Source organism: Melanerpes formicivorus, unplaced genomic scaffold, assembly GCF_026170545.1.
Source record: "Melanerpes formicivorus ecotype bairdi unplaced genomic scaffold, bMelFor1.0.p_v2 SCAF_40, whole genome shotgun sequence".
Lineage (NCBI taxonomy): Eukaryota > Metazoa > Chordata > Aves > Piciformes > Picidae > Melanerpes > Melanerpes formicivorus.
The window spans coordinates 2793175-2852785 of NW_027142392.1; the positions used below are offsets into that span (position 1 = coordinate 2793175).

At 43.0% G+C, this 59611-nt stretch overlaps 1 protein-coding gene across 3 annotated transcripts; it reads left to right on the forward strand.

Annotated features, from left to right (window-relative positions):
- The first annotated feature begins 29112 nt into the window (after positions 1 to 29112).
- SNX16 (sorting nexin 16) lies at positions 29113 to 58007 on the forward strand. Of its 3 annotated transcripts, none has more exons than XM_068158550.1 (8): positions 29122 to 29276; positions 35080 to 35548; positions 40012 to 40098; positions 43034 to 43182; positions 48741 to 48810; positions 52559 to 52695; positions 56125 to 56241; positions 56506 to 58007. In XM_068158550.1, the coding sequence occupies exons 2-8, from the start codon at positions 35177 to 35179 to the stop codon at positions 56612 to 56614; spliced, it is 1041 nt and encodes a 346-aa protein (XP_068014651.1). In that variant the 5' UTR covers positions 29122 to 29276; positions 35080 to 35176; the 3' UTR covers positions 56615 to 58007. The 3 variants fall into 3 exon arrangements, with proteins under 3 accessions (XP_068014653.1, XP_068014651.1, XP_068014652.1); XM_068158551.1 differs by lacking the exon at positions 29122 to 29276 and adding an exon at positions 29566 to 29975; XM_068158552.1 differs by lacking the exon at positions 56125 to 56241 and having other exon boundaries at positions 29113 to 29276.
- Positions 58008 to 59611: the final 1604 nt, after the last annotated feature.

The following is a 59611-nucleotide window of genomic DNA, read 5'->3' on the forward strand; positions in this document are numbered from 1 at the left end:
ACACTGCTATGAAATCATTCAGCATTTAAATTGCATTGCTTCAGAACTTGACTCCATCTTTTCACTTCATAAAAAATAGGCAAGAATGGTTCCACCACAAAATCCTTTGCATCTGCAAAGTGATCCTCCCCCTCTACTTAGCTCTGGTGAGACCCCACCTGGAGTACAGCCTCCAGTTCTGGAGCCCCTATTACAAGAGGGATATGGAGGTGCAGGAACGTGTCCAGAGAAGGGCCACGAGGATGATCAGAGGGCTGGAGCACCTCTCCTATGAGGACAGACTGAAGGAGTTGGGGCTGTTCAGTCTGCAGAAGAGAAGGCTCCCAGGTGACCTAATTGTGGCCTTCCAGTATCTGAAGAGGGCCTACAGGAAGGCTGGGGAAGGACTTCTCAGGATCTCAGGTAGTGATAGGACTAGGGGGAATGGATTGAAGCTGGAGGTGGGGAGATTCAGGCTGGATGTGAGGAGGAGGTTCTTCATCATGAGAGTGGTGAAGCCCTGGAATGGGTTGTCCAGGGAGGTGGTTGGGGCACCATCCCTGGAGGTGTTTAAGCCCAGGTTGGATGAGGCTCTGGCCAGGCTGATCTAGTATGGGGTGTCCCTGCCCATGGCAGGGGGGTTGGAACTAGATGATCCTTGTGGTCCCTTCCAACCCTGACTGATACTATGATACTATGCATCTGCAAAATTCAGCTAGAGTCAGTAAAAGGACACTTTCCTCATGTCAAATTGTACCACAAAATATGAAACTCTGGCTCAGTTATTTTCATTTCTTGTCTCACCTACTCTGCAAGTTCAGATTAATGCAACTGGTAAAACTGCAAGTCTTGTTATTTGAGCTGCAGCTCAGTTAGTGGAGGAATAAGCATCTTCCAAGACATGTCCAGAGTAACAGAGAAACCTTCACGTTTTGCTGTGGAAAGTCATTCTGCAAAAGTTTTAGAGAGATTTAAAATGGGCAGGAATAATGTTCCATTTCATCAGACACTTCCCACATTTTTAAACTGAATGGCAGAGATGCAAGCTCAGGATTTTTTCCTTGCTGCCTGCCAAGGAAGTCAGACCTTCAGCCTTTTCTTTTACTTCAGAGTACTTAATGAATGGCACCATGATACAAAATCTCCAATTCAGCTCTGAGCTGAAGGAAGAGAGCAGATCCTGAGGACTTTGCTAATAAACTAAGCTGCAAAGAAGCCCACCCTTGTCTTTGACATACAGATGTTAGCAGAGAGGCAACATTTTCCCAGAGTAAATACAATGGAAAGGTTTTTTAACATAACTGCTGAAGCTGCAATGAGCTCCTACCTACCATATCAGCAAGTCTAAATATCTACTTGTTTTCCCCTCCAAAGAGTCATTAAATGCCTAATACAAAATTCAGTCAATTTGGAGACACAAAGAGGTGACTGAAGATCAGGTCAAGCCATATTCTCAAGTAAAAGGATGCACTAAGGAGGTGAAAAAAATATTAAGCTTAACTTAACTCCTCATTTGGTGCAAACATCTACAGAATGAGGCAATTACAGTTTTTGTGCTGGAAACGTGTCTTAGATCTGCTTGCCAGTTCAGAAGACAGGTGAAGAATAACCTAACCAGAGAGACAAGTGACAGATCATGCTGTGCTGGCCACTGCAAAGTGGGACAATGATGTTTAAGTCCTTGTTCCAAGCCAGAAAAAGAAAAGATTTAGACCTTTATTTACCATTATGTACTTTTAGCATCCTAACTACCTGAATAGTTTGTGTTCCAAGATAGCAGGTTTCTGGTTTGGCAATCATTATTTTACAGGAAATGTCAGAATATCCAAAGTTTTGCCTACATTGGACCAAGACTACCACCCAGAAAGCAAGCTTTGACATTTTGCAGCTCACTATGCCACGTTCAGGCCTGACATAAGTGATTCCATTCCCTTGCACATATTTGTGCCCAGTTTCACAAGGCCTGATTTAACCCTGATCTCTAAACTCCTCTTACTCAGAGCAGCTGCCACCTATTATTTTGTACCACAAGCAACAATCCCACTCTTCAGCATCAATTTAAAATCAATTGCACACCACCACAGTCAGCCAGGTACCTAAGTGCATCTCAAATAGGTAAGGCTCAATTACACTGGAGGAGTGAAGAATACACAGAAAAGATTCACCACCAGCTCAGATGGTTATCAATAACAGATGTAATCAGCAAGGGACCACATGCAATATAACAACATGGGCATGTTTTGTGAATTAATCCTCCTGTATTTCATTAAAATCAATGTTTAATCTTTTCTCAGTGGTAGACTCTAGTCAACACCCAGACCACTGGAAAATTTTGTCTTAGCCAGGTGTGGATTTCACTGGTGAACTTCTCCATGTGGATTTACCTTACCATACCATCCTGCTGGCCCATCAGAGTAGCCACAGCGGCACTGCATGCCCTGGGCACTGAGCAGTAAATGACATGCCTGGCAGACCCAGACATGATATACAGGTTCCCATGGAGCAGACCTCAGCCAAACTGCTCAGCATGTCACCAAGAATGGATTGAGGAGCACCACAGAATGGTAGGGTTTAAAAGGGACCCCTGGGGATCATCTAGAATCATCTAGACCTATCCCTCTGCTAAAGCAGGTCTCCAAACTAAGGAGAGTTGGGTGGAAACTCTGATTTTGTTCCCAAGCAAGCACTCTGAGAGCACACTTACGAGATGTGGTGTAATAGACCAGGAATCTTCTCTGCATCTGGACAACCTTTTGGGTATAAGACACACTCATTAAACACTACTAGCAGCTCAAGAGCAAAGGGAGAAATGTACTGAATGGATATTCCTCATGATAATGAACAGGCCAACAGAAAAGAAAATGGAGACAAACAGAAGAGCCAGGGACAGGAATGGGTAAGCTACCATTATAATCCTCTTATCTTATTTCAGCTTCCTCCCAGGAGAATTTTCTTGGCTTTTACAAGCATTCAACATATTTGTTCTCCCTACTTGATAGATGCAAAGACAGCTGGAGTTACAAATTCCTCTTACACTGGAATTTCAGTTTTGTGCCTCACAAATGTGGAAAAGCAGGTAAAACTAAAGAGTTTTGGGTTGTTATTGTCAGTTAAAGACCCCCAAATCCACTGCATTCATACAGTGGCTTGCCCTTGGTTTTGTTTTTCTTTTAAAAGCAATAAAAAGCTTTTCTTCTAGATTCAATTCAATAGTATGGAAAGCTTTGGAGCTCTGCATCCAAACAAGCTTTTAGCAGTGTAGGTACACATTCACTTTTTATTAGTAGTATTATTACTACCACTATTATGTGGGTTTTTTTTTTTTTCAAAGCTTTTTTACCTCTGTGGATTCTAGTCTTATCTAGCATGGAATAATTTATCAGTCCTACACTCATGGGAAAAAGAGAGGTTTCCTTTTCTTCTTCCTTGAATGCTATCTGCTGCAAAACAAAATGTAAAACCTGCTGTTTTCTGTCAATTACTTATGAATAGAGAAAGGGAAAAAAAAAACCCAACCCACAATATCTGATATTGTATTTCTTTGTGAATAACTTAGCTGGTTATACTTTTCTATGGAATATACAATTAGTATGTCCACAATAGAACAGAAACAACATAATGGCCGAGCTAAATCTGCTTTTGTACACAGAAGGAGTAGCAAACGTGAAAATAGGTCACAGACAGGCTTCTGACAGGTGCTGGAAGCTCTGCTTGGGTGACAGCACAGATAGCTGTTGGTGTGATGCCATGCCCAGCACACCCCATGCTAGGATCCACAGCCCTGCAGCAGCCAGCCGTGAGCCAGCCGTTGGACTAACACACCCTGAAAACCACTCATTACTTGGGATGCTCACCTCTCTGTATGGGGGATCACGTAGTATCCTGCACCCTCTGTGAGACAGGAAGAGAAACAGTTTAACAGGTATTTAACAGACAAGCTGCAGGAAGACCAGAGTCATTCATGGGCTGCAAAAGGGTTTTGACACATTCTGCATCCCATTTTGTCAGAGGAAACATACAGGTCGCTAGGCTGGGCTGGGCTGTGCTGCGGTTCACACCCCATTTCCTTCAACAGGCACACACTCTGGTCTTCTGCAAACTTCTGCTGGGACTAAGTCCTTGTGACTGACATATTAGTGCCCATGGAGTCCTTCAACTGATGCATTAATTCCAGGAAAACAGCACTTTTGCAGAGAGAGCTGAAAGCATCCCATAATTTCCTGGTTACAATCTGTACCCTCAGCAAGAGCACTTTGACAGCAGAGATCAGCACCACCATAGCAGCACGTGTATAGCAGGGCTACATCTGGCCTAAGGTCCTGCTGCTCAATCCCTCTTTCCTCCCGCTTTCACCTATCTGGATCATGTTTCCCTTTCTCTTCAATTTTCTACTTCAGCCTTGATTATCAATTTCCCTGCTGCAGGAAGGATGCTGAGGGCAGGTAATATGCACTAAGATTTATTAGCAGGATCCCCTGCTGATGGCACACATTGACTCTAACACAGAAATTCAGGGGGGCACAAACAGCAAAACAAAAACACAAGCAGAGGAGACCAGGAGAGGTAAATACAAAAAGAGGAAGAAAAACTCCCCAGAGGCCAGCCAGGAAGGGCATGGGGTCCTGGGTGAGCATCAGGACAGTCTTCAGTGATGATGGAGGGAGGTGGTGATGATGAACCATAGAATCATCTGGTTGGTAAAGGCCTTAAGATCATTGAGTCATCTCTCCCTGCACACACCTGTTAGACCATGTCCCTAAGCACCTCATCCAAACATCTTTTAAACACCTCCAGGGAAGGCAACTCTCCAGGCAGCCTGTTCTGGTGCTTGACGACCCTTTTGGTGAAGAAATTTTTCCTAGTATCTAATCTAAACCTCCCCTGGTGCAACTCAAGGCTATTTCCTCTCATCCTACCATTTGTTACCCGGGAGAAGAGGCTGGCCCCCACCTCACTACAACCTCCCTCACACTCCCTATGGATTGCTCCTGCTACCAGTGCAGTTAGCACTGACCAGAGTACACTGGTAGCACACACAGATGGAAGTGCTGTATACTGACTGTTAAGCTTTGTCCACATATATTATTGGATAATATTTACTGAGCATTTGGATGACTATTTTCTACTTTGTCATGTAGAGATTTATTTTCTCTGATACAAATTAAAATCTATGAAACAGGAGGAAGAGAAGGGAATGAGAGGCAATTCTCAAACCAGTGCTGCCTACTTCCATGAAAGCCACTGTAACAACACTGTCACAATCTGCAAGTCCAGAATAACAGTGGCTTCAGAGGGAGGTTACAGAGCTGCAGCAAGCATGCTCTTGCTAAGACCAAGGCACTTTGGTATCATAGTATCAGTCAATCTTGGAAGGGACCACAAGGATCATCTAGTTCCAATCCCCCTGCCACGGGCAGGGACACCCCACACTAGATCAGGCTGGCCAGAGCCTCATCCAGCCTGCTCTTAAATACCTCCAGGGATGGGGCCTCAACCACCTCCCTGGACAACCCATTCCAGGGCTTCACCACTCTCATGGTGAAGAACCTCCTCCTCACATCCAGCCTGAATCTCCCCACCTCCAGCTTCATTCCATTCCCCCTAGTCCTATCACTACCTGAGATCCTGAGAAGTCCCTCCCAAATATCCAAGTCATCTGCATGGGCTAGCAGATATAACATAAGGGGAGCAAGAGTTTTCTCCTGCCATCAGGGGCAGGGACACCCCACACTAGATCAGGCTGGATAGAGCCTCATCCAGCCTAGTCTTAAACACCTCCAGGGACGGGGTCTCAACCACCTCTCCCTGGACAACCCATTCCAGGGCTTCACCACTCTCATGGTGAAGAACCTCCTCCTCACATCCAGCACTACACCTACAGCACCTACTACTCACCTACAGCACTGTGCAACACTCCTGCAGCACAACACATCTTTGAATCCATTCCTCATCCCCCAGACTTCCTTTCCTATATGGAGTCAAACCAGATCTATTTCCAGTGTAATTAATATGAATAATAGATTTGTATTTTAGTGATTATAATTAGAGTTGTCCCTATTATAGCTCTCGCCTCATACAAAGGTAGGAAGGCCAGAACTAGGCATGGGTGTTCAAATTAAAACAGCCCTGCACTTTCTGAATTTGGAAGATTGAAGCTGGAATTCATACAATCCTATCCCTGAATTAAAGTAGCAGGCTCTCTACATTTCTGGTTGTTACAGGTAAGGAAGAGTTATCTCAAAAAACAGAATCCAAACCAGCAGGGGAATCTCAGCAAGAAGGCTGAGGACTGAATGCACATGGTGAGTAAATTATCCTCTCATCTTCCAAACTGCTCCCTCTGGATTGTGTTAATGATATGCATTAGTTGTGTGCATCAGTACAGAAAAAAAACCCTGAGCCATGTTTCCACACAATAAATGATCTCTTTATCAGGAAGGGATAGGTGGACTAACTGGACAGCAGCAGCCAGGCAAATAAATGAAGTTGTCAAATAAACAATTTGTGAACTTCATCGGACCCCAAAGGATTAACTCTAATCTCTCCATTTGGATTCTGTCCTCAGCTTCTATTACAGGCAAGGTAAAATTACAAGTGTTTGTGACATGCCTACCCTTGCTGGGCCACTGCTTGTGTTTCTTTGACTAAAGACAGGATTTCAGTTATTAGCATTCTTGGATTAACAGGGGAAGAAAGAGGACAGCAGAAAAAGCTCCAGAAAATCCACTGAATGTCCAAGGCAGTAATCCAAGCAGTTACTTCCCAGCATAATGTACAATTAAGTGACTAAGTACATCTGTCAATGTAGTAGGCAGCTAAATACACAGGGAACTCATCACTGAACCTGAAAGCAGAAGACAAGACTAGGCAGACAAGCATGAGGACTCCAGTCCCTGAAAAAGTTATGAATGATTTACTACTGCATGGGAGGGAAAGTAGGGCAATGGGCCAGCCTGAAGGGCATTGTCTCAGGAAGAGGGAGCCCTGGTGCCAGGCAGTGGGGCTTCCTTGATGTCCACTTATCCTACAGAAGAAGGGAACAGGGTCAGTGAAGTCCATTCACTAGGAATCACATCTGTGTTTATCTGGCAATCCAGCCATGCAAAGCCCACACACTCCCCGGGGGCAGGGGCTGTAATGTCAGCTTTCCCCAGAGGTGTCCCGGTGGAAGAAAACTCCAGCACAGGCTGAAGGTGCTACATTCCCTATGCTGCCAGGGGAGAGAGAAAGGCTACATTAGGAAGACTAGATCCTCACTGAATGTTGGTGGGTTTTCCTTTGCCACTTTCAAGATGTTTTGAGAATTATTTGAAATTATCACAGGTGATACTTGCAAATACTGGTCTACTGGATTTCTGCCATATAACCATAACTAACTCTGCTAAAATAGTATTGTAGCGACCGAAAATGTTTACCAGCTGGTACCTTTTCTTTCTTCTTTTCCTTTTCTTTTTTTAATGAACAATCTATGAACTACATTTGGAAAAGGAATGAAGACAAGGCACATAGGGCAGAAGAGTAATTTCAGATAGTAAATAATCAAAAAAAGGGCAAAACTTTCAGCTCCCACAAAAACCCAGACATACAAAACCTTTAGATCACACACCATGGCAATGCAATCATTTGCCCTCTCAATTTTCACCAGAGGTCAGTAACTATTTCAGGTGCTTCTAAAAACTCAGTTTTAACAATTTTGAAAATACAGTATCACAGTATCACCAAGGTTGGAAGAGACCTCAAGGACCATTGAGTCCAACCTGTCACCACAGACCTCATGACTAGACCATGGCACCAAGTGCCACATCCAATCCCCTCTTGAACACCTCCAGGGATGGTGACTCCACCACCTCCCTAACAATATATAATAATATGTTGTTAACTCAAAAGAGGACTTGCAAGACATCTTTTGCAAAGAAACCCAGGCACTCATTAGAACAATAGTGCAGAGAATGCATCAGACAACATTTCACAGTATCACAGTATTACAGTACCGCCAAGGTTGGAAGAGACCTCGAGGATCATTGAGTCCAACCTATCAACGCAGACCCATGACTAGACCATGGCACCAAGTGCCATGTCCAATCCCCTCTTGAACACCTCCAGGGATGGTGACTCCACCACCTCCCTGGGCAGCCCATCCCAATGACTAATGACTCTGTGAAGAACTTTCTCCTCACCTCCAGCCTAAATCTCCCCAGCCTAAACCTCCCCTACCCCTTCAGGTAGTTGTAGAGGGCAATGAGGTCACCCCTGAGCCTCCTCTTCTCCAGGCTAAACAATCCCAGCTCCCTCAGCCTCTCCTCATAGGGCTGTGCTCAAGGCCTCTCATCAGCCTTGTTGCCCTTCTCTGGACACGTTCAAGTGTCTCAATGTCCTTCTTAAACTGAGGGGCCCAGGACTGGACATAGGACTCAAGGTGCGGCCTAACCAATGCAGAGTACAGGGGCACTATGACTTCCCTGCTCCTGCTGGCCACACTATTCCTAATACAGGCCAGGATGCCATTGGCCTTCTTGGCCACCTGGGCACACTGCTGGCTCATGTTTAGGCAGCTGTCAATCAGCACCCCCAGGTCCCTCTGCATTTGGCAGCTCTCAGCCACTCTGACCCCAGCCTGTAGCTCTGCAGGGGGTTTCCGTGGCCAAAGTGCAGCACTCGGCACTTGGACTTGTTAAATGACATCCCATTGGACTCTGCCCATCTGTCTAGTTGGTCGAGGTCCCTCTGCAGAGCCCTTCTACCCTCTAACTGACTAACATCTGCCCCTAACTTGGTGTCATCTGCAAATTTCATTCCATGAGGCTGTAGCTGCAGACACAGAGACAGGACAACCATCTTCTGCTCTAAATTTCACCATTAGAAAGGTTTAGTATAAACCAGAAAGTGTCACCCAGTTAGAAAACTTTTTTAAAGGAAGCCCTGAAAAAGAATAAACATAAAACCATCTGCAGCAGGCCTCCAGGGCTTATGTAGATGTGCACTCCACTTTCATGAATCAGTCTATACATAGTCCTTGGCCAAACTGCGTTAAGTGCTTAAAACTAACACATGCTTGCTGAAACTGTGTGATTTAAATTGCATTGCGTTATCTTAAACTTTTCAGATGACCTCCTACTGCACAGCACCACAGGAGTGAATTGCTTTAAAGCACATGACATCCTCCAAGAATTACAAAGTGACTACCAGAGCCTTGTTTCTGACCCAGAAACTGAAACAGCCTTTTTGTTACAGAACAGATGGTAGCAGGAAATCATCATTAAAGCATGCGTGTTACAATTGGCATTTAGCACTGATGCCAGTTTTTACATGTGGAGTTCCTCTTAAAAATGCAGAGAATTATGAGGACTGCACGTTTGTCTCCTCTTAGGGACTTGCAGGTTAAATACCTCAACATAGCAGTAAAAGGGCTTTTTGCTTCTAAATCTCAGGCCTGGAAATTCACTCTGGGGAACTGGAAGTCAAGCTGGGATGTTTCCTCTAAAGCATTAGTACCAGAAAGAAAGGCTTTGCAAACCAAATTTAACTCTCAGTTGTGCTTCTGTAAATTCCCTACTTTTAAATCAAGCTTTTAGTTTTGAACAACACATCAGCTTAATTGCCTTAAATGGTTCTCAGGGAGAATATTTAAAGGTGTTGGAGCTAAGATCAAAAGGAAAGAGATTTACCCAAGCACTGCTGATGCAGGAACTTGAGACCCTGACAAATATTGTCCTACCAAGGGTCTCTGGCACAGGTCAGACCCACTCTGCACAACTTGCTCGAGGCCCCGAGCAGGAGCTGCTGTGATGTCTGCTTAATAGTCTCCAAACTCTCTTTGGCCCTCAGACTGCTGACTCAGACATCTCTTCTTCTGCTTCACATTTTCCCTTGAGAAATAATGTGGATGATATATTTAATAAATAAGACTTCCCCTGAAGACAAGGTTTCAGTTGAGTAAGTAGGGAGCTGAATTATCTTTTCAGTCCAGAGATGAGTTTCAGTATTTCTGTCCCTTGTGGCTGCCCTGCTAAATGCCACTGAACCAAAGAGCAGGCTAAAGCACAGTGCCTTCCCCAAGCCATACTGGCTGAGGTCACTTGTGCCACAGTGATCTATTTCCCTCAAGGACATGCTGACAATAACAGCAGTATCTCTGATCCACGTATGGCCACATTACATGGCTGTAAGACCTTGTGGCAGTTACGACAGGCAATGGGGGCTAAGCAAGAGCAGGCACACTTATGCTTAGTTCTCCTTCCTGGTACTAAGTACACATTTTGCTCACACTACAAATTTGCATAGCCTCAGGTATTGTTCTTCTGCACTACTCTGGGCTTGCAAAAAGCTGCTTTGCCACTGGCTTGGGTTCAGAGAATTTGGACAAGTCAGTTTGGGCCCATGCTGGCAACACAGTCTAATCGCTGCGTACAGCTGCGTAAAGGAGTTCATTTCACTGGCAAGCATGGAAAACTACTGCTAGACCTGCCAATCAGGGACACTTCATCAAAACTAATTTCAACTCTAAGCTCTGTCACTGAGTATTTTGTAAGCCCATTATTTTCAGGCCAGCTCTAAAATACTACAGCAGAAATTCCAGAAAGCCCAGAAATGTCTGCAACATTTTTTACCTGTCAATGAAATGCTTCTTAGCAAAGCCGACAATGTCTTGACTGAACCAACTCCCAAAGAAATCTGGTAGATCTCTCTGCTTATTTGGATGCACAAAGCTCCACAGCAATACTGGTGCATCTCTGAAATAGCTGATGGCAAGCCATGCTTATTTACTTGTTCAGGTCTACAGGTTCAAATTGCCTCAGTTCACTTACTTGGAACTAATGCCATTATAAATGTTTGTAAATGTCAGAGATTATCCTCTTGGTTGATTTTATATTACTTACTCTTCAGTGCTTTAAAATGATCCAAGTGCTGCCCTATTTAAAAGTATACTTTCCCCAAATACATGCAAATGCACCAAATGCAAGAGTTTCCTATTGTTGTGAAGTTCCTTGAATGGCAGGGGGAAGTGGGGGGTAGGGAAATCACTGTTCTGCTTCCACAATTCAAGCTACATTCTATTTCCATTGCATTTATTTAGAAAAACAAAACCAAAACAAACACACACAAAAAAAACCCCACCCACCCAAAACAAAACCATCTGCAATACGTAATAACTTCAGATTGCAGATCTGGAAATGTTAAACTTCTTACCTATGTATCAGGAAAGAGGCAATAATTACATGTATAACTTGTAGCATTCACTGAGATTTACTGCAATTTAGTCTCTCTTCCCCAGAATTATCAAGAGAGGAAGATACAGATAGCCAGCATTTGCTTTGAAAAGAAACACTGACCCCACTATTTCATCTCCCTTCTACAAGAATACTTAGAAAGGGAAGGCTTATGAAAATTAATACAGAAGTTACACAAAAAGTAGTTCAGGTCAGGCAACAATACAATCAGACTTGTCACAAACAACACTTAACCATCACTTAATGGCTTCAGACTTATTTATGTCTGAATTTTAGGTACACTTATATTATGCTTTGCTTCAAATGTGAAGCATAGGGCAAGACCTGTCAAAAGACACAAATCCAAACCTTACTTCAAACACTAACAATTACACAGTTCTGTACTTAGAATCAGCATGAGCCTCAATACTTAAGAGGATGGGAGTGTCCCCCGAGGTATAACAAAGGGAATTGCTACCTTCAAAATGTGTGCATTTTTCTGTTTCTCCTTCCTTTTATACTCTTAAAAAAACATAGTAGCATTTGCTTCTCACCTAACAATCAAAAATTGACACAATTTTAAATACCAAGTAAATCACCACAGCACAACAATCCAATTTTTTAAATCCTAAAATAACATGTGAAATAATCTAACCAGCAGCAGATGTGTTTTTCTGACAGATCACTTCCAGAAAATCAGCAAAAAGTAGAACAGGAACAAAGGAACAGAGAAATGAGTTTGAAAGAGCACTTGTAGAACAGCACTTCTGCCATTTTCAGTGGTCAAGAGCATGCATGAATGTTTGGATTTATCAGCCAAGGACTAATGGTGGTGATCTGATGGAATGAGTCCAGAGAAGGGCAACAAAGTTGGTGAGGGGTTTGGAACATGAGTGTTATGAGGAAAGACTGAGGGAGCTGGAATTGCTTAGCCTGGAGAAGAGGAGACTCAGGGGTGACCTTATCACTCTCTACAACTACCTGAAGGGAGGTTGTAGACAGGCAGATGATGGTCTCTTCTCCCAGGCAGCCAGTACCAGAACAAGAGGACACAGTCTCAGGCTGCGCCAGGGGAGGTTTAGGTTGGATGTTAGGAAGAAGTTCTATACAGAGAGAGTGATTGCCCATTGGAATGGGCTGCCCGAGGAGGTGGTGGAGTCACCATCATTGGAGGTGTTCAGGAGGAGACTTGATGGGGTGCTTGGTGCCATGGGTTAGTTGTTTAGGTGGATTGGATTGGTTGAAGGGTTGGACGCAATGATCTTGAAGGTCTCTTCCAACCTGGTTTATTCTATTATTCTATTATATATGCTAGTATAGCTAACTCCCTTCTAAAACACAGCTTATACTGTGACAGCAAAGAACTCTTTTTCCAGTACAGTATTCTTTTTCCTTGGAAGATGTGAGGGATCCACCAGAAAACCTAAGTGATGACAGAAAGCAGTACTTTTGACATCCAAATTATACATATAGAAGACACAAAATAAAGTCTCTATTGTCACCTCATGAATGAACGAGAACATGAGGCTTTTTACATGCTGGATGAGTTCATAATGTCTCCCTTATGGTTTATTTGAACTTTTCCAGAGGAGAAGAATGATTTGCCTGGCCACATTTTATTACCTATGGCACCGATTAGAAGGAATCTTCCTTCCTCCCTCAGACATATTGCAGGGCTCTGCCAGCCTCTCCTGCACATCCCTCTTTGGCGGGAGTCTTTCTTCAAGAATGGCAAAGGTGACCCCATGTAGATGAGAGATGAGATGCAACAAAAAACCCTTAAGCATCATTAGCTATGGAGATCACTCTGGTTTAGGCAAACTACTAAAGAGGAGTGAGCAGTCTGCTGGAATGTTCAATATACTCGCACCAAATGTAAGCACGAATTAGGAGTACATGTGAGCAGTGCACAGTGCAGGGTCAGCACAAACATACACCAGGTCAAAACACCTTCCTGAAGTCATGGAAAAGCACCTTCCCCGTTTGTATCTCTGAACAGGAATTGTTCTACAGAGACAATGACTGATGTTAAGAACTTTCCTAGGGCCACTAGATTCAACATATTATGTAAATGGCAGCATTCATAACTTTTCCCCATCTAAAATGTAATTATAACTCCTCTCTGTGATATAGCAACAGACAATCCTTCTCTGCAAGGAGATGATCCTAATCAGGTTAACCTGAATTTTGACATTGATTTGCATAGGAAGAATATTTGGACCCTGACTACTTATGCATAAAACAGCAGTTACCTGCCTCTAAGACATTTCCTACATTGGAACTAATCTGTCACCTTGCATGACTCTCCCAGCTTCCAAATTGAGCTTCAGAAGTGGTCTGATTTTCACATTGCTGTTCCTAAGTCAGCAGCTATTACCCATAACTAATATAATATGACAACGCTCCTCAATGTCCCACTCTTGAAATGCCCTTAGTAATTGCCATCATTCAGTATTTAGAATTATGCATGCTGGGAAAATGTAGTTCCTCAGTACAGTGTCTGTTAATGCACAGAGGTTCATCTCAGAACTTTATTCCTGAGCTCTCAGAGGTCATTGGAGCTCTCTAAATCTAAGTGCTTCAAAACTAACACATTTCAAAACTACGTGGTTTCTCCACAGAGAATATTCTGGCAAATATGATCAAATTCTCTTTTGTTTGGCTGCTATCAGTAAAAACAGATCAGGTTCAGTTCCCATTGCTTAAGCCACTCAGGTATGCAAACATCCCACTAGAGTTACTCTGGAGCTCTGCAGCTAACTTTGCCAATGCCACTCTAGCTTACATGAGAGGAATTATGACAAATAATGGCATATAATTGCCACTTCTGCTCTTCAAGGTCTGTTATCCTGCTGACCTGGTCTTTGCTTCCCAGTGTCAGAGAGCAGTCCAGAAGAGAAGGGCTTTGGGGGTGCTGAGAAGCTGAACATAAGCCAACAATGTGCACTGGCTGCCCAGAAAGTCAACCATGTCCTAGGCTGCATCAAAAGCAGCATGGCTAGGAGGACAAGGGAAGGGATTCTCCCGGTTTACTCCACTCTGGGGAGACTCCAATTGGATTCCTGTGGCCAGCTCTCAAGACCTCAGCACAAGATGGACATGGATCTGTTAGAGCACATCCAGGAGAGGGCCATGAAGATAACCCAAGGGCTGGAGCACTTCTATGAAGACAGGCTGAGTGAGTTGAGATTGTTCAGCCTGGAGAAGAAAAGGCTCTGGGAAGACCTTATTGCAGCCTTTCAGTACTTAAAGGGGGCTATAGGAGAGCTGGAGAAGGTCACATTGCAAGGTTACATAGTTACAGGACAAGCAGTAATGGCTTCAAACTGGAATAAGCTCCACTGAGATTTGACATCATGAAAAAATTGTTCCTAATGAGGGTGGTGAGGCACTGGAACAGGCTGCCTAGAGAAGCTGTGGAGGCTCCAAGCCTGGAAGTATTCAAAGGCAGGTTGGATGGGTCCTTGAGCAACCTGGTCTAGCAGGTGGTGTCCCAGTCCATAGCCGGGGTCTGGGAGCAGATGATCTTCAAGGTCCTTTCCAATTAAAACCATTCTATGATTCTGTTATGAAAGAATATTTCATAGAGTTACAGTCTTCTGTACTAGTCCATTAATATTCTATTTCCCACTGGACTTAAGTGCAAGGAGCCTGGTTTTACTTCCCTTTCTCACATAAAATAGCACTTTGTCACATAAACTGATCCACTGAATCTAGCAGCACTTGCACCATGTATTACATGAAACTGAGTCAAATTGGGTGCAAATACAAATGTGAGATCAAAATCAGGCCCACTCCACACACATTTCTATGGGTGCAGACTGCAAACCCCTTAGCAAGGTGCCCTGTGTGAATGATGGAGACATAGATGGTGCTCCTGTGCACACAAGACAGACAATGACTGACTGAATGGGTGTATATGACAAAAAAAAAAAGCATGTGTAAAAGCAACAGAACAGTGCTCTGCTTCAAATGGCCAACCACAGATCCCAGCTCAGAAGAGGGGAAAAGTATAATGTCCTACAACAGCAGCAAATGTAGCCCTTAGACCACCTGTGGGAGTCCCTGAGGCCACAGGAACTTTCCCAGTGCTTTCTATCACAAACTTTATTGAAAGTCATATTGGTCACTCATAAATGTTGAGATGTGACAGGAGCCCAAAGAGCCACAGCTCAATGCTTAAGAAGAGAGGACTAGCTTTGAAGAAGATTAACTCATATTCTATCAATGATAAGCAGCATTTATTTAGAATAGAATAAACCAGGTTGGAAGAGACCTTCAAGATCATTGTGTCCAACCTATCATCCAATACCACTTAATCAACTAACCCATGCAGGTCAAGGCAAAAGAGGTAAACATGACCCAAGTACGAGGCAGAAACATAAAAATGCCTTTGGGCAAGCTTCTCTTCTCTTGCCTTCATCTCATCTGATTTCTCAACATCTTGAGGTATGAGAATGCATTAACACAAGCAATATTTTTGTCTCTACCCTGAAATCTTGAGACTGTGACTTGGTCAGTCATCTGAGTGATCAGCTCACCATCCCTAGACCATTCAATATTTGAGAGGGTGTTATTTTATCAGCGCTAAGAAGCACTGAAGTCTCCTTTCATCGCAGAGAATTTCTGAGAGGAGAAGTCTTTTTGGTCTGCAGACAACAGGAAGAAAAGAACCTGAAGAAATCTTCACAGATTAATAAAAAGGAAGCCAGTCAATATCCAGGTATTTGACTGGAGCTGTTTTTACTGCCATTGTCCTTGAAAGCATCCTCTGCATAGGAAGAAAAAAAAATGTAGGTGGTGTTTAGTTGTATTAAATGCAAATATATATATATCTATATCTATATATATATCTCAGTGTCTTTACTCTTCATTACACTATGGGTTTTTTTTATATTCTCCAAAGGGAATAATTTAATGGACTCAAACAGGCAGAAGTAAGTTAAATAGGAACAGAAGAGAATTTTGTCAGAAGTGACATGGACCCATCTATATCACAGTGCCTCTTTCCTTTTCAGCATGTTCATCTAGCTAAGGATCAGGGTAATTTTGGTTTTCTTTACTAACTCTTAAAAATGAAAGCAACAAAAACTCCATTAGGGAAAAAGAGACATTTTTGAGAGGATAGTTGATTGGAAGGATAGCCAGTGATGACAGAGGATGTCATCAAGTGCAGAAGAGTTTTAAGCTAAACCCCCAAGCAAGCAGAATTATGTTGTCAAATGGGGATAAATTTAGAATGAGACTAGCAGTAAACAAAAAAACAACTCTCCAAAACATCATCTTTCTTTTTCTTTTGAACACAAAAAAAAAAAAAACACTAAGAGAATACAGAGAAAGATGAAGGAGAGCAATGTGCATTGCTAGTGGCTAACATCACCACCATTTTTTTTGTTGCAAACCAGAAAAGTTTCCTCTCTCAGAACAAGAGGACACAGTCTCAAGATGCACCAGGGGAGGTTCAGGCTGGAGGTTAGGAAGAAGTTCTACACAGAGAGAGTGATTGCCCATTGGAATGGGCTGCCCAAGGAGGTGGTGGAGTCCCCATCACTGAAGGTGTTCAGGAGGAGACTTGACAGGGTGCTTGGTTGCATGGGTTAGTTGATTAGGCGGTGTTGGATGATAGGTTGGACATGATGATCTTGAGGGTCTCTTCCAACCTGATTTATTCTAATTCTAAGTGGGACTAGTTACTCAGGATTCAAATTCTTGCCTATAGAAATTAACTCAGTTTCTAACAGGAGATGTAGATTCTGATCTTTAGGGGGAAAAGTAGCTTTAAAGAACAGTGGGCATATTGCAGATGAGAGAGAAACCAAGAAAAGTGTTAAAGTAGAATAGCTATGAACAGGATCTAAATGTCTTGGAAAATAGCCAAATTTGCTCAGTGTGATTAGATCCAATTACTGCTAGGCTTTCATTAGGAACCCTCATTTAAAATAAATTATGGGTAATTTATGACACACTGTCCCCTTTTCATGATGCCTTTATAGGACAGCTGGGTGCTTTAAATTGATTCAAAAAAATCCTGTTGAAAATCTAGGAGCTAGCTTGTTGCACCTTCCAGGTCTAACTCAGCTAGAGGAAGACAGCAATTTTGTCACCCAGGAGAAGTGCTTGAATTACTGCTCAGCTCTCAGTGTGGTTGATCTTGTGTCTAAGTAAATCTCAGGATTCATCAGTGAATCACACAGCATGCCCCATTCAGTACCTATCACTAAATTATCTTTCAGGGGCCCACACTGAGATTTCATTAGTTCTGTTTCCAGCTTTTGTAAGTTACTCAGAGACTGCTTGAATCTGTCTTTCCTTTATGGGGATTCTCAAATTCAGGCAAGAGACTTAAAGGAGAGCTCAAGTATATTTGTGGAAAATGTGAGAGGAGATGACAGATCTTTCAGACTACCCAGAAGGCTGAGCTGCCTCATCCTTTAATGGCACTGACTGAAATCAAACATAACAATAAGGGATTTAGCACTGGAAAGGCTAGTCTTCTAATTTAGCCCAGCTTTGTGAGATCATTATTCTTTCCCTGTTGGAAAGCAGAGGGAAATGGTACCCAGACTGTATTATCCCTCAAGAGGTTACTGAGATATCTGCAGAGATTCACAGGATGAGACCAATGCTGTAAATTACAAAACAGTACCTCAGTGAAAAACATGAAGAGGTATTTCTGGAAGGCAAACTGAGAAGAGTCCTTCAGAGTATTTATCTAAGCAATCACAATTAACAATTCAAGCCAACAAAAGCAGCAAAAGAAACAATCAAAGCAACTGACTTGCCACTCAGCCAGATATTTTGAATAAATAATGTTGGCAGGGGGGAGAAAGGATGGGTCCTGAAGAAAGAGTTCTCATTTGGTGGCCTTTGGCAATGCATTTTCTGGATAAACAATATTCTCTGCAACACAGAAAATACACACACCTGCTAGGGCTGGAGGCAAAGATGGACCTTCATCCAAAAATCAATCATGTTATGGTTAGTTACCCTTTTCCTCATTAGCAGAACTGGTCGTAGAGCAAACATCTGGTCCAGACACATGGATCTTTAATAAGACATGGCAATGATTTGCTTTCCAATTTTTCACAGCATCCAAATATATCATCAAGAGCACAGCCTAGAGTAACCCTTCTGCTCTGTATTCCCTCTAGGGGAAAGGAAAAATAAAAGAATTAAGGCCACAATAAAAAAATGAAATACCATAGAGGGTTCAAAAGCTGCAGCTGGAAAATCTATGTACAGCTTATAATTGTTTGCTGCCCAAAAAATGTGATGAATATTCAAATTAAGTCTGTAGCACCTACTGTAAGAGACCTAATAGCAGCCTTCTAGTACCTAGATAGCAACATTTCTCATTGATGCTACATGGACAACCTGTGCAAATCCATCAAAAAACCCTCCAAAAATGGGTATCTCAAAGAAATGAAGGTGTCTGCAAATGCTAATCCTAGCCAACCCCCTCAAACATAAACCCAGATGGCCAAACATAGGTAAGAAGCCTTGTTCCCACGTGGGTATGGAAAGACACTCCACTGAAGCGAGACTAGACCAGACCACACATGAGCCTAGTCAGCAAAAAGAAGTTTCCTTACCACTCTACATTAGCCACTTAACCCCTTCCTAAAAGGATCATCTATCATGTTCAAAGAATTTTCTCTCTGCCATGAATCCTCAACCACTGCTTAGTCTCTGGCATCAGTTGGATGGTATTGATCCCAGCAATCTTTTTTGTGTGTGTGTGTGTGTGATGTAAACATCTAACAGGACTGAGAACAAAACAATCCATTCATTTCACATACACCACTGAACAGTCTTCTGGCATTAATGACTTCAACCCACTATTGACATGGCTGGAAAAGGACTAATGACTTCCATAAGAAGATTCTTTATGACATTGGCAATCCTTTCACCCTCTACTTGCCCCCACTACCATCTCTCTGAAACTTTAATCAAGGAAGGAGTTTAAGAAAAGATAGTTTGTAAATGCAATATTGGCTACAGTGCTCCAAAAACTTCAGCTTGTAACCACATATCATCTTTAATGGTCATATCCCTGATTATTTATTTTTCAGACAGCAGCTTAAGTCATTGGAACAACTTGGTGGGCAATTTCCTCTACCCCATTTCTTCAGGCATTTGCAGTCATTTCATAGGTACCAGCTCTTTACATTATTTTCTAGCTCATCACTTTTACTATCATTTTGACTTAGAACTCATTTCTTTGATGTATAATAATCTGCTGAGAGAACACAGGATATCAAAGGACAGAAATATCTTCATCACCTGATATGTAGCATGATCTGCATGTCAGAAAGAAATGGTGAGGTATTATTTATGCTGCCTCTCACCTATCTCTCTAGCACAAAAGTCAGATTGCTACCATTCAAATTACAGCGCACAACTGATTTCACAACGAAGAAACTCCATTTAATACCAGGCAAGGAAAATTCACAGACTGAGCTGTGAGGTGAAAAATCCTGTATTCTGCGTTATGCAAAGTATGAGAGTCCAGTTGCCTTTGTCACATAACTGTTCACTTCTCTTTAGATTAATCTGTAGAATAGAATAGACCAGACCAGGTTGGAAGAGACCTTTGAGTTATCGAGCCTAACCTATCATCCAACACCATCCAATCAACTAAACCATGGCACCAAGCACCCCCTCCAGTCTCTTCCTAAACACCTCCAGTGATGGTGACTCCACCACCTCCCTGGGCAGCCCATTCCAATGGCCATGTGAGCAGTTCAGATGTAAGGGACAGACATTCCAGCAGCTGGGATCATGTCCAGATGGCAGTGAGACAAGCAGTGCAGAACACACAGCAATTGAGAGACAAGTCAACTGCACGGTGATTTTGGGGGGCTCTTAACACATTCACTCAGCAAAACTCGCTACAGCTGAGATGGGCTGAGGCATTCCACTAGAGCTCATCTCTCCTAAAAGACTCTTTGCTCCACATAATCATCCATCATGATAAAAGTTGTTCAATAATAAATTCTATGGTGAGGCCTAAAATGAGCAAGTGATTGATCTTCCTGTGATAACCCTTGTTCTCTCTTAGCAGCTCCTGCCCGAGACATACGTTATCATCATTTGTTTCATTCTTTTCCCTATAAAGTAACAAATCCATCCAGAAAATAATGATGTTTTTGTATGTGCCTGCAAAAGTTTAGCACACTTCTGGGCTCTGCAAGATAGCAATAATAATAATCACTGAACAGTAGCCTCTGGCCCTAGAACAGCCTGCAAATGTTAATGCTAAATTAACAAGTCCATGTGCAACATGCACTTGAATTGCAATTCAGGATTGTTGAAATACAGTCATAGAATGGTTTGGGTGGGAAGGCACCTGAAAGATCACACAGTTCCAACCCTTCTGCCATGAGCAGGGACACCTATAACTAGACCAGGTTGCTCAAAACCCCAGCCAAACTGCCTTCAAATAATTCCAGGCTTGGAGCCTCCACAGCTTCTATGAGCAGCCTGTCCCAGTGCCTCACCACCCTCATTAGGAAGAGTTTCTTCCTAATGTCTAATCTCAATCAAGCATTAAGATGGAAGAGGGGAGATTTAAACTGGCTATTAGGAAGAAATTCTTTACAGTGAGAGCGGTGAGATGCTGGAACAAGCTGTCCAGGGAGGCTGTGGATGCCCTCTTCCTGGAGTGTTCATGGCCAGATTGGACAGGGCCTTGAACTACCTGGCCTAGTGGAAGGTGTCCCTGTCCACAGCAGGGGCATTGGAACTAGATGGTCTTTGAGGTCCCTTCCAACTCAAACCATTCTATGATACTGTGATTCTCCCAGTTTCAAGCCATTACACCACTCCATGCCTTTGTAAAAACATCCTTTTCATCTCTCTTTCAATTCCCCTTCAAATACTGGAAGGCTGTTAGAAAATCTCTCCAGAGCCTCCTCTTTTCCAAGACAAACAGGCCCAACTCTCTCAGCCTGTCTTCACAGGAAAGGTGCTCCATCCCTCTGATCATCTTCATGGCCCTCATCTAGACCTGCTCTAACAATTCCATGTGCTTGTGTTGGGGGCTCCAGAGCAGGACACAGACTGCAGGTGAGGTCTCACCAGAGTGCAGCAGAGGGCCAAAATACCTCTCCCTCAACTGGCTGCCAGTGCTGCTTTTGATGCAGCCCAGGACACAGTTGGCTTTCTGGGCTGCAAGCACACACTGCCAGCTCACATTGAACTTCTTATCACCCAGCATCCCCAAGTACTTTTCCACAGGACTGCCCTCTATCTATTCCCCATCCAGTCTGTATTTGTGCTTGGGATTGTCCAAACCCAGTGCAGGACCTTGAATAGCAGCAGAATAAAAGGCTACATAAACAGAAAACAACAGATTGAGTCCTTCTGAAGGGCAAAGATATTTTTCTTCTTCAAAGCTAAAAGTCAAAACTATCTGATGTTTTAACCATGTGAAATACATCACTGTATAATATTAAGCTAAAAATAACTAACTCCATGTTGCTAGTTGAGAAGAAAGGGGCAGAAGTATGACTATCCAACTCTATATGCAGCAATGCCAAGTACAGCAGTATTTCAAAGTCTGCCTCCAATTGAGAAGGAACTACTGCTACAGTTTTGGCTAGCTGAACACAAGCTGTGCACAACACCAAAGCTCACTTCTGTGTGGCAGCACCCAGGCTGCCACCCCTGGCACTTACTGAAGCACAGGGTGAGCTCATTTCCATATCAATGAGCCACATGTTCCTCCAAGACAAAGCTGTTTCATACCACTGCTGCTATCTGAACTTTGGAAATCAATGGAAAGGTTTCTGTATTGTTGTTTAAAACAATGAGACTCAGATCATTTGTGCCTAGGATACACTAGGGCAGTTAAGGAACACTGCCCTTCATAGGGCTGGATTAGCGAGTACAGGCAGAAGGGAGGGATTGTAACCCAGCTGTGTGGTGCAGGAAAGACAAGCATCACTTTGAATTCAAGACACAAAGTTCCAGGGATGCCTTCCAGATTTAGAAGGAGATTCTATTCACTGTAACTTTCTTAGCTTGCACAATGAGCCTACAGCAAAACCTGAGAATCAACACTGAGGTGATCTGTGCAATGTCACATAGAAACCTGTGAAACAGCCTGTCCCACTTGTGTGTCCAGCTGTGTTTTAACAAGACCAGAGAAAGAAATCTTTTTGAGACTTCTCACAAATCAGTATGAAAATACACTGTGCCATACAAACCAGGAATCTGGAGGGCACTAGGAAGGAAACTCAAAAACCTTCTACAGAGGCTGTATCAAAGGCCCAGAAGCTTTGCCATGTCACAGAATCATCAACCAGGTTGGAAAAGACCTCAGAGATCATCAAGTCCAATCTATTACCTAACACCTCATGACAATTAAACCATGGCTCCAAGTGCCACATCCAATTTTTTTTCTGAACACCTCCAGGGACAGTGACTCCACCAACTCCCTGGGCAGCCCATTCTAATGGCAAATTACTCTGTGTAGAACTGTCTCCTCACCTCAAGCCTAAACTTCCCCTGGCGCAGCTTGAGCCTGTGTCCTCCTTTCAGGTAGTTGTAGAAAGCAACAAGGTTTTTCAGAAGGGAGGTTGTAGACAGGTGGGGGTTGGTCTCTTCTCCCAGGCAACCAGCAACAGAACAAGAGGACAGTCTTAAGCTGCACCAGGGGAGGTTTAGGCTGGAGGTGAGGAGAAAGTTCTTCACAGAAAGAGTAATTGGCCATTGGAATGTGCTGCCCAGGGAAGTGGTGGAGTCACCATCCCTGGAGGTCTTCAGAAAAGAATTAGACGTGACACATGAAGCCATGGTTTAGTTAGTCATGAGGTGTTGGGTGATAGCCTGGACTTGATGATCTCTGAAGTCTTTTCCAACCTTATTGATTTTATGATTCTTAGTAATGGTAGACTCTATCTCCTCATCCAGATCATCAATAAAGATATTGAACAGGATTGGGCCCAACACTGATCCCTGGGGGGTACCACTAGTGACTGGCTGCCAGCTAGAAGTAGCACCATTCACCACCACTCTCTGGGATCGACCCTCTAGTCAGTTTCCAACCCAGCACAGAGTGCACCTGTCAAAGCCATGGGCTGCCAGCTTGGCCAGGAGTTTTCTGTGGGGGACAGTATCAAAGGCCTTGCTGAAGTCCAGGTAGACTACATCCACAGCCTGCCCCACATCCACCAGGCGGGTCACCTAGTCATAGAAGGAGATGAGGTCATGCCAAATGACCACACAGAGTATCATCATGTCCAAAAAGATTATTACTGGGAAAAAGCTACCTCTTCCTTGCAAGGGGAGTGAGTGTAACTTTCCATGATGTCAAACAAAGAGCCTTTAAAAACACTTCTAGCTAAGAGCAAAGCAACCATTTTTAAACTTGACACTTCGGATGCATGCAATTAAGTCATTATTGCACAGGAATATGACTCCTCAAAGTGCCTGAAATCTCTGCCATAATAATTTTGTTTAGATTGAAAAGAAACTGTGCAGTCTGCTATTAAATTAACAGTAATTCCTTATTCTCTACTCCCTGGGTTTTCATTGCGAGGTTATTTTCTTTTCACATTGATTACAAGGAGAGGGGGGAAAAAAAACCACAACAAAAGAGGGGGAAAAAACCCACCCCTTATTCAGAATAAAAACCATCAGCAAGCACAAAGATTACCTGTCAACCTGCAACAAGCAGGATTTTATTGCAGTACACAATAGCAAATGAGAACAAATTTTGCTCCCTTAATCTTTGAAGCATAGATGCTTTTAGATGCTCTTAAGAAAACAGAAATTGTGCCTCACCTCTTTTTTTTCTGCAGCAACAGCAGGATGGCAGGCCTCTGAGCTCTCAGAATCACACAAGTGTTGATGTTGCAAGGGACCTCTCTGTAGCCTAGCCCCTGCTTGAAGTGAGGTCAGCTAGAGGAGCTTGCTCAGGGCTGTGCCCCGTCAGGTTTTAAATACCATCACATAACTTCTACGGGCAATCTGTTCCAGGGTTTGATCATCCTCACAGTAAAATGTGCCTTTTTTTAATGTCTAGAGGGAACTTTTTGTACCTCCATTTGTGCTCTCTGACCCTTGTCCTTTCACTGGGTACCACTGAGAAAAGCCTGGCTCCAACTTCCTTCCACCCTCTCACCAGATGTTTCTGCACATAGTTAAGACACCACCAAACCATATTCATTCCAGGCTGAGCAACCCCAGCTCTCTCAGCTTCTCCTCATTTTCAGATGCTCCAAGCCTGCAATTATCATTGTGGCCCTTTGCTGTACTTGTTCCACCATGTCCATATCTCCCTTGTGCTGGGAAAACCAGAACCAGACACAGTTTTCCAGATGTTATTGACCAGCACTAAGCAGAGGGGAATCAGCTCCCTCAGCCTGCTGCAAATGCTCTTCCTAATGCAGCACAGAATTTCTGCAATACTGCTTTCCAGCTGTTTTCCAGTCTGTACTGGCTGTCCCACAGAGTTATCATGGAATGATAGAATATTTTGGGTTGGAAGAGACCTTAAAGACCATCTAGCTCCAACCTCTCTGCCATTAGGCAGAGGCACCTTCTACTAGATCAGGTTGTCCAAAGCCCCATCCAACCAGGCCTTGAATACTTTCAGGGAAAAGAGCCCTCACAACTAATCTGGGCAGTCTGTGTCAGTGTCTCCCCACTCTTACAGTAAAGAATTTCTTCCTAATATCTAATCTAAATATACCCTCTTTTAGTTTGAAAGCATTATCTCTTGCCCTGTAGCTCCCCAGATCCACTTTCTTGTCATTCTTGTAATAGCAAGTGACATTTTCTTTCTGCCAGCCCTCAGGAACCCCTGCCAACTTCCACAGGCTTTCAAAGATGAGTGAGAGTGGCCTTGCAGTGACATTGGCCTATGCTCTCAACATCTATGGGCATATCTCACCATATTGCTGGACTTCTATATGTCCTCTTTATTTAAAGAATGCCCAATATAATCCTCTTTCACCAAGGTCAGTCTGCCTTGCTCCAAGCTTTTCCACTGATCACAGGGGACTAAGAGACCCTGAAAGTGAAATTTACCAATAAAGAGCAAGGCAAAGAAGGCAGGGAAATCAGGGCACTATTATAAAAATAACTTATTTTGTTCTTTTGCCAGAGCATAGCCAGGTATCAAAGAGTCTTTAGATGTCAGTTTCTAGGCAAAATTTTGCCCTAGCATCAATACAATCAATTAACAGAATACATCTGCATATTCTTATTAGACAGACCACATCCAGCAGTTGGCATTTTAAAGCCAAACTAAGATATAGCCAGCTAGGACAGGAGCTGAAAATGCTGATGGTGAGGATAAAAAGGAAGGATGGACTCCATTTGCCAGGGATCTCAATACCTGACACACAACAGAAGCAAATGTTGTAATTCTCCTATTCTTTCAAAATGCAACACTTATAGCTCATTCATCTGAAAATACTGGCCATAACACCCCTGAGCTTTTCTACCCAGAAGCAATCCCTGAGCAAGAAAAATTCTCTATAACTTAAAGTGGGCCTAGTCTCTGGCAGGCAGGAACTTTGCAATTCCTTAAAGTTAAAAGTGTGCCTTCCAACACAAACTATTCTAGAATAACAGAAATAATTGCCTTTAGGAGAAACTCCATCACTTCTAATGGTGAAGAAACAGCTGAGAAGCAAAACTGGCTTTTTTTGTCATAAAACAAATGCCCTTCAAGTTACTGATTTCATGTTATCCTGAGAAAGGCCCAAATCCCTGTGAAATATAATGGCACAGAACACCTGCATTCTTCTCCAAACAAAGTGAAATTTTAATGTCTACAACCAATGGAAAAGAAATGAGATTTGAGGGCTTAAATCCCTCACCTTGATTAAAAAGTCTACTCTCAGTATCTTACACCATCAGGAGGGCAGGTGGGGGCTTTGAAAACATGGCACATTATGCCTCATCTAGCACAGCAGAAGCTACATTGAATGCAGTAATTGATTATCCCAGAGTTCTTATCTACAGGATAATTTGTGGTTTGGTTTTTGTTTTTTTTTTGGGGGGGGGGATGTTGGGTTTTTTAGAACAGAATACTGAGTTTCCAGATCACTAGTATTACCTGATTAGCAGTTCCTGCATTATTCTTCCTAGCAGAGAAAGGGCTGGTTGCATAAAGTTCTTTCACACTAATAGGCTTTTCTTACTCTGCAAGCCCTACCCCCTGAGCAAGGGTAAACTAAGCTTGTTAACCAGCTAGCACTAGCAAATATCATGCATTTGGCCAAAGAATTATGATGGCCTGACAGATTTTGATCAAGCCTGTAATACAGAATCATAGACCTGTTGGTTGGAAAAGACCTCTAAGATCATTGAGTCCAATTTCTGCTGAGCCTGGTGCTAAACCATGTTCCGTAGCACCACATCTCTGCCTGTTTTGAAACACCTCCAGGGATGGGGATTCAGCTACCTCCTCAGGAAGCCTGTTCCAGAGTTTGAGAATCCTTTCTGTGAAAAAGTTTGTATGTATATCAATCCTTTCGAAAACCGAATAAGTAGTGGATGAAGGCATCTGGTATCAGCACGTGGAGTTAAAGAACTAAAAATACTTTCTAGGACAGTCCAGCAAATACTTTCCAGTCTTTCAGACATGTAAGTCAGTAGTTTTGTTGTCTTTTCGCCTCACTGAAGGTGAAATGCACGGCGTTGCCACACGGTGGCTCAACCAGCCTGCGACGACAGCCAGAGATTGCCTGCTTACACAAGCAGCTGAAGCAAGGCAGCCTCAAAGCTTCAAGCATTGCTGCAACCAGAGCTCACAGGGAAGAAGTACTGCTAAAAGAAAACAAGGAAAGACATAGCTCCAATTTTAATTCGCCTTAATTCTGCATAGTTCCTCACACCCCAGTGAAGCAACCGTCATTCCTGATGACTTTGTGGGTGAATAGTGCCTTGTGACGAGAAGGCACCGAGCCCACATTCCTCAACTTGCCAAAAATCCCACTGACTTCCTTGGAATTTCTGAATGACCAAAGACATGCAGCCTCATGCCTTCTTCCTATACCTACTCACTGTGGAGAAAAATGTCCTGTTCCATCCCAAATCCTTTGAAGAGGATTCTTGCTTGCTTGACAGTTCCCCCATGAAAATTGATCTCACTATTGTGGAGGGGGCTGCTAAAAATTTTATGTTAACCTGTACAGGAAATGTCGTGTCACAAGCTGCTGGGTGAGCTGGCCAGCAAACTGAAAGACATGCATTTATAACTATCACATGCTTCTAGAGGTGAACAAAAACAATATCTCATTTGTTTAAAAAAAAAAAGTAGCTCAGTGTGGACACCAAACTTTAAAAATTTGTGGTAAAAACCCCCACAAACATTCACAGGCATAACCAACTGCTGCAGAAAACACCTGAAAATTGAAATTCCTTGTTTCTAGCAGGTTCTTCTCCTCTGCTGGAATATGTTAGAGGATATTTCGTGCTCAGTGTATCAGGTTTGGCAGTGGACTTTTCAAAATGCATTGGTTAAACTTCCCCAGATTTAGTGCATCATTACAAAGCTTTTCAAAAATCCACTGCACTACCTCTTCTGAGCACCACACATTCAAAATAGAATTGGGAAGTTACAGAGCCTATTTGATCCCCCAAATTTCCCAATGGCACGGTTTCTGAGCTAGTCATTCACAACTGCTTTTCAAATCTATTAATTCTATCCATGCTGAATGCTAGCTAGCCTTCTATATTTAAGGAAATTGCTTGAAAGACCAACATCCACGATACTACTAAGTTCAAAATTAGGTCCAAATTATCCAAGGCACTGCTTCAATAATATGACACAGGGGGGAAAAACCTAAGAACAAAATTCCCTAAAATTGCAAGAATATAATTCCAAGAGCAGCAGAATTACACTCTGGTGGTAACAGATGCCCCCTGAGCAGTACGCAAGGAGACAGGTAAGGCAACAGGCCAGTACCACTGTATCCAAGCCCAACCCACTTCTGCTACACTCTTCGTGAGCCCAGCCCCTACAGAAAGCATTGAGTTTATCATAAATAAGCAGAGGAGTTGCACAGCATTTGAACAAGAGGTACAACCCATTTCCTGGAAGCATCTCATGGCTTCCAGACCCATGAACTTGTGACAGATGTGGGACAGCAGGCACAGCTACTGCTCTAGCAGGCTGCCAACTGCCCTGAAACCCCAAAGCTCTCAAGTTGCTGGGAGAAGAACCAAAGCAGAAAAGGCAGTCCCAGCAAACTGGGGGTGTGGTTCCCTCCAGATGAAAACTCAGCAGCAAGACTTTCTCAGAAACACATTTTTATCTGGTGTCTGAAGAACGTAAAATACAATGCAAACATTTAAACACACGTTGCGCTGTGTTCATTTTCTCCACAACATCCTCTTGCTGCTTAGATATCTTTGTCACTATGAAACGAGATTGTTTTGTGTCCTCCAGTATTTAAGAACAGGGATTTGCTCCTGTCTCTCCCAATCACTGCCACCCATTACATTCCACACGGCGCTCTGCTACACCACTTGTTAGCTGCCATATGGCATCTCACGTTATAGCAAAACTTCGTCGTGATGTCGACCGATATCACCCTTAACCCCCCCGCAGCCTTCCTTAGGTTCCCGCGCCCGGGAACCAACACGGGGGAGGACCTGCTGCCCTCCCCTGTGTGCCCGCGGGCTCGTTCCCGCTCTTCGCGACCCGGCCGCGGGATAGCCTGACCCCACCAGAAGGTCTGGAGCGTCCCCATGCCCGTTCGGAGGCCCGGCCACCCTCCAGGAGCTGCCTCACTCCCCCCAGAGCCCCCCAGGTAACGGCCATACAACAGAACTACAGCACCCAGAATGAAGCGCGGCCCAGCTCCCGCCGAGGCCGGCGCCACGCTGCCTGCCGGGAAATGGAGGCGCCGCCGGCGACCGGGCGTGGCGGGCTGGGCTGGTGGTCCCTGCGGGGCCTTCGCTTCCGCCCCTCGCCGCAGGTACCGGCTCGCTTCCACCACTTCCCGGGCCCGGCCACCGCCGCGCACCTCCTTTTCGGCGCGCAGAGGAGCGGGGCGGGGCCGGCCCAGGGGGAGGGGCGGCCCCAGCGGCGGCGCGGCAGAGGGAGGCGAGTGCGGCGGCGAGCAGGTGAGCGGGGGTGGTCGGCATCCTCTCACTGCCCGCCGGGCCGGAAAGGGGCGAGTGGGGCAAGAGGCGCGGCCAGAACCGAGGCAATGAGGGAGGCAGGCGGTAGGGGGGTGGGGCAGGGGGGGAGTGGAGCCCCTTAGCCAGTGCCCAGCCAGGGCACGGCCGGCCCCCACCGCTTTCTCACCACGTTGGCCGGTGGCGCAGTGCCCGCGCACCTGTACGGAGGCGGTGGGGCAGTTGCGCTGGCCTCCGCCCTGTTGTGGGACGCTACGGGCGGCTGGACTGTGGCTCGGCCGTGGTTAGGGACGGGCGGGCGGCACGGCGTGGACGGAAACCCTTCGCCCCGCGGTGGGGGTACGAAACGGCGCCTCATCTCGGAGGCGGCTCCTCAGCCGGTTCTGCTGTGAAACCTCGCGGTTTTCGAAGCCGGGCCCTGGCACTGGCCGCGGGAGCCCGGCCCCGCCGGTACCGCTGGCTCAGCGGCCGCTCCTGAAGTTATGTAAAGCGGCGCGGGCGGCATTCCGGGAGCCTGACTGGCCGGAGGTGGGAGCGGCGGCCCCTCCACGGTGCTGTCCTGCGCCTGACGGGCCCATGCCCGCCGCTTCTGGGCTGTGTCGGTCGCTGGAGTCCGGCTGAAAGTTAACGACGGGGGTTGTTCGTTTTTCCCTCTGTTTCGGAACTGTTGCATCCCAAACATAGGTAGGCAACGTGGAGTCTGGGCGGGGAGTGGCCATCAGTCGTTTGTCGTGCGGGAGCAGGCTCTTTGGGGTAGGAATTGCCCTCCTCTGTGAGCGTGTACGGGAGGCGCGGTAAATGAGCCTCAGTTTTGAGTCCATAGGTGAAAAGCACAGGATGATTAATCTCAGGAAATTTAGGAAACCCACTTCAGCAGGGTTTTTTTTGTTCTAAATATTTCTCTAGTTCTTCAGCTGACATTCCACTTAAAGTCTGCCTGCCTGCTTTGTCCAAACAGAGACGGAGTAGCGTGTAACCAGATCAGAAACAGTATTGCATAGCTAAAACTCTTCAAAATCCAGTGACAGCTGCCGAGTGAGGATTGTTTTGTTTCTATCTATTACCTTGAATTGCGTGGTTGATGTGTTTCTCGGTGTACAAACCATTACCTTCAAAGGGTTTGGAGTTGGGATAGCTGCAAGCTGGAGGCCGCCGCTTTTTAAGTGGTTTTGTTAAGAGCCTTTTTGCTTCATCCACGAGAAGGGAGGTGGCTGCTGTAAACACCCGGTAGGGTAAGTTCGTGTCATGCTGTTTCGTAGCACGTGACAGTAGTGTTCCCAGGACTCTCTGCTATCCTGTTTCAGATCGAGCGGTTCAGCACTTCCAGCAATGCGTTCTCTTTCTGTTTCATTATTAAGCTGCAGTTGGGAATCAAACCCGGTACTAGTTTTGACAGTAAACGCATTTTGTATGAGCAGCAAGTAAATACCTAGACAAGAATGAGAGTGCAGTTGCTGGATTAACTCTTGGGTGTCATGAGAGATGGTCTGAAGGTTGGTGTGATGCAATGTCACTGGTTTAGTGTAGTGACGTGAGACCAATATGTGGTGAAGCCTGAGTAGCAGCAGATTGTGCACCTAAATCTTTCTTCCTTGCCCTGCCTGTGTAAGCAGGGAGCAATATAGTTTGTCTGGAAGGGGAGTTTTGTCAAATTGTTTTGCTCTTTTTTATTGTATGAATTGTCAGTCAGCTTCTCTGTGTGTAGAAAAGGCTTGAGTCCTGAGGTTGTGATCCTCATTTCAGGATTGTACTTTTATTATATTTTTCTTTTTAATGTTTAGCCTTCATAAAGTGCAAATTAATGCAATTTTAAGTCCTGTCACGATTCATGGCATGGAGGTGGTTTAGATGTTGGGAAATTGTGATGATGCTTTTACAATTTAAGGTGTATTTTTCAATATGTGTGTGTATATATATTTACAGATATATGTATCTATTTATGAGTCTGGTAAGTTCTAATGCAGTGTCTTTGTTCACTTCCTTTTCTGTTTTCTTGACAACAGGGGAAAAAAATCATAGAATCATAGACTGGATTGGGTTGGAAGTGAAGGCTGTCTTGCAGTGAACAGGGACATCTTTAACTAGATCAGATTGCTCAGGGCCCCATCAAGTTTGACCTTGAATGTCTTGAGGGATGGAGCCTCCACAACATCTCTAGGCACTTGTTCCAGTATTTCACTACCCTCATTTTGAAGACCTTCCTCCTGATGCACAGCTTGAATCTGCCCTGCTCTAGTTTGAAACCATTGCCTCTCATCCTATTGCTCTGTGTCCTTCTAAACAGTCCTTTCTCAGCCTTTCTGTAGGTCCACTTCAGATAATGAAATGCTGCTTAAGGTCTCCCTGGAATCTTCTCTTCAAATCAAATGACACTGGATTTTGATCAGTTGACCTTCCTTTTCTGTTACTCTGGAGTTACAGGAATCTGGCTGTGACACTGGAATTATCTGCCCCTTCTACTTATATACAAGTATGCTTACTGTGTTAGACTGAGTCAAGAATGTCTTTTAGAAGCAAATACTGTGGTCATTGCCATTTAATATGCTTTGACTCAAAATTGGGGATGGTCTTGCAGAATACAAAAGAAACTAACTGCATATATAGCCTGGGAGCCGACCTAATGCAGTCCAGCTGCTAATAAGCATGCAGTCAGTGGCACCAAATTATAGCTAGGCTGACATAAAAGCTGCTGAGCCATGTACAATGGAGGTGCTGGATTCTTAACACCAAGTGCCTTACAGATCTGTTTGTGTTGAGCTGTATCACTGATACAGCTCCAGCCTTTCACTAACGTGTGCATTTAAAAGTCACAGTATAGAAGTTCAAGGTAGTTCTTGACTGGCATTTTAAAGGTTGGACCTTTCGTGCCTTCCAACCTGGCATTCTATGATTTCACTTTAAAGAACTTCACTGCATTCCCTGTCTGCTTATTTTCCTTCCCTGAGTTCATAAAGAACCAGATTCAGAAAGTCATGAAGCAGAAGATAACAACCTTTTTTTTTAATGTATGTCCTTCAATTTGTTGCAAGCCTGGACTCAACATATATCTGTGGTTTGTAGGTCTTTAATCCCACTCCTCTGGGGACATAGCAGGTTGGGGCATTCTTTAAAGGGATGCTCTCAGTTCCTTATGCTGCTGACACATGGAAGAGTCACTGAAGTGGCAAGTGAAAAAGGAGTTACCTTATTAAGTGTTTTATGCAGTCGAGAAAATTGCTGGAGAAAATCCACCTGAGAATACTTCATGTCTCTATTTCTGTGTCTACTGAAAAAAACCAAGGTGCAAAGTTACTGTCTGATGCAGAAAACAGATTCATTTACTGAAATGCATGTGGAAAAAGGGATTGGTCTAGCTCCAGGACCAAGACAGCTGTGACTTGCTTCTTCCTAACTACATGAGGCTGAAGCAAGTCAGGTACTTGACGTGCCGAGTTAAGTCCCACAATGAAATACAGGATTATACTGCAACAGAAGCTGCTGGATGGTCCAAATCCTGTTCCTGGCCAGAAAAATCAGCAGGGGGTTATGATACTGACACTTATGTTTCCTCAGATGCTGCTGAGTGTCCAGCCCCAATTCGGTGTCCATTGGTCTTGAGGAGTCACTGCCAGTTTGAAATTGAAGTTGATCAAGTTCCTTGAGCTTTCAGACTTAGTGCATGAAGATTTCCCCAAGTAGCTAAAAGGATGAGAAAGTTTGGGCTTTCCTTCATTCAAGGAATACTTTCAAGAGTGTTTTTCAGTCCTTCTTGTTGATTCTGATTAATTCAATGGTTATTTCCTCATTCATGTTCATAGACTCATAGAATGGTTTAGTTTGGAAAGGACCTGAAAGATCATCTAGTTCCAACCATCCTGCCATGCCCAGGGATACTTCCTACTAGATCAGATTGCTTACTGCTCCATCCTGGCTTTGAATGCTTCCAGACTTGGAGCCTCCATGACTTCTCTGGCAAACCTGTTCCAGTGCCTCTACACCTGCATGGAGAAGAATTTCTTCTGAGTGTCTAATCTAAATCTTGCTTCTTCCAGTTTGAAGCCATTAACGCTTGTGCTGTCACGCCATAGCTTTGTAAAAAGTCACTTCACCTCTCCTGCGGCCCACTTCAAATACTGGAAAGCCTGTTAGAACGTCTCCTTGCGGAGCCTCTCTTTTCAGGATGAACAATCACAACTCTCTGACTCCACAGGGGAGCTGTTCCATCCCTCTTGTCATTTTCATTGCCTTCCTCTGGTCCTGTTTTACCAGTTCCATGTCCTTCTTAAGGTGGGGGTTCCAACACAGGACTCCAGGTGATGTCAGAGTGGAGTTAGAGGGGCAGAATCCCCTCCCTTAGCCTGCTAACCACACTTCTTAACGTGCAGCCCAGGATATGGTTGGCTTTCTGGACTTTCAGCATACCTTGCTGGCTCATACTGAGCTTGGCAGGGCACTGGGCAACCTGATCTAGTTGAGGATGTCCCTGCTTACTGCAGATGGGGTTGGACTAGATGAGCTTCAGAGGTCCCTTTCAGCCCAGACCATTCTGTGATTCTTGTCAACAAGCACAAGTCCTTCTCCTTAGAACTGCTCTCTGTCCATTCCCCACCCATTCTGTATTTGTGCTTAGGTTTGCCCCTACCCAGCTGTGGGTCCCTGTTCTCCAGGACTTTCTTAGAGCAAGGGAATGAAAGCATCATTTCACCCTGCCAATTAGGAAACTTACTCAGTTTTTGCTCCAGTAGATGATCGATCATATACGTGTCCTGAATCAGGTTGACCGTTTCCCATTTCACAGCTCCCTGCAGACTTGAGGTTTATTGGAATACTCCTGGTGTGAAAAGGTGGTGGCTCAAATCCTGTTAATCTAACAAGGTGGCATCTAATTTGCATCTTCTGAGAGCTATTCTTTGGGTACTTTGTTAAAATGAAGAGATGGTGTGGTTTTGGTGGCTGAATACTGCTGTCTTAATTTCCCTCTGCTGCTTTTCTCTACAGGCAAGCACACAGAAGATTCATTTTGGCTTAAAATGGTTTTCTTAAAGAAAAAAAAATCAAATCTTTCATCTTTCTGGTTTGTTTTTTTTCCTGGAACTTGTTTTTGCCTTTTTAATCTGCTGGAATGGAAAACCAGCAGCTCATAACAGCACTGCTTTTGATGTGCATGAGTCTAAAACTTAATTGCTTCAATTCAGGCTGCACAAAATGTGCCCAGTGAACATTGTTACAAATGTCTGCAGCACTGTATGCAGGAGAGTTGTTCTGAAGAACTGTTTTGCTTTGAAAAGAGGGTGATTATGCTTCACTGAATATGTAATATATGCAAATACATTTTTCCACTTAAGTTGTTTACTGTGTTGCTTTTTGAGTCGTGTCATGTGTATTGTCACGGGGGTGTTTGGCTCACCTGCCCTGCTCCACATGTCTTACCGAAGCAACTCAAGGAAAGCCTTTGTCTTGCTTATACTAAGCAGTCACTCAAACTACATCAAATTCTTATATGGCTAAAATTTGCTGATTTGTGCACTCAGCTCATAGAGGGCAAATGATTTTCCTCTTTTGTAATCTTACTTTAACTTTCTGCTGTTTAAATAGTTGCGAAAGACAGAGGTCTCCTGTAAAGCTGTCCATCAACCTTCAGATGCAATTTAAAAGCAGCATTTTATATGAAACCAAATTCCTTGTGAAAATGTTTAACCACCTGTACTGGTATGCACCACCTCAATGCTGATATAGATTCTTCCAAAGCAGTGTCTTAGTGTTACTTCCACTTAAAAGTGAGAGCAGTGTTTTCTGTTGTTCACTGCAGGTACTGGTCTTGAGAAGAAGAGAGAACATGGCTCATACAGTGCAAGAACTTTAAACTCCTGGACTGAAAACAGGATTATTGTTTTTTTTGATGAAGGATGGCAACACCATATGTTCCTGTTCCTATTCCTATTGGAAGTTCATCATCCAGCTTTACAAACAGAAACCAAAGAAGTCCATCTTTTGGGAGCATCTCAACAAGTTCCAGCTCTTCAAAAGGACAGTTGGAGGACTCCACAATTGGTAGTTTTAAAAAGATGAGCGTGCCTGACCAAACAGATTCTACATCATCTTTGTGCAGTAGTCCACTTGTCAGGACTAAATTTACAGGTGTGGATACATCCATAGAGTACTGTAGTCAGCCTGTAGAAGAAGTAGAGGAGAATACAGATTCCAGGAGCTGGGAAGATCGACCGTCCACACCAACTATACTGGGTTATGAGGTGATGGAGGAAAGGGCAAAATTCACTGTAAGTTTTGTGAATAGTGCAGTTCATCCTGTAATGACAAGATAACAGTTGAATATATTTTGCATTCTCTTTCAGTAACTGATCCTGCAGTCCAGGGGTGTTGGAGTATTCTATGAATACCATTTTAGCTTCAAAGTACTGCTGTGGCACAGAATATTCTTGTTACACATAGATATATATCTCTGGAGAAGAGAAGGCTCTGAGGAGACCTTCTAGCAGGTTTTCAGTATTTGAAGGGGTGCTACAGGACGGTTTTACAAAGGTACAGAGTGACAGGACAAGGAGTTCAAGAGGAGATTGGACGTGGCACTTGGTGCCATGGTCTAGTCATGGGGTCTGTGTTGATAGGTTGGACTCAATGATCCTCGAGGTCTCTTCCAACCTTAGTTATACTGTGATACTGTGAGTAAAGGCCTCAAACTGAAGAAAAAACAATATTTAGATTAGACATTAGGAAGAAATTCCTCCCCATGAGAATGGTGAGGCACTTGGAACAGGTTGCTCAGAGAGGTTGTGGAGGCTTTAAGTGGCTGGAAGTATTAAAGGCAGGTTGCATGGAAACTTGATCAGCCTGGTCTAGTAAGAGGTGTCCCTGTCTATGGCAGGGGTCTGGGGCTAGATGACCTTCCAAGTCAAACCTGTATCATGATTCATGATACAGTTGGAAAAATTGAGACTCTGAGGCAGTCTTTCCTGTAACTGTGTACATGAGAAGGAACTCATTCTGCTTCAGGTATCAGTTTGCACTGGAAAAGTCAGGAATTCCTTGCAGAGTTGCAATCTCTTGTTCAATTGAACTTGTCAAAGTTCTGAGTACTTAAGCATCATAAACCATAGTAATTTATTTAAAATTCATGTTGAGCTGCCCTGATACTTGTCTTTTACAGTTACCGAAGTCCAAAGAGTGTTTAGCTTCCTGCATTGTCAGGTTTAGTTTCTGGTAAGGAGCCATCAGTTCTGAAAACAGTGAGATGCCACATGCACACTGTCTGATGACAGAACGCTAGCTCAACTGATTTGTATTGATTTTTCCCAAATTGTACTCCAGCTAGCAATTCAATCCTGTTTTTCACATCCCATAAATATATTAGCACATTCCTGCAGTTGTTTCCATGGGCTTGGTTCAGAGATTTTCTTGAGATGCTTCAAAGACTGGTGGAAGGTGTTTGTTAATAATCAATTATTTATAATACTACTTAAGGAGAGCAACCCTAATCACAAATAGACAAAGAGGAGGAAATAGGAGGAAAACTTTTTTCCTTTTAGGTTAGAAAAAATGTGTAATCTATTACCCTTGGGACAGTTAAGATACTAATAAAATCATTTGAAGGCAAATAATGCTGCTGCTTAATTACTTGAGGATGATGGCTTGTCATAAGTCTTTCCGTTTCTTACATCTTTGTTCATGGTAGCATGAAAGAAGAAGCAGATTTCTGTGTGCTTTTTTGCATGTAGATTAGAAGGTTACTTTAAAAGAATATCTTGTAAGCTACAACAGTGATTAGTATTGTTACATTGATAAGGGTTAATCTGAAACTATGCCAAGGCATATTCCAGTGTGCATGTAAGATGTTCTTCAACTGTAGTTACAGTGACAACTCTGACTCCTCCTTTTAGGTACAGCATGATCATAGACTCACAGAATGGTTGGAGTTGGAAGGGACCTTAAAAATCATGTAGTTTCACCCCCCTGCTATAGGCAGGGACTCCTACTAGACCAAGTTACTCAAGTCCCATGCAACCTGCCTTTGAACACTTCCAGGCTTGGAGCCCCCACAACTTCTCTGGATGTGTTCCAGTACCTCACCACAATTTCTTCCTAATGTCTAATCTCAGTTGAGCTTCTTCCAGTTTGGAGCCACTACCCCTTGTGCTGTCACTCCATTCCTTTGTAAAAAGTCCTTCATCTCTCCTTCAGGCCCCCTCCAAATACTGGAAGGCTTCTCAAGGTCTATAAGACTGCTTTAAAGTCTCTGCATAGTGACTGTTTCGTATAAATGAAACATTCTTGATTGTTAAAATGCTTGTTTGCATTTTTGTTCTTTCTGAATTCACTTCTGTTACTGTGCTTGATTTTGAAACCACATGATTAACTGTTTGTTTTCAGTTGCATGTTGAAAATAAGCTTGTTACTGTGCATTTAAACCAGCAAGTAATTAATCCTTGAAATTTTGGGTTCTTCTGCAGTGTCAAATCAATGAGATGAAAGATAGTTGAAATGAAATTCTAATTAGCTGTAAAAGAGGAGGCTCAGTTGCTGAAATTTTTTTACTGTGTGCTAGCATCTCACAGGTCCCAAAAGTATGGACAACTTAAGCTGAGCAATGCACTGACTTCAAGAGTTAAATGTTAGTGCACGTTGGAGTGCAGAGCTGCTGAAGCTTGGGGCAGAAAAATCCTGGGCTGAAAACCCTCTCTGTTTGTGCATAGCCGGTCTCACATGAGTTAGCAGTCCTGGGATGCTCAATTAGCACTTATTTTTTTGAATCCAGCTAGAAATGATAATGAGGTGCTGAGTCAGCCAGAGATGATTATTGGTTTATTTTCATGGAATAGTTTGTATTTGTGCAGTAAGGCAACTCAGGAGTGACTGGAATTGCACGAGTTTGTTGAATCCATTTGAAGTGGGTTTTTTTTTCCCAAGACCTCATGGGAAGGCACTGACAGTTGGTTTTATAATACCCTAGACTTGTTCATTAATTTCAAATCTTAGAAAGAAAAAAAAAACCAAATAACAAGACACACACACAAAAAAATCAACCAAACAGAAACCAGAAAAAAAACACCCAAAACATGTTGGCTTTCTTTTTTTGGCCAGTCATCTCCAGCTGATTGTGCTTCTGATTACAATGAAGTTGACCATAATTTGTGAATGTAGGTTTGTTGGTTTTTTTAAAGGTGTCTAACAGCCATTCAAATTGAGAGCCATACTTTGTAGTTTGTTTTTTTCACATGTGCATTTGCAGAACTTAACAGTAGGGGGGAAAAAAAAGAGTACTGATGAGCAAATACATTCACAAGCAGGATCTTCCCAATTTCATACAGCAATTCTGCTTTCTGAAATGTTCATAACAATAAAAGCATTTATACTTTTGGTGTGACAAGAAAGCTAAAACATTTGGAGAAGCTTATTATTTGTACAGAAAATACTGGAGGGCAAAAGTACATTTTAATGCTGCCTTCACAAGCATGTCTTGCAGCTTGTATTTTAAAAGCTAATAGCTTGTTGTTGATGACTGAAATGCTGCCTCTTGTCACAGTCCAGGACTTCCACAAATGATGATGCTTGAAATTGGAATCTTTTGCATAGAGAAGCTCTTTCTGAGTCTGCAGCTTGATACATTATGGAGTCAACAAATGTTTAAACAGGTCTCAACACCTGTACAGAGCATGCACTGGAGTTATCACATGCTGGGACTGCAACAAGAAAAATACATTTATCAGCTAAGAGAGCCTGCTGTGAGAATATGGAGTACTGGAAAAGATTTTACTATGTAACAGGCTAGAAAACATTGTAAATAGGATTTGGTTAAATGCCTGATAGAGGTTTTATATCATTAGGATTCCAAAAATATCATCATCTTCACTGTGGTTTTTTTTGTCAGCTAGAGAACTAGACTGGGAAATGTAGCCCAGTGCAACTGCAGAGCATCTTTTTGCTTACATTGGAGGCAGTGAGGTTGTGCCATGGGAACCTAGGCTTTCCCAGGCTCTGCTTGATGTTTTCCAGTTTAAGTTTTTTGGTGTTGGATTAATTGTGCTCAGAGATGCGAGCATCAGCCTTTCTGGAAGGAGCTGGGTGTTTGAAAATTGTGTTACTTACCTGTTTGTTTTTAAATAGGGGAACGGTGCTGCTGTGTACTTGTCTTGCTAAATCCCAGTCAAAAGGATCTTTTGCTTCAGTCCTCCAGTGCTGATGGAATTGTCCTGAGCCAGTTATCCAGGGAATTGGTCATAGTTTACCTGGAAAAGCAGAACCTAATGTTCAAGCCAAACAGAACCCAAGGAGGATGGCGTTTTTATCTTGCATCACTTGTGAAGCAAGTGAGATGAGATGTTTTAAAACACTCAGCACCCAGTTATTACAGTCATCTTAAAACCAGCGTGGTCTCAAGGGTTAATAAGCAGAATCAGAATCCAGCAAAGGTTAAAGCAGATCACTAAAACATCTTTCACTTTCATCACTGAGGGTTTATTTTTCGCTAGGGAATACATGTGGGTGCAGTTTCACAAGCCTTTTCTTGCAGAAAGAAAGGTAAATGACTACAGAAACCCCTTCCTTCAATTCTGAAATTAGTTCATAGTGTTTCTCCTGACAATTAAATTCCAGTTAAGAACTGATTCTTTTCTTTTTTTATCCACAAGTTTGGTTTCATTAAGAATTAAAGGATAATTTCAGCTTGCCAGCCAATGCAGCCTGGAGTTCTACACATTTGTCTGATTATGACCATTTTTCCACACAGGTATACAAAATACTGGTAAAAAGAAGTCCAGAGGAAAGTTGGGTGGTTTTCAGGCGGTACACTGACTTCTCCAGGCTTAATGACAAGGTGGGAATTGCACACTGGTAAATTCTCAGCTCATTTGCCTCACTTATTCTTGGAGGTTTTGTTTCCTTTGTGTATTTGTGTTTGTCCTTTTGTTCTTTTCTTGCCTTTTTTACAGCATCTAAAACACATCCTGTAAAGGAGGTATTGCTCCATCCCAAGCACTGTGCTTCAGACTTTATCCTAGTCTCTGATAAAGGACATTAACTCTTTAACAGGTGTATCCCCTTCATGGAACTAGAGAGATGCAAGACAGATTGTCAAAGGATGCTAAAAGCAGTAGGTGAAGTTCTATAAAGTATTAGAGACAGAAGAGAGGAGGTAATCAAATAACAGACCCAATTCTTGAGAGCTGCCTATGGGGAGCAAATACAACAGAGTGACATAGTACCTGTGCTGTAACATTAACAGATAATACAATCTTAGTGGATGTTGGACCATGACAATTTGAGGGGCTAAGAGCAAAGACTAAAATAGAGACATTTGGCTAGATGCATAGATTTTGTTTGTCAAGGACATCTAGTGAATTGAAGAGTTACATGTAGAATACTCTCCAGTCCCCAAAAATGGTGGGAAAAGGACTTTGTCAAGTTTATTAATATGCTGGTAGAGATGTTGAATAAATAATGAAAGGCCCAGTCTAAAGACCCAAGAAATTAACCATCTCCCTCTGAGACTGGGCCCCATGTGACATGAATAATCTACCATGTGATCATGTTGCAGAGAGGCATCTAGACAGGATTCTGGGTGCAAGCAAGCAGTCACAGCCAGCATAACTTGTCTGAGCCACAGTTTGTGCTGCTGTGTCTGAAGAGTGTTCAAGAGAGAGAGTGCCCCAGGACTCTGCTGGTGAAAATTAGTCTGCTGAGAGCAGCTAGCTTTCATCCACAAAAGGAGTAATCTGTGGGTTGACTTACTCTTCCCTCAGAAATAAATTACATGATCTGCATAACCAGACAAGTGAAATTACCAGGAAGCAGAAATGTGTGGTTGAAAAGCTTTCCCAGCAATGGTTGTCTGTGGTCTGCTCTACAACTAACACAGGAACTCCTGTTGTTATCTTTTCAGGGTTCAGTTCTATTCAGTGTTTTTATTAAGAGGGGATATTTATGTGTATGGTATTAATGATAGCTTGATAAGAGACAAAGGAACTTTAGATGACCAAGGATAAAGTGAAAAATGCCAAGAGGAAATTAAGTAAGGGAAGGGGAAGATAAGTAATTAAGTGCAGAAATAAAGAACAAGGCTTTGACAAACTGTTGCACAACTTGGAAAGCAGTAATTATAATGGACTGTTTGAACATACAATACTTGTGCTGTTAAAAAGCACCCTTCTTGTGCTTTGAAATGGTGCCTGTGTGAGCACAGGTGATCCACTAATATGGTTCTTCCTTTAAGCTCTGTAGATCTAGAGATTCTATCTGAAATCTTTCTCTTGTAAAACTTCATCTGCTGAAAGAGATACCCCTTAGAGTGTTTTTTGTGAGTCCATAAAGAGTCATGAAATAAGGGTTATTGTCAGAAGGCTTACATTTTACCATGCAAGGGTCAAGACATCCCCTGAAGAATTCCATTGTAGCTATGTAACACTGAGTGCTAAACTGATTTTGAGGCAGTCTGGGGACTCCCTGTCACTGGAACTTTGGTTCTTCTGGCAGTTGGAGGAGCATTAGATTACAAAACCTGTCCACTTTTCCCTCTTGGTTGTAAATCCTCTACAAAATGGTTCTATCAAGCATCCTTTATAAGAAAAGGCATCTAAAGGTTGTACTTTAATGAACATGTTAATGTGGGTTTTTTTGGACTTTGTGTATTACAGAATCATAGAATGCTTTGAGTTGCAAGGGACCAGAAAGATAATCTAATTCCACCCCCCCACAGCCATAGGCAGGGGCACCTCTCAGTAGACCACGTTGCTCAAGGCCCTGTACCTTTGAACACTTCCAGGCTTGGAGCCTCCACAACTTCTCTGGACAACCTGCTCCAGCACCTTTCCACCCTCACAGGGACAAATTTCTTCCCAATGTCTGATCTCAGTTGAGCTACTCCTAGTTTGAAGCCATTACTCCTTGTTCTGTCACTCCATGCCTTTGTAAAATAATTAATTGGCAAGCTTGGGCAAGTCCATTGTTACACAATTCCATGCTTCCATTCACTTGTGTATTTCAGGCCTGAATTCAGAGTAAAAATCTGGGTATTTTTGGCATTAAGTGTACCCTGTTACTATATCAGTAACTCAAAAATAGGTGTGTTGGAGCCACATCCATGCATATTGATGGTAAGCTGCTGAGTTGTAGGTTTGTAATGGGCCTTTATTTTCTTTTTTTATAGCAATAGTGCTTCTTATCCCTGAGTATTTCAGAAAAACCACCACCACAATGCTTACTCATCTCATACACTTTACTTCCATGCAATTTGCCTGTATTTTGGAGGAAGTTTTACCCAGAGAGAGAGATATCCCATTGGAATGGACTGCCTGAGGAGGTGGGGGAGTCACCATCACTGGAGGTGTTCAGGAGGAAACTTGACAGGGTGCTTGGCTGCATGGTTTAGTTGATTAGGTGGTGTTGGATAATAGGTTGGACGCGATGATCTTGAAGGTCTCTTCCAACCTGGTCTGGTCTGTTCTGTTCTGTTCTATTCTATTCGGCATTAAGTAGCAGACTTGGAGACATTAAATCACAAAGCAAGGTTTTCATTCCCATTTTTATGTGGCAAATTGAAGAGGCCATTTTATTAAGGCAGCACAGCAAGGGGCAGAGCTGTGTCCACAGTTCATGCTGTAAGTTGGATTTTACTTACGCTTGAGCCTTACGTTGTGCTTCAACCCAAGAGAGCAAGCTGCCATAACTCTGAGTAATGTCAGTGCCTGTGCTAAATTCACTATTTGATCAAGACCTTTTCCTTTGGTTTTCTTTGGCTTTGATTTCTGTTTCAGCTCAAGGATATGTTCCCGGGCTTTCGCTTGGCCCTTCCACCAAAGCGCTGGTTCAAGGATAATTACAATCCTGACTTCTTGGAGGATCGACAGCTGGGACTGCAAGCATTCCTCCAGAACTTAGTAGCTCACAAAGATATTGCTAACTGGTATGTGATCAAAACCTTGCTTGTGGATTTAGGTTTTTGTTTGTGTCCAAACTCTCATAGAGGCTCTTAGGTGCTTGAGCAACATGTAAGGAATGTCATTAATGCTCATGTGGCACATTTGGTCATAGGTAAATTGTTTTCTGTCCTGTTAAATTAATCCCAGCTTAACTTCAGCAAAAAAAAAGTGGAATCACAGTATTTGAATTGTACATGGTTAACTGCTAACTAAATCTGTAATATTTAAGATGTTAGACTAATGCCCTGTTTACTCCTAAATTATTACTTCTGCATGCTGAAGGCAGAATTGATATCTTGTTAATTGTTATTGACATTAAATGATGGGCTTCCATAATAGAAAGTAGATGTAATATTATGTGGTTAGTTCTTTAAATGTATTTCAAACTAAAGGCTTCCAACTTACGTGGCATGATAGCAGTAGGATCATTTTGGTTGGAGAACACCTTAAAGTTCAAGTCCAGCCATTATAGTTTGCTTTACCTAAGTAAATCTAAACCATAAGGCAAGAAAGGATTAAGAAGAGTCTAGAGACTCTTCTGCCAAGTGCAGAAGTCTGTTTGAACAATATATATTTTCCACAAAGTAGAAGATGATTCCAGACCTGAAGATGAGCAGAACATCATTCAGGCAAATGAAATGTAAAATCATTTTAATGTAGCCCAAAGAGGATTTCAGTAAGGAAATTGCTAGAGGCAGAGCAGTTAGGTTTTTAGAACTATCACCAGATACAAACTCGTGAGGGTGCTGTACCAGAGATTCCTTGAGGAACTGTCTTCTTCTGAAACTTTATTAAAAATGAAGAGTAAGAAATTCACTAGAGCAATTTCCTCCAAAATTTTAAAGGAACTAAACTGTGAAATTGCTGAGCTGTGATGTGAGACCATACACTGCTTGCATCTCCTTCCCTTTGGAGCAGAGTGGCTGTTATAACATTTGGCATATTTTTAGAAGGCATTTGGCTGTTGAGTCTGGAAACTTGAGAGATTAGCAAGTCTGACTGCTGGTACTGCTTGTGATACAAAACCCAAAGTGCTAAAGAAAACCAAGACTTGGAAAAGCAATAATGTCTTCTGCAGAAAGAAAATATTCTAACAAGTAGGTATGAGGGAGACTGCATAAAATGGTTGAAAGGCAAGGGGAAAACAATCTATGGAAATTTAGGAGTCTCATATATCAAATGCTGGATCACAGTTATGGACACTGATGTTCAGAACATCTGGGAATTATCCATGAAAGGGAATGTAGAGGGATCCCAAAGTGCTGAGTGTCTGGCATGAATTTTCATGTTATGAAGTACAAAGTGATACTCAGTACATACATATAGCATCATAAACTCAGTTGCTCAGTTTACAACCTGAAAAATAACTATTGGTTATTGATAGGGTTTTCTGAGTCCACTCAGTATTCAGCAGTATTCAGAAGGTTGCATAAAGATTGTTGAAGCATAACTTGGAAGAGTAACCAAAAAATGGTTGCTGCTGTGGGAAGCTGAGTTGCCCTTCCACAAAGCCCAGTGCCAAAATACAGCATTCAGTTTCAAAAGAGAATCTACTAGAAGTACAGGGAAAGCAAGCTAGAACAGATGAAGCTATAGACAAACTTCCCTGCAGACAAACTTCCCTGCTCTCCTGAGTCTGTAGTCCTGGGAAATGGCTGGCTAAACAGGGCCTATGAAATCATCAAGGGGATATGGCAGGTGAGTAAAGAATGTGAGTGTTTTGGATGATTCATAGTCATCTCTCAGTATGTCACATGGAGTTGCAAAGCTTTACTGTGAGGTGTCAGAGACAGAAAGCCTAAATGGCTTTAAAAAGCAATGGGGATCAGCCTGTGAGTTTCTCTGTCAGTGGCTGTTAAACATGATTATTTGGGTGAAATATGTGCCCAAGAAGTGTTAAAAAAGCTTCCTGGTTGTTAAATTACACAATAATAGGTGTGCCAAAAAGAAGGAATTATTCTCCTAATGTCACTTAAAGCATGGTGCTGGAGACAGAATGGGGAGCTGAATGAGCCTTCCATCTGCTTGAATAGGTCTGGAGGCTTTCTGCTGCTCCTTGTTGCAGCCAGTTTGACATTTCAGCTGGCTTGTTTGCATCATGGTGATAGTCTGTATTGGACAACACAAATCTAACTTTAGAGTGCTTCACTTGCCAGACAGAAAGGGGAATCAATTTCTATTCTGGTTGATGAACAGATAGCTAACTGAAATGTGGTTCTGAGGAAAATTGTCATCTTGGCTGTGTAATGCTCTGCATAATACCCATTAAAAAACTTGACCTTACTGGTCCAGCTTACATCCTAGGGTTTGGATCAGTGGAATGTCTGGATTCCTCAGGAAGTGCTTAGAACTGGGGAGACTGGATGTCTCCTTTTTTTTTAAGCACTCATCAGATGCTACTTATCAGTAGAAGTGACTATTAATGGAAATCAATGTTTGCACCTTATGTGAGCTGTGGTGAGCGTCTAACCCTGCTTCTTTCTTAGAAGCTCACCCATTTGCTTCTGCAGTTTTGCAAGTAAGTCACGCTGCAGATGAACCCTTTCTCTTTGTGGAGAAGCCTCTTTCATTTCTCATTTTGCAGTGTGTTTTTGTTGAGGCACTGACAGTGGGAAATTCACCTTTCAGAGATAGGAGGCCTACAGGAATACCTATTTTTTTAATAAAAATAAATACTCCAAGTAGTTTAAAGGTAAAAAAGTAGGATGGTATACAGATGGCTACATTTAGAGTCTGCATTTTAGTAATTCCTTCCCCTATCTTACCTTATATTGAAGATTCAGTGAAGGATCAAATTGAAATCCACCCACAGAGTTTAAGGTATTTAAGATAATTTCAGCCTGCTGAACAGAAGTGTCATCTGGATGGCACAGCTTGCTTCTGCTCAAGCTTGAAAAGGAGGAACTGAGTCAGCTGTTGAGTTTTGTCAGGGATCCCGTGTGCCACACTACCCCTTGTTGCCCCCCTTGGTGCTGGCCTACACTGGCATTGCAGCCCCTCTGTAGAAGGATGCCAGCTAGCAGTGGAGCAAAGAAGGAAGCTATGCACAGCAATCTCTCTTACATGATCTTGAAGATTTCTATGATAGTTGTGATGCAGAACTTTCTCCTGTTTGCTAAATGAAAGCAAGAGGTGTAACACACAGAGGGCAGAGCAGGGTCAGAGTGAACCTGGACTGCAGATGAATTTTTATGTCACCAGGTGAATCTTTTTGAAGAAGAAATTTTTTCAGTGACCTGTAGCTTTAAGCTTCTTGACCTCCCTCCTTATGCAAAGCAATCAATCTACAGCTTTCCATTTTAAGAAGTTCTGAAAACTGTAGAAAAAACACTTTTCTGCTAGCAGCTGTAGGGAAAACAAAAATGGATTTGACCTGATGCAAGTAGATGATATGTGCAGATTGGAGATTTTGTGCATTTAGTTTTCTGGATATTTCCTTTTATCAAGCATTACTCCCTGTTAACCACCTTAATGCTACCATTTAATAACACCATAAAATTACTAGCAAAATTATGACATTAAGTACTTGTAAAATATGTTTGGGCTGAGCTATGTGAACAAGGGTGAAGATACTGCAGGAAAATGGAGAGCAGAAGTGCTTTCACATAATGAATTCTCCTGCATTATGCATGTTGCAAGCTCCTTCAGTACCTTTTTGAAAAGAACAATCCAACCATTAATAAAAGGACTCGAACATCATGTTGGAAAAGGTTCACTTCAGGTTAACCTATTTGGAGAGGAAAAAAACCCCAACCCTGCTCTTCTTGAAAATGTACTTTATATGCCTGAGTAACTTTTCCCTTAGTTTGAGATTATTTTCTCTTGGTTTAAGTAATGGCTTGTTACCATCCATCTTCTTCTATTTTTTGGTGCTAATCAGAGTGATAATCTTGGTTTTAAGTAGCAGGATTTTTGTAGTGTTTATCTGAGTACATGAGAAGAGCTGGTTTAATAGAACAGGTTTAGGCAATGACTTGCACGGATGATGGATTGATTGAACAATAGAACAAACCAGGTTGGAAGAGACCTTCAAGATCATCGCGTCCAACCTATCATCCAACACCACCTAATCAACTAACCCATGCAACCAAGCACCCTGTCAAGCACCCTGTGAAGCAGTGGAGAAGGTTTAAAAAGGGGAAGTTTTATTCCATTTGTCCCAAATTAAGTTGGGACCAGAATGATTAATTTTGTTCAGATTGGTCTAAAGGCTAAGGTAAAAGATTGCAAAGACAAGAATTCTCACCAGTCATTGGCCAAAAAACCCCACCAGTATCTTCATATGAGCAATAAGCACTTGAAAGTAGGCTTGCAGAAATCCAACAGCAAAAGAAAGGTTCTGTGTATTCTTCAGAGCCCTTCTAAAACTGACAGTGATGATATAGGCAATGACTAGTGTTCACTGAAGACATTTCTCTCCTTATTTTGCTTGCCAAACTTGAAACTGTTTGATTAGATTGGTAGTTGAGTAAAAGTTTTCTTTTTATTTTGCATCTGCCTCAAAGAGAGAGAATGAACACAGGGCAAAAAAAAAATCCCTGCCTTTTGCCCTCACCTTCCCATGGGACACAGGTGGGAGGAAGAGGCAGGGCATTAGTTCGGATGCACATCTGCCATTTCTGTGCATCCATTGCATCAGGAGGGTCTTTAAAGACTGAGCAGTGAGTGCAAGCACAGAATTGCTAGGAAGTTACTGATGTTTAATTAGCTGTGAATGCAATATGCTGGCTCTAAGTCATTTCTAGAAGAATGAATGCCACAGAGCAGGAAAGTCTTAGAATGATGGCTGAAGGGACATGTTTGGAGGCGTTGAAGAGTTCTGTGAAAGGCAATCTAAACTTGGAAGGTCGAATGAGCAAGATGCTGAAAGTACTCTGTAGTAAACCACAGGATTACACACACTTCCTCCTTATGGCCTTTGCAAAACAGTGCACAGAGGGGCTGACAACTGTTGCACAATTTTAAGTTTGAATGCATTAAATTGAAATGTTTGGAGGTGGCTGTGTAGTGTATCCATGGCACATTAACCTGGTCACTTCCTGTTCTCATAACTCCTTATTATGTTTCTCTATATACAAAAAGATAGTTGTATGTACAAGATTTCTATGCCAGTCATTAAGATCTTAACAAAATGGAGACACATAAGCATGTTTCAATGCCTAGGCTTAGTTCCACTGCTACTTCCTGAAGGGATCTGCCTATAGATTTTAGCATTGTCCTTTTTCATCCATCTTTTAATATTTATTTTTCACCCCTCTTCAGCAGCAAAGTGATTAAAAACTTTTCCTTGTCAGTTATGTAGCCACAAAGTCTGTGGAGGTTTGAAAAAATCATCCTCTAAATTGACTTGCTCTCTGTTTGGAAGCTCTAAACTGTGCTTGTGCAGTTAACCATGCCTGGTTAACACATGCAGCTGAGACTTAACAGTTTAACATTCAGGGATAGTTGTTTGAGTCCCTTAAGGAGATACTGCCCATGTATGATGTTGAGTGTCATTGCTTTTCTGCACTTCAAGTAATTCACTCTCTTTTATTTGGTAAAGTCTTGCAGTGAGAGAATTTCTTTGTCTGGATGATCCTCCGGGTCCTTTTGACAGTCTAGAAGAGAGCAGGGTAAGTGCTGTGTAATATGACAAAAGTAGAATGCAAAAGGCAGTAGCTGTTGTTAGAACATTGTGAATCTGCTGAACTGGCATAGAATGAAACATTTTTATTGATGTTCTTCCCCAAAAATGTGCAAAGGGATGTGTTTCTAAAACTGTCATTATTGGTGCACACTGATAATCTTTGAGTGCTGTACTTCATCTTTGTCCCAGAATACCTCTTCTTCTTTGGCCTTTTATGAGCAGTGGATGTAATTTGTTTTTAAGGCAGATAGTGAATCTAATGAGAGGTTTTGCAGGTTTACATTCAGCACATCACAATGTGTAAATGGTAGGCTTCATGTCTTGCAGTGTAGTGCTTCTTGCTGTGAAACCTAACACAAGAATTGTGTTCTGGCAGATAACTAAGGAGGGTCAAGCAGTAGGGTAAAACAGCAGCCTTTCAGCACCCTGAACAAATAATACTGTGTGCTGCTGCCTGTTAATTGGAGAGAGGTTTCACTGACATGCAGAGCTGTATCTTCTGTCCAGAACAGCTGCTCTTAGTTTTCTTGCTTGATGCATAACAATATGTTTTGGAATTGCACATACATTGTTAATATTGTGGCAGTGATGAAGGTGAAGTGGTAATCCCTCAACTGAATTTACCAGCTTGCTTTTCATGCAGGTGGGAGTGTCTTGGTTCTTGTTACATTTTTGTGTACATCTAAAGGATTCAGCATGGAGTTTATGTTTGAGCTCATACCTGGTTTCTGTACAGTCATGTTTCTGCACAGCAATTTAAGTTGAGGAAAATGAGCAAAAATCACAGGAGCTCATTTGTCAGATAATTAAGAAGTTTAAGTGTCATGATCATTGAAATTTTATTATCATAGTATCAGTCAGGGTTGGAAGGGACCACAAGGATCATCTAGTTCCAACCCCCCTGCCATGGGCAGGGACACCCCACACTAGATCAGGCTGGCCAGAGCCTCATCCAGCCTGGTCTTAAACACCTTCAGGGATGGCACCCCAACCACCTCCCTGTTCATACATACTGTGATCCCACCTGGGTATTAGTGTTGTACCAGATTCCAGGAGCCCAGCTCTTCAAGGAGCAAAATGTCTTATTACAGACATTCCCCTGAGAGGTCTTCCTCAGCTTCAGTTCACCTTTCTGCTGCTACATCATCCTTCAGAATATGTTGGTCTTTTCTTACTTGGGTGTGCACAGTGACTTCCTTTCCTTGGGCAGCTGATACACAGATTGCAGCTAGAGAATGGAATGGAATGGAATGGAATGGAATGGAATGGAATGGAATGGAATGGAATGGAATGGAATGGAATGGAATGGAATGGAATGGAATGGAATGGAATGGAATTAACTAGGTTGGAAGAGATGAGTCTTTCAAAAGGCTTTTTTCTGTTTTCATATAGAACAATGGAACAGCTTACACCACCTGTGAAATACTTCTAGTTACTCTGTGAGTAGGGAAATTTGCATGTGCCTAAATCTGAAGGAAGAAATACTATAGCTAAATTATATCCTTGAGGAAGTGATGGCTCATTTACTGGTAGTCACCAGCAACCCCAAACAGTTTTACACACTACACCAGAATCCATTTAATTTCTCTGGATGAAACAGGATGTCTGCTTAACCAGAACAGTTGCTGAAGCAATCACTAAAAATGCTGTGTGAAGAACAAGCTCCATGATTCTATAATTGCATGCCATGTGTTGTCAGCTCTACTAGACATGAATGAAGCCACAGCTTAACTGATGATGGCTCTTCACTGCCTGTCAACCACAAGAAATTCGCTGTCTGAGCCAATCAAATAAATCAGAGATCAAAATAATTATTGGACTGAAAAACACTGCACTTGTTTGAATTGGTTCCTTACAAGAAAAACTGAGGCTGGTAGTCTGATCCAATCACAGCAAGGAACAGGATCTTGATGTTTGTAACCCATTTGAAAACTTCAGAGAAGGTGGTGTCTTAAAAGCAGTTGTTAACTGAGCTCATGCTACATGTTTGTATTCAGTGGGCTCTGAGTTAGTAGCTAGAGGCATGTCATGTTAAACCAAGAAAGCCTCTTGCATGGGTTTCCTATTGTGGGAGGATGTGTGAATGATTGAATCAGAACTGGTCATTACTGTTGATAGGCTTGCTCTTTGCAGTCCTAGATCAGCTGGCTCTCTGCCAGTGCTTCTGCCACTTCCTGCATTCAGTGGATGTGGCATTAGACAATCACTCTCCATAGGAAGTTTTGAGATTGCTCACTGATTCATCAGTGTAATGTATCTATGTGTCATGCTCAGCAGCAGAATGGGACATATTTGGCATGGTTGGGTGTGTTTAGCATTTCATTAAACTTAATCAAAATGTTTTTAGATTCATAGAAGGGACCTTAAAGATCTTCCAGCCTCCTGCCATGGGAACCCTTCTACTAGACTGGGTTGCTCAAGGCCCCATCCAACCTGCCTCTGAACACTTACTTCCAGGCTTGGAGCTTCCACAGCTTCTCTAGCCAACCTGTTCCAGTGCCTCACCACCTTCATGGGGAACAGTTTCTTCTTAATGTCTATTCTCAATTGAGCTTCATCCAGTTTGAAGCCATTACTCCTTGTCCTGTCCTCCATGCCTTTGTAAACATTCCTTCAGCTCTCCTTTAGGCCCCACTTCAAATACTGCTCTAAGGTCTCCCTGGAGCCTTCTCTTTTCCAAACAGAACAACCCCAGCTCTCTGTCTGACTTGATAGAGGAGCTGCTTCAGCCCTCTGGTCATTTTTGTTGCCCTCCTCTGGACCAGTTTTACCAGTTCTGTGTTTTTTCTGTGTTGGGCACTCCAGAGGTGGACACAGGACTCCAGGGGTTGTCTCACCAGAGCAAAGTAGAAGGGCAGAATCCTCTCCCTTGACCTGCTGCCCATGGTGCTTTGGATGCAGCCCAGGACATCGGCTGTCTGGGCTGCGAGCACGTGTTACTGGCTCATGTCAAGGTTCTCATCAAACATCACTCTCAAGTCCTTCTTATCATGAGTGCTCTCTATCCATTCCCCACACAGTCTGTATTTGTTCTTGGGATTGCTCCAACCCCACTCACCTAGAGGTTATTGAAAGAAGCATAGATGTGGTGCTAAGGGAGAACACCAGACTTGGAAGAGTTAGATAATGGTTGAAGTAGATCTTAAAAGTTGTTTCCAAGTGAAGTGATTCTATGATTGTAGAAACTAGGTGCAGGACCTTGCACTTGGCTTTGTATTCTTAGCTTTGTATTGGTTTTCTGCCTCTCATGGCTGTGCTACTGGTAACAGCTGCTTGGACAAGCAAGGGAAGAACATGTCCTGCATCCAGATACTCCTAGCATCTTGGGAATAACTGCATAGTTTGACTTCCAAGTCATCTGAAATCAAAGGCTGTCTGAGAAGAAGAGAGGGAAGGGAGTTCAGCTGATGTTCAGGTAGGCAAAAAGGTTCAAGATTAGGGACTCTGTGTGTGTGTCAAAGGCCAGAAGCTTCTTTCTGAAGTGTCTCTTGCTGTGAAAGCAGCATCTGATGTGGTAAGGTGTTTGCACTGCAGCTCAGCACAATTAATTCACCGTTCAAAGCAAGGCAGCATTGCTTTAAGGACAGAGCTTCTCCCAAGTTTATGTAGCTCTTCTATAGTAATCAATACAAAGAAAAGCAGCTGCAATTCTGTTACAGGTTGATTTTTCTCTTAGAAAAGTCAATAAAGACAGCCCAAGGTAAATGGAAGATGGTCTGAAATTTGTCTTTTAGGCTTTCTGTGAAACTCTGGAGGAAACAAATTACCGTCTGCAGAAGGAACTGCTGGAGAAACAGAGGGAGGTTGAATCACTGAAGAAATTGTTGAGTGAAAAGCAACTCCATATAGATGCTGTTGAAAGAAGAATTAGGTATGTGGAAATTCTATGAGTGTTAAGACTTTTCTTTCTGTGGAGTGATTTTCTCTATATACTCTAAAGCAGCAGCTTTAAATGTGTTCTTGGAAACAGCTTTCCCTACAGAACCAGGCACAAAGCAATGTGTTCAGTGGGTGCTCTCATACACTGGCTAAAAAGCTCTTTGGTACAAGTGACTGGGAAAGTTGTCCCATCTTTTCCCTTTAACTGAGATTATGTTTCCTAATCCATTAAGTCCTGCAAAGATAAAGCAAAGACTACTCTGCTTCTGAAATGTTGGGTATGTTAAATGGCCTGCTAGAGATGAGCGCAGTGGAAAAATTGCTTTGAGTTACAAAATGTGACCTGTACTCACCTCTGACAGAGCACAGTGATGAAGGATTATGTGTCCTGGTGAGGGGTTTGGAACACAAGCCCTGTGAGGAGAGACTGAGGGAGCTGGGGCTGCATAGCCTGGCAAGAAGGAGACTCAGGGGAGACCTTATTGCTGTCTGCAACTACCTTAAGGGAGGTTGTAGACAGGCAGGGGTTGGTCTCTTCTCCCAGGCAACCAGCACTAGAACAAGAGGACACAGTCTCAAGCTGTGCCAGGGGAAGTTTGGGCTGGAGGTTAGGAGGAAGTTCTACACAGAGAGTGTGACTGCCCTTTGGAATGGACTGCCTGAGGAGGTGGTGGAGTCATTGGAGGTGTTCAGGAGGAGACTTGATGGGGTGCTTGGTGCCATGGTTTAGTTGATTAGGTGGTGTTGGATGATAGGTTGGACTCGATGATCTTGAAGGTCTCTTCCAACCTGTTCTGTTCTATTCTTTCTATTTCTATTTTGTTCTATTCTTTCTATTTCTATTCTGTTCTATTCTTTCTATTTCATTTCTATTCTATTCTATTCTATTCTATTCTATTCTATTCTGTTCTATTCTATTCTATTCTATTCTCCCAAATAATGTTCTGAGTTGTTACCTGAAAGTGTCCAGAGCCACACTGGATGGGGCCTTGAGCAACCTGGCCCGGTGGGAGGTGTCCTTGCTCATGGCAGTGGAGTTGGAACTGGATGATCCTTGAGGTTCCTTCCAACCCAAACCATTCTGTGATTCTAATTGCATGCACCGCAGCTGCCGATGGCATTTCAGTAGCACTGGAGATCCTTTTCCTCCAAGTTAAAAATACTGGTGCTTTACCACAAAACTTTATGGTATCTGCTTGCTAAATTTTGTATCAGGCCCAGGAGAGCTGGTGTTGGGCTCTTCAATGTCCTTCTGGGCCTGGTAAGTCAGTCATTGTGGGGCTTCTTTAGCAAAGGACTAAATTCCCATGGTCCCTTTGGGAGTTGTTTTAATAAGGCTTGGGTTGTCAAGTCTGGTTATCCAGGCTGACTAACAAATCACATCCTTGGATATCAGGTTTAAAGGAACTACATTTGGAAGGGGATTTAAATTGAATTGTGGCTGCTTATTGAAAATGCTGATCTGAATGCCATGTTCAGTTTGTCCCTCCTGGAGGCAAATAATTATGTTTGAAGATGCTTCCCCTGTCTGAATAGAAAGTTACTATGTGCTGCTGGCCTAAACAGTGTAACAGTCAATAAAAATTAAGTAACTCACATTTGGCTAAAACATCATGATAGAAAAGGCTGTGTGACTGAAAACAGAGTGAAGAGGCCTGAGTAGCAAAAAGGGATTGTGTTTTGTAGACCTTTCCCTGAAGGCAGATAGACTTTTTTAAATGCACTAGCACCCAGACATGTAAAGTTACTGAAAGTCAGCCAAGCCCTGCCTGAAGTTTGGATGGAAAAGAACTCCTCTGATTTGTAGCTGTAAAAGCTACAAAGTAAACCCATGACCTTGTTTAAGAACTTCAGCTGCTCTGGTGGGAACTGAGCCTGAAACAAATTTGTCTTTGGCCTTATTTCAGTGGAATTTTGATTTGATGGCCCAGCAAGAATTAAGCAACTTCTGCTGATCCACTCTGAAGGCTGGGTACATGCAATGTGAGGTGGGAAGGGAGAGCTGGACAAGACTTCCTATGTGTATGCCTTTACCTGTGCTGGGTTTGGCCCAAACACAGGCAACTAACCACCTTAGAGAATACTGCTGAGGTCTGCATTGGCACAAAACTATAGAAACTGTAGAAGAGCAGTTAAATTGGCGAGGCTGTGGAACAAGGACAGCATCACTTTGAGCATGAGACTGTTTGGCCAGCTTTCCTTTCCATTTCACATGGAGCATTCAGCACCAAACTGATGGATGTTTTCCACACAGAGCAGTACTTCTTTGGTAGTTCTACATGACGACGTTCCCATTTGTAGCCAGGCCAGTCAGACTGCCAACTCCAGCTGCTGTTCCCAAAAAAATATTGCCTGTGTCTTTATCATTAATGGGGAAATGCTCTGAAACTTAATGCATAACTCTAAAGGAGCAGATTACTTTGGGAAGCTGTTGAAGAAATCGTTTTATCATCCTGCCTGTCTTCAGCCTGACTGTGTTTTGCAGTTTAGGCAAGGTGTGTGGGGCTTAGATAGTCTGCTTGTAATTCCTCACCTAAAATCATCATCACACCTCTGGGGCTTGAACTGATTGATTCTTAGTTTAGGAATAAGCAGCTGGAGCAAACAGCATTCAACTTGCTGTCCAGTGCAAGCCTCGTGTCTCTGCAGCAATAAAAGAAATGGGGCATGTGGGAGTAAGATGAATAGAATAGACTAGAATAGAATAGAATAGAATAGACCAGGTTGGAAGAGACCTACCTATCAACAGTCCAATCTATCAACTAATCCAACCCACCTAATCAACTAACCCATGGCACCAAGCACCCCATCAAGTCTCCTCCTGAACACCTCCAATGATGGTGACTCCACCACCTCCCTGGGCAGCCCATTCCAATGGGCAATCACTCTCTCTGTATAGAACCTCTTCCTAATATCCAACCTAAACCTCCCCTGGCACAGCCTGAGACTGTGTCCTCTTGTTCTGGTGCTGGCTGCCCAGGAGAAGAGACCAACCTCTGCCTGTCTACAACCTCCCTTCAGGTAGTTGTAGAGAGCAATAAGGTCACCCCTGAGTCTCCTCTTCTCCAGGCTAAGCAGCCCCAGCTCCCTCAGCCTCTCCTCACAGGGCTGTGTTCCAAGCCCCTCACCAACTTCGTTGCCCTTCTCTGGACACGCTCCAGCAAGTCAACCTCCTTCCTAAACTGAGGGGCCCAGAACTGGACACAGTACTCGAGGTGTGGCCTAACCAGTGCAGTGTACAGGGGCAGAATGACCTCCCAGCTCCTGCTGGCCACACTGTTCCTGATGCAGGCCAGGATGCCATTGGCCTTCTTGGCTGGTTAAGGTCCCAGAGAATGCAGAGCTCTTCAGTGCAACAGCTCTTCAGTGCTGTTAATATTTGCTACATGGATTGGTGGTGCTCTGTTCTTATCTGTTGTAGGGATCTATCTGTAGGAAAAATGACTCGTCAAATATCAGGAGAAGAAAGTGAGTGCAGTGGTGAGGTGGAATCTTCTGCAATAGAAGCAGACCAGGGTACCCTGGGTGAGGACAGCTGGTAAATACTATTATTTTTTACTTATAGTATACCTTAGGGGGGGTTTATGAAGCGTGTTTTTATATGTTTGGGCTTGCATAAGTTCTGAAGAGCATTATATTGCACCTCTCTGCTGCATAAAGGCCCTCAGGAGAAAGAATCTTAGCTCTGGAACAAGATAGCTGGGACAAGATCTGTAAATATTTTGTGGATTGCTGGCATGAAATGACTATGGAGGACCTTATCAGCTTCCATTTCACAAAGCTTATTGATCTGTTGTTGCAGCTCAGACAAAGAGAGCCACGAGGCTTGCTGGAGTGGCTCCTTGGCCGAAAATTCTGTACCTGAAATTGAAGTTGCTGAAGTGGCCTATACTGCTGATGAAGAAGGGTAGACAGGAGCAGCTGCTCTGACCTGGGAAAGGTTCATCTTTGGGACACACTCTTGGGGTAGGGGCATAGAGTAGCTGTGAAGAACTTGCAGCGAAGAGCAAGAATGCACATCTTGAATGTTTACATAAATCCTTATACATGGTTAATGTAAGAAGTATACCCTGTGCTGCTTTCAGGTTTTTTTATCTAGCATTTATATATTTAATATATTACAGTCTAATAAGGGCTAAAATCAGCTGAAGTTCTGGTAGTCTGCATACAGCATTTGGCTGAGGAAAGCTTCACATGACCTCACCAAACACATCCGACTAGCATGTCCCGTGTTGCCCCTGCTGTGACACGTCTGAAGCGTTCATCTGTGTGGTGTTTGTGTTTTCGTGTTCTTACAGCCATAAATTGATGCCTATTGCAGTGAGGACGGACTCCTCCTATGTTTCACAAGAGTGTAGAACATGCTGGTTTTAAATTGTAAAGCTGAAGATGTATTTCTCTGGAAATTTTAAAGCGATGCAACAGGAAAGCTTACAGTACCACAAGAAAAGTACTTAAGAAATGGGACTAGAGTTGGACACTTTTTGCTCTTACAAATGGTCATTTTTGCTGAAGGAACTGATCTGAGACCCCCAAAACACTGTGTATTTCCATCCCAAGACAGCATGCTGTATACTTTTTGTTTGGTACTGCTGCTTTGAAAGCCTGGGATGCCCTGTGCTTCATAGCCATGTAACACCACCGTTGGTGAGGTTGCCTTTGACTTGGAACACTACCTCTGACCATCCTGCTAAGGCATTCACGTTTCTTTAATGCTAGTCCAGATGACATGGAGGTTACTGAAAGACTCACAAAGAAGCCATATTTCTCCTGCACAGTTCATGACTGGATGGGGAACTAGTTGCAATGTATTTTTGTTTCAGTATCTTGTACAGGTGGAGACTTTGCTACATGTGTTCTATAGCCTGTTTCTCAATGTATTAAGACAGGGAGATGCACTTTATAATTAATAACTCCGTTGTGCCAAGCTCAGTTGGCTAATTGGTTGAGAAAGGGGAGCTGCAGGGAGGGGGAGATGTAGTGCCTTTTGTGTTTCACTCGTTCATTACCGCAGCGTTTTGTTACAGTGCTCTGTGGAGCCTTTGATCCAACTTGTTTCTGTTCCTTACTTATTTACTGAAAGTGCCTTGTTTCATTCTGCTTTCCCAAGAGGAAGAATGCTGGTTTGTTTGACTCCTTTCTTTCCCCCCCACCCTCTACCACCCACAGTGTTGTTTCATGTTGTCAATATGCAGTGTCTTTGTGCTGGAGTTTTCAAAGGGAGCTTTGTACTTCAGGCTGTGCATACAATGACCTTTATGCAGAACCCTATAAACCTTCCTGGTGAAATAAAACTATGGAAAAAAACCCACCTGGTTTTGTGTTGTTTGGGGTTTTTTTATCCTCCAGGGGAGGGGGGGAAATCAATACCTTGTGTAAAAATCCATCTACATTGGATACTTACTATTGCTGCTTACTATTGGAAAGAGATGCTCAGTGGTTTCCCCTAGTTACTCAACTTTTGGTCTGAGTTCTTTTTGTACCAAAAGTTTTCCATGTGAAAAGAGACGGGAAAGCTGCAGCAAGGATTAGGGTGGATTAGGATTAGGGTGGATTGGGATTAATATGGATTGGGATTAGGGCAGGTTGGGGTTAGGGCGGATTGGGATTAGGGTGGGTTAGGATTAGGGTGGATTGGGATTAATATGGATTGGGATTAGGGTAGATTAGGATTAGGGTGAATTGGGATTAATATGGATTAGGATTAGGGCATCTTGGGATTAGGGCGGATTAGGATTAGGGTAGATTAGGATTAAGGGATTAGGGTGGATTAGGATTAGGGTGGATTAGGATTAAGGGATTAAAATGGATTAGGATTAGGGCGGATTAGGATTAAGGCGGATTAGGATTAAAGCAGATTAGGATTAATGGATTAGGGTGGATTAGGATTAAGGTGGATTAGGATTATGGCGGATTAGGATTAGTGTGGATTAGGATTAAGGTATTAGGATTAGGGATTATGATTAGGGGGATTAGGATTAGAGGGATTAGGGCAGATTTGGAATAGAATAGAAATGGAATAGAATAGAATAGAAATGGAATAGAATAGAATAGAATAGAAATAGAATAGAATTACAATAGAATAGAAATAGAATAGGAATAGATTTGAATAGAATTAGAATAGAATAGAATAGAATAGAATAGAATAGAATAGAATAGAATAGAATAGAATAGAATAGAATAGAATAGAATAGAATAGAATAGAATAACCAGTTTGGAAATAACCTCAGAGATCATGTCCAACCTCTCACCCAACACCAACCATGGCACCAAGTGCCTCATCCAGGTTCTTCCTAAACACTTCCAGGGATGGGGACTCCACCACCTCCCTGGGCAGCACATCCCAAGGGCCAATCTCTCTACCTAACATCCAGCCTGAACCTCCCCTGACACAGCTTGAGACTGTGTCCTCTTGTTCTGGTGCTGAAACCTTTCTGTACTTCTGTTGAAGATTAAAATAAAGGAGCTAATAAGGTTGGGGGGGGGGGTTGATTGTTTGCTTGTGGGAGCTCTTTGTTTGTTTCGGATTTTGGGGAGGGGAGGGGTTGTATTCTACATGAATCCTCCTAACTGTTGAGTTGAAAATCCATGAACTCTTTTGTCAGATGCCACTGAGATCTTCGAAAATAGGATTGAATGGTGTTGGATTTACAGCTGTGTTTCCAAAGCCTTGAAAAGGTGCTTGGGTCAGCCCTGCTGGGACTCAAGCTGCTCCAGGGGAAGTTTAGGCTCCAGTTGAGGAGGAAGTTCTTCACAGAGAGAGTTGTTAGCCATTGGAATGTGCTGCCCAGGGAGGTGGTGGAGTCACCATCCCTGGAGGTGTTCAAGATGGGATTGGATGTCGCACTTGGTGCCATGGTCTAGTAGGCATGAGGTCTTGGGTGACAGGTTGGACTTGATTATCTTTG

Bases quoted from the DNA above. Each gene is read 5' to 3' on its own strand.
- SNX16 (XM_068158550.1), top strand. From the start codon at position 35,177: ATGGCAACACCATATGTTCCTGTTCCTATTCCTATTGGAAGTTCATCA. The intron at 35,549-40,011 runs GTAAGTTTTGTG...TTTTCCACACAG, and splicing joins AGGAAAGGGCAAAATTCACT to GTATACAAAATACTGGTAAA. The intron at 56,242-56,505 runs GTAAATACTATT...CTGTTGTTGCAG, and splicing joins ACCCTGGGTGAGGACAGCTG to CTCAGACAAAGAGAGCCACG.